The sequence below is a fragment of the Rutidosis leptorrhynchoides genome, chromosome 8 (assembly GCF_046630445.1).
Source record: "Rutidosis leptorrhynchoides isolate AG116_Rl617_1_P2 chromosome 8, CSIRO_AGI_Rlap_v1, whole genome shotgun sequence".
Classification (NCBI taxonomy): domain Eukaryota; kingdom Viridiplantae; phylum Streptophyta; class Magnoliopsida; order Asterales; family Asteraceae; genus Rutidosis; species Rutidosis leptorrhynchoides.
Window position 1 is genome coordinate 145,977,710 of NC_092340.1, and position 72,089 is coordinate 146,049,798.

Sequence of the window (72,089 nt, forward strand, 5' to 3'; positions counted from 1 at the left end):
AATACATATATAATTATACCTACTTGCATACACTTACACAAACCGCAAACACGCTAGCAAACATAATTAGCTTATCATCACAATAACAAGCTATAAATCTCCAATACCACAAGCTATCATAACAACCGCATATAAATATAACTAGAATAATATAATATGCTTACAACACAAATAACCATGGTCGACCAATAGTACAAGGGAACGGCGCTCGCGAAAACGCCATCGGTGTTCATAACATCCGTTAGGGCACTTAACACCTCGCACCACTAACCCCTAGGGTGGCACCTTAACACCTCGGCCCATCACCCCGAGTGGCATCTTAACACCTCGATGCAACACTCATTATTTTTACGGAGTGGTGTCTTAACACCTCGACACTACACTCCTAGGTGGCATCTTAACACCTCGATGCTACACCCGAGTGGCATCTTAACACCTCGATGCTACACTCTTCACGTGAAACGTGGTGTCTTAACACCTCGACACTACACCTTTCACGCTACAACAAATAGATACATTATATACATACGCATATAATTATTCCACTCACCTTGGAATGCCCGCATAAGTCATGTACAACATGATCTTCGTCCTCAAATCCGAGCAAGTAATCACCTATAATACACATAGGCACAATATACACATAAATTACACATTCTCTAAAAGAGAACCCGACACAAACATCCCTTAACCGAGGGATTACACCTTGCTCGCCAAAACCCGCCCATTTAAAACCTAATGGACACTAACACATCACCACTTCGGGTGGTAATTCAAACCAACACAACAAAGTACGATTTAACCCTAAATCATACTTTACACCCATTAGACCAAACCTTGGTCTTAAAACTAAATTACTACTTAGGTAGTAGTCATTTCAAACGCCAATTACACAAAAACCCCAACACGTGCAATATTGACCCATAACAAGGTTGACCACGTTTGACTAAATCTTAAAATATCATTTTAACTCAAAATTATTTCTTGCGAGTAATTCATTCCAAAAACATCATTTAACACTTAACAAAATCGTTTAACATCCATTTAATCTAAATTAGTGTCATCCTTAATTTTGACCCAATTCAAATTACCCATTTTGGCCAAAGTCATAAAATGCCCCAAAATCACTAACGACTAGTGATTATATTTCCAAGACAACCACTAACACTTAAATCAAGTATTTACCTACTTGACTTACCAAAACTTGACTTGAAACTTAATTTAACACCGAATCAAGCTTACTTGTCCCAAAATACCCATTCGACCCGTTTTGACCTAAATTAGGGTTTACACCCAAAAACCAAGTCAACACAAGTGTTCTAAGGTTTAACCAACACACGCAAGATCCAAACTTACAATTTAATCAATCGAAACCCTAAGTCACCCATTTAGGCTTACTTACATGAATCTTACCCAAAACCCCCAAATTTCACAATAAAATGGGTTTATAACTCTAACTAACACAAACCCTAACTCAAACAAGAAATCAAACACTACAATTCGGATTAGGGTTTACCTCAAGCACCAAAACGAGCTCTAGTAGCTAGAAACACCAAGGAGAACCAAAACCCGCTTCCAATTTGGTCAAAAATCACCATCTTCATCATTAACTCAAGCTTTCTCTCTCTAGAAACTCATCACTCTCTCTAAGATTGGGAGTGTTTGAATGGATGTCAAAATGATCCAAAAGTGGATCTAAAACTGATATTAAAGCCTCAAATCCGTCCATAAGTGAAAAGACCAAAGTACCCCTCATTTATCCCTTTAAAATGCTGAAAAATTGCATCAGACGTGATCGGCGCGCCGCGCCAAATGGTGGGGCGCCGCTCCACCCTACAGGTCAGATTTCAGAAACTTGTTTTGGCCATAACTTTTTGACCGTAGCTCCGTTTTCGATGAATCAAATATCGTTGGAAACGTAATAAGATTTCCTTTCTAATGGTGAGGTTTTGAAACATAAACTCAAAATTTATTTGGGGTTGAAAAGGTACGTACACACCTTGTAACTCCAAACAACGTCCAGTTTTCTTCGACGTTCGAGCAAGCAACACGTACATGCTTCGTACACTTCATACACATATCGTACACCATAAATACATTATGTGCAATAAATATTTGGGTCTTACAACTCTCCCCCACTTAAACTCGATCACGTCCTCGTGGTCTTTGTCACTTAACCATTCCGGACCTACACTCTACGGTCCTTTGACATGTATCCAACTCGAGATCCGCAATAATTCCAATAACAATTTCCATTAATCCGAAGTTTTCACCACACGCTAATAATCACTAGCGTGCATTACCGCAACAAGCGATATCCCACGCGCCCAACGTTCAAACTACCCACTTAGGAAATATAGAAAACACCATACATTCCTTCAAGTCCTCTCGGCTACAACTCGCAACAAGCTACATTCCTTCAACGAAGAAATCTCGGTATCACCAACTAATCACACTAGGGGCACAAACTTTCCCATAAATTAATCCGCACACGACCATCCGCCACTGGATTAATCCAGGACAACGATAATACACAATGAGCTAGACGAAACACAAACACATCGTCATAGGGTTTCTCCTCTGAACCATACATTACGACTTCCTAGTACAAACACAGAAGCTATTCGTATACAAAAGTCCCGTCAACGGCGAATCATCATCACACTAAATTCGCAATTTGCCACACGACCCACAAAATATTCACCAACGCCGGGTGAATCCTCCTACCTAGACCGTCCATTTAGGATGGTCTTGACATTTCGACGCAACCTACGGGTCACATTACTACGGTACACACTCTCGCAAACCAACAACAACCGCATGTCTCTATGCGAGACAATCAGTACCGACACTCACCGCCTCACAATCGTCCATAAAGTGGAATAATCCACTGACAATTTCCACGTCCACGTTTCCCGAGAAAGAAAAATACAGTATTCACCACGATATCAACTCATACTCCCTTAAAAGTACTATCCGAGCTTCACACCAACCCAAATTTGCATCACGAAAGCACTCGCAATGACAACTTCATTTTCCTCACTCCGAGATCTCAAACTTCACATTTGGTCTCACACCGCACAATGGTACTACACGACCACCTTTCCTAAGAAGTCTTACACTTCACTTGATCTAACACCACTGAAGCTTCCCCATACTTCAGTAAAAACTCCCCCACTTAGGATTTAGCTCCATTTCTCACCGCTAAGATGATAACATCCTGCGGAGTTACCATTTCACAAAACACACGACCACCCTCATCGTTGGTCATCCGCACCGAACCACCATAAATTCACCTTAGGCTCTCCGAGCCGTCATGCACAATCACAAGAGATGTCGTACAGGCGACGACATCACACCTTTGTACCACGAATAACAACTAACAACCCTTCGTCGTTCGCAGAGCGAACTCCATCAAAATCCTATGTACGCCTCTAAGTCTAGGCATATGCCGCTCCGCTTAATCAGTCGTGCATCTCCGTCGAGATCACCCGACCTTCCACTTAACGAACCTTTATCAATAATTGCTCACTCTCATGGAGAAGAAGGACCAAACCGACACAATAATCGCATCGACCACAATATCGACCCTTCGTCATAACACTTGGCCTATCCGACCATTAAGTCCATCACTGGTCCACCGGAAATCTTCACCCGTCTATCACTTAAGAGTAATAAGATGCGCTCATCCGTCACTTCGCAAGAAGTATTCACCACAATGTTCTTAAACTTCAACTTTCACCACCGTCGAATTACCATCACCCGTCGATCACTATTACAATCTCCGCTCCTTCCAAGGGTATCTCACCGGCACTCCAAGCACTAACGATCAAACCATCGCCGGAGTTGAACATCACACTAGCAGGTATAAGAAGGCACCTGACGCAGTGTCATGCAGACTCCCGCCACAACCTACTGAATTTTAGAACTCGATCTCTAGGTTCCATACACCCGATGTCACCCATCTCTCCACAATAATGACCCAAGGTCATACCCACCAGACAAACCCTACGGCCTATTGTCTTATCGAAAGTCCCAAGCGATCACATGCTACCCGAAATTTCCACAAGGCCAAAACGATATAGCCTAACGAAACCCTTTATCTAACACTAAGGAGATGCTTGAGAACACCAAGTCTTACACCCTACCTCACATCGGCACAAACACCACAACAGGGGTATTCCGTTAGGAATGTTACCCTATAATTCCCGTCACACTAACACACTATCGTAAGCATCGTCATATGGGTCCCACTCTCATGAGTTTATTGACCCGAAGACTCCTCGATTCGCCAATTTCCAAGGCGACTTACAATTTGAATCCTAACACGATTCTCTAACCACACACACACTCTCCCGAGTGTAACCCAATCTACAATCATTAGACTCGTCGCATTCCTTTATGGAATTCAAGCCCTCGACGCACACACGCACACACATAACTCGGTCATCCAAGTTACGATGAGTAACTACAACAAATAACAGATCTCAAATAATGCACCCACTACTTAGGGTGACTACGTGCGCGCCAAACTCGTGAGTTGGCTCACTCACTTAACTAACCGAATCCACCGTAACACTTCTCGACTCGCAACGAACCCGATGTGACTACAAGCACATCACCCGAGACACTATCAACTAGGAACCAATAAAGATTCCTCATTTATCCCGAATCTACCCCAACCATGCCACGTTTCCTCCGTTCGGTACTCGTCATGTCATGCTTGACGTCAAGATACACTTTCGTAATAATGGTGATTGGTCATTATTACAAATGCGTACCTTACCATTTTCACATGTCCACGCAAAGTACTTTACCCGGACTGACGCAACATTCACACAAAAACAACACGCGATAACTCCTAGTACCCGAATGATCAAAGTCCTTACCGTGAACTCGATCATTCAAAAACCGCCAAACCTTTGAATCTCTCCAATAGATTCATCCCTAGGACACCACACCAAATAGGTACCTGTATATATATACACCTATATACAATATAATAATAAATGTACACAAGTATATCGCAAGAACAAGTCAACCTACAACCTAGGTGACTATCACTAAACAACGTTCAAGTCCGCCTACTTACATTAGGCACTAGCTATCTAAGGCACTAATTTACACACGCAATAAGGCCCCACATAATCACACTTTGGACCAACACAAGTCCTAGTTAGTCACCTACTCTAAGGCACTAACAAACCTTAATCCGACAAGTATCCCTACAAGTCCCGCAAATAACGCACAACGGACAATAAGTCTAAGACTAGGCACCTACTCGAAGGTCACCTAATTCCCTTAGACTATGCTCTGATACCACTTGTAACAACCCAAACCAAACCACGTTCGAACCCGCTAAAAATGTCACAAAAAAAAATTTTATTTATTCAGCAAGTGGCGCGGCGCGCCATAGACCTCGCGCGACGCGCAGAAGTAGCTTGTCCGAAAGTTTTGACACGCGAAAAAGATGGACCACTTCCCGACATAATTAGACCAAGCGCTTTTAACAACCCATTAAAATATATGAAACTAACACATTTCAATCGTAAAAACAAGTTTTACATAATGGGGCCCACATTGGCCGTTTTACGACTTTCGTACAAAATACAAGTTTCAAACCCAAATTACATTTAGACGAGTTAGGACTCTGTAACCCAACCCGATACCAAGAGCATAATCCCGGGGACTACCAAATCCCCAATCCGCGTCCGCATATCCAAAAGCTACCCCCATCGAGCCCAAGCGCTCCTACGCAACTAGTCTAACAACTAGCTAGTTTCATAACGCAATACCTGTAAAAAGGTAAACAACGAGAGGGGTAAGCTAAAAGCTTAGTGAATGCAATAATTATACGAATACATATATAATTATACCTACTTGCATACACTTACACAAACCGCAAACGCGCTAGCAAACATAATTAGCTTATCGTCACAATAACAAGCTATAAATCTCCAATACCACAAGCTAGCATAACAACCGCATATAAATATAACTCGAATAATATAATATGCTTACAACACAAATAACCATGGTTGACCAATAGTACAAGGGAACGGCGCTCGCGAAAACGCCATCGGTGTTCATAACATCCGTTAGGGCACTTAACACCTCGCACCACTAACCCCTAGGGTGGCACCTTAACACCTCGACACATCACCCCGAGTGGCATCTTAACACCTCGATGCAACACTCATTATTTTTACGGAGTGGTGTCTTAACACCTCGACACTACACTCCTAGGTGGCATCTTAACACCTCGATGCTACACCCGAGTGGTATCTTAACACCTCGATGCTACACTCTTCACGTGAAACGTGGTGTCTTAACACCTCGACACTACACCTTTCACGCTACAACAAATAGATACATTATATACATACGCATATAATTATTCCACTCACCTTGGAATGCTCGCATAAGTCATGTACAACATGATCTTCGTCCTCAAATCCGAGCAAGTAATCACCTATAATACACATAGGCACAATATACACAAAAATTACACATTCTCTAAAAGAGAACCCGACACAAACATCCCTTAACCGAGGGATTACACCTTGCTCGCCAAAACTCGCCCATTTAAAACCTAATGGACACTAACACATCACCACTTCGGGTGGTAATTCAAACCAACACAACAAAGTACGATTTAACCCTAAATCATACTTTACACCCATTAGACCAAACCTTGGTCTTAAAACTAAATTACTACTTAGGTAGTAGTCATTTCAAACGCCAATTACACAAAAACCCCAATACGTGCAATATTGACCCATAACAAGGTTGACCACGTTTGACTAAATCTTAAAATATCATTTTGACTCAAAATTACTTCTTGCGAGTAATTCATTCCAAAAACATCATTTAACACTTAACAAAATCGTTTAACATCCATTTAATCTAAATTAGTGTCATCCTTAATTTTGACCCAATTCAAATTACCCATTTTGACCAAAGTCATAAAACGCCCCAAAATCACTAACGACTAGTGATTATATTTTCAAGACAACCATTAACACTTAAATCAAGTATTTACCTACTTGACTTACCAAAACTTGACTTGAAACTTAATTTAACACCGAATCAAGCTTACTTGTCCCAAAATACCCATTCGACCAGTTTTGACCTAAATTAGGGTTTACACCCAAAAACCAAGTCAACACAAGTGTTCTAAGGTTTAACCAACACACGCAAGATCCAAACTTACAATTTAATCAATCGAAACCCTAAGTCACCCATTTAGGCTTACTTACATGAATCTTACCCAAAACCCCCAAATTTCACAATAAAATGGGTTTATAACTCTAACTAACACAAACCCTAACTCAAACAAGAAATCAAACACTACAATTCGGATTAGGGTTTACCTCAAGCACCAAAACGATCTCTAGTAGCTAGAAACACCAAGGAGAACCAAAACCCGCTTCCAATTTGGTCAAAAATCACCATCTTCATCATTAACTCAAGCTTCCTCTCTCTAGAAACTCATCTCTCTCTCTAAGATTGGGAGTGTTTGAATGGATGTCAAAATGATCCAAAAGTGGATCTAAAACTGATATTAAAGCCTCAAATCCGTCCATAAGTGAAAGTACCAAAGTACCCCTCATTTACCCCTTTAAAATGCTGAAAAATTGCATCAGACGTGATCGGCGCGCCGCGCCAAATGGTGGGGCGCCGCTCCACCCTACAGGTCAGATTTCAGAAACTTGTTTTGGCCATAACTTTTTGACCGTAGCTCCGTTTTCGATGAATCAAATATCGTTGGAAATGTAATAAGATTTCCTTTCTAATGGTGAGGTTTTGAAACATCAACTCAAAATTTATTTGGGGTCGAAAAGGTACGTACACACCTTGTAACTCCAAACAACGTCCAGTTTTCTTTGACGTTCGAGCAAGCAACACGTACATGCTTCGTACACTTCATACACATATCGTACACCATAAATACATTATGTGCAATAAATATTTGGGTCTTACAAAGGTTAGCAAGTGGGTGGCACAAAACCATAAGTTTTGAGCTAAAATTTTCAAATCTGAAACCCACCAAACCCACAAAAACATTTTGCAAACACCGGTGAAGGGTTATTCTGGAAAACTTATCTAGGGTAAAAGCTAGATTAAATTTTCAAAAGATCAAATGTTTTCATAAAGATCTAATTTCCTTAAAGGATCTAAATTTTCATAGTCATGTGGGACTGTAAACCACATCGTTGTTATCATTGTTCATACCGCCGTATAAAAATCACTGATGTACAAAGTGTGAAGAATAAAGAAGTGATTCTAGTATTTGTATTTCAAGACTATATTGCTTGAGGACAAGCAACGCTCAAGTGTAGGAATATTTGATAATACTAAAAACGAACATATATTTCACAGCATTATCCCTCAAGAAAGACAAGCTTTTAGTTGCAATTGTTCTATTTACAAGTGATATTCGTTTAAATAATAAAAAGTGAAGATAAAAGACAGATTCGACGAATTGAAGACGCAAACGACCAAAAAGCTAAAAAGTACAAATTACAATCAAAGTGGTTCCAATTATTGATAAGAAACGTCTCAAAATTACAAGAGTACAAGACGCAAAACGCAAAATACAAGATATTAAATAGTACGCAAGGACGTTCGAAAATCCGGAAGCAGGACATGAGCCAACTCTCAACGCGCGACGCAACGGACCGAAAATTACAAGTCAACGGAGTACAAGAATATAATATAATATATAATTAATTATATATAATTAATTATATTATACTATAAATATTATAAAAATCCAACAGCCCACTTTTTGGAATCTTTGTGAGCTGGAAAAGCAGGCCATGCGACCGCATGGCCTAGAAGTGCAAAAAACCATGCGGTCGCATGGTGCACTGTAGCACGAGACATCCTATAAATTTCGCGTGTTTTGGCCGAATTTTAACACATCTTTTTCTCTTCTTACGCTCAAACATAGATATATATATATATATATATATATATATATATATATATATATATATATATATATATATATATATATGTATAAAGATGCATACCCTGGGCTCCCAGCATAACAAGCAGAAGTTGCACCTATATATATATATATATATTATAATTTTAATTTTAATTATAATTATAATTTTAATAGTAAGGTTATATTAGCGAATGTTGTAAGGGTGTAAGTCAAAATTCTGTCCGTGTAACGCTACGCTATTTTTAATCATTGTAAGTTATGTTCAACCTTTTTAAATTAATGTCTCGTAGCTAAGTTATTATTATGCTTATTTAAGCCGAAGTAATCGTGATGTTGGGCTAAAATATTAAGACGGGGCAATTGGACTTTGTACCATAATTGGGGTTTGGATAAAAGAACGACACTTGTGAAAATTATACTATGGGCTATTAATGGGCTTTATATTTTTTTAATTAAATGATAGTTTGTTAATTTAATATAAAGATTTACAATTGGACGTACCTATAAATAACCATATACACTCTATCGGACACGATAGGCGGGATATTTATAAGTACTGATAATCATTCATTTAACCGGACACGGGAATGGATTAATAGTTAATGGACTTATTAAAATAGGGGTGAATTATATACAAGGACACTTGGTGTAATTATAGTTTAAGTCCCCAATTAGTTGGAATATTTGACTTCGGATATAAGGATAATTTGACGAGGACACTCGCACTTTATATTTATGACTGATGGACTGTTATGGACAAAAACCAGACGGACATATTGAGTAATCCAGGACAAAGGACAATTAACCCATGGGAATAAACTAAAATCAACACGTCAAACATCATGATTACAGAAGTTTAAATAAGCATAATTTCTTTATTTCATATTTAATTACACTTTTAATTATCGCAACTTTATTTATTATCATTTTATTTTATTGCAATTTCATTATCGTTATTTAATTTACGCTTTAAATTCAGTTATATTTATTTTTAATATTTTACATTAGGTTTTAACTGCGACTAAAGTTTTAAAAACGACAAACCGGTCATTAAACGGTAAAAACCCCCTTTTATAATAATAATGCTACTTATATATATATATATATATATATATATATATATATATATATATATATATATATATATATATATATATATATATATATATTATACAAATATATTTTTAAAAATATAGTGTTAAGCTTGGCGAGTTCCCTGTGGAACGAACCGGACTTACTAAAAACTACACTACTGTACGATTAGGTACACTGGCTATAAGTGTTGTAGCAAGGTTTAGGTATATCCACTCTATAAATAAATAAATAACTTGTATAAAATTGTATCGTATTTAATAGTAATTCGTAGCAAATATATAACTATTTCGTATACGCCTCGCATAACATCAACACTTCTTCAAGTTTGACAGGTGAAAAGTAGGATGAACTGAGCTCAATTGTGTTGGAAGATCCAAACGGTAAGCAACGGGTCCAACACGCTCCAAAATTTCAAAAGGACCAATGTATCGTGGGTTTAACTTTCCACGTTTTCCAAAACGGATCACACCTTTCCAAGGTGCAACCTTCAACATTACACAGTCACCCACATTGAATTCAAAGCCTTTATGTTTAAGGTCGGCATAACTCTTTTGACGATCGCGGGCAGTCTTGAGTCTCGCTTGAATCTGAGCAATCTTCTCCGTTGTTTCATGGACTACCTCGGGTCCGGTGATTTGCTTTTCGCCTACTTCATCCCAACAAATAGGAGATCGGCACTTGCTGCTATACAATGCTTCAAAAGGTGCGGCATTAATACTCGAGTGATAACTGTTGTTGTAAGAAGATTCGGCGAGTGGCAAATGCCTTTCCCAGGCCTTTCCGAAATCAATGACACATGCACGCAACATGTCTCCCAAGGTCTGAATAGTTCATTCACTTTACCCGTCGGTCTGTTTGTGATAAGCGATACTCATGTCGAGACGAGTTCCCATGGCTTCTTGCAAAGAACGCCAAAATCTAGAAGCAAACCGGGGATCGCGATCTGAGATGATCGATAAAGGTACACCATGACGAGATACAACCTCTTTGATGTATAGTTGAGCGAGTCTCTCCATCATATCCATTTCCTTCATAGCTAGGAAGTGTGCAGATTTGGTAAAACGGTCAACGATAACCCAGATGGTATCGTATCCGCCCACCGTCTTTGGTAGCTTGGTGATGAAATCCATTGTTATCCTTCCCCACTTCCATTGCGGGATTTCTGGTTGCTGAAGTAACCCAGAGGGTCTCTGATGTTCGGCCTTAACCTTCGAACAAGTCAAACACTTACCAAGATAAGTTGCAACGTCCTTCTTAAGATTAGGCACACAATACTATTTTTTAAGATCGTGGTACATTTTGCCCGCTCCGAGATGAATCGAATATCTCGATTTGTGGGCTTCATCAAGTATAAGGTTTCGTAGATCTCCATAACGAGGTACCCAAATTCTTCCGACATAACATTGGAGTCCAGTCTCCTTAACCTCGAATCGAGAGATAAGTATGTTCAAATGTTCGTGAGATATATTCTCCTTTTTGAGAGCCTCATCTTGGGCTACTCGGATCTGGCTATTGAGGTTCGAATGAATGGTGATGTTCAAATCTTGGACACGAAGAGGTGTCATCCTCTCCTTTCGGCTCAAGGCATCGGCTACAACATTTGCCTTACCAGGATGATAACGGAGTTCACAATCATAGTCGTTCAGCGTCTCGATCCATCGACGCTGTCTCATATTCAGTTGCTTCTGATCAAAAATGTGTTGGAGGCTTTTGTGGTCGGTGAAGATAGTACTTTTCGTTCCGTACAAATAGTGTCTCCACAATTTGAGCGCAAAGACAACGGCACCAAGTTCAAGATCGTGAGTAGTGTAGTTTCGTTCGTGAATCTTCAGTTGTCGGGAGGCATAAGCGATAACCTTTGTGAGTTGCATCAGTACACAACCAAAACCACTTTTCGAAGCATCGCAATAAACGACTAAATCGTCACTGCCTTCAGGAAGTGATAAGATAGGTGCGGTGGTTAACTTCTTCTTCAAGGTTTGAAATGCAGATTCCTGTTCGGGTTCCCAAATGAACTTCTTCCCTTTGTGAGTCAGCGCGGTCAAAGGACGCGCAATCAGAGAGAAACCTTCAATAAATCTTCGGTAATAACCGGCGAGGCCTAAAAATTGGCGAATGTGCGTCAGAGTAGTGGGGGTCTCCCACTTACTGATAGCTTCAATATTGGTGGGATCAACTTTGATACCCTGGTCGCTCACAACATGACCCAGAAATTGGACTTCCTTCAACCAAAATTCACACTTGGAGAATTTGGCATAAAGTTGGTCTTGTCTCAAGAGTTCAAGTACTAGACGAAGATGTTGTTCATGATCTTCTTAGCTCTTGGAGTAGATGAGGATATCATTTATGAAGACGATAACGAACTTATCCAGGTATGGCTTGCAGACACAATTCATGAGATCCATGAACACGGCAGGTGCGTTGGTTAAACCGAATGGAATCATGAGAAACTCATAATGACCATAACGAGTTCTGAATGCAGTCTTCATCACATCGCTCTCTTTCACCCTCAACTGGTGATAACCGGATCGCAAATCGATCTTAGAGTAAATGCTCGATCCTTGTAGTTGATCAAAAAGATCGTCAATTCGTGGAAGAGGATACCAATTCTTGATCGTCAATTTGTTGAGTTCACGGTAGTCGATACTCATGTGGAAGGATCTGTCCTTCTTCTTCACAAACAAAACAGGTGCGCCCCAAGGCGAGAAACTTGGTTGGATAAACCCTCGGTCTAGCAGTTCTTGTAATTGGATCTGCAACTCTTGCATTTCGGAAGGTGCGAGTTGATAAGGTGTGCGTGCTACAGGTGCAGCTCCTGGCACTAAATCAATCTGAAACTCTACTGCTCTTGGTGGCGGCAATCCAGGCAATTCCTCTGGAAAGACATCGGAAAATTCGTTCATAATTCGAACATCGTTCACACTCTTCACCTCAGTTTCTAATGTTTTCACATGTGCCAAAACAGCAAGACGTCCTTTCTTCATGATCTTTTGCACTTTCACGCAACTAATGAGGTTCAGCTTCGAGGTACATCTCTCTCCGTAAATGATCAGTGGCTCACCATCTCCGTGTGGTATACGAAGAGCTTTATCTCCAAAGATAATGTCAGCCCTTATCTTGGTCAACCAGTCCATACCGACAATAACATCAAAGCTTCCCAACTTAATGGGTATCAAGTCAATCTCGAAATCTACACCAGCTATGTTGATAATAGCTCCTTGACTAATTTGGTCAACTTTCTCAAGTTTACCGTTGGCTACCTCGACAAGCATACTCTCTTTTAAAGGGACTAACGACCAATTTATCTTATTGTAAAAGTGTCTACATACATAACTCCTATCGGCACCAGTATCAAATAAGACAGAAGCTAATAGATTGTTGATAGTGAATATACCTGTCACAAAGTCGGGGTTCTCACGTGCATCCCTTGCATTAACATTGAAAGCTCTACCACGCGGTGGTCCGTCGTCCTTTCTTTTATTGGGACATGCATTTCTGAAGTGGCCCGTCTGTCCGCATTTGTAGCACCTTTTAGGTCCATTGGGGTTCGCCTTCACATTTAGGGTGGTAGCCTTGCAGTCCTTACCGATATGTCCAGCCTATTGGCACTTTTCACAAACACATTACAATACCCGGTATGGTGCTTGTAGCACCACTTGCATTGTGGTAAGGTTCCCTTGTAGTTCGAGTTAGGGTTCCCACCGTTGTTCTTTCCTTTGAAACCCTCATGTTGCTTCGCCGGGTTTTGATCATAGGCTCTACCCTTGTTGTTATCCCACTTTTGCTTATCACTACTACCCGCTTCAAACTTAGCCTTCTCCGGTTCATCGATGATGATTTGGTTCATTAAAGTATGCGCCATGCGCATTGCCTCTGGGACATTGGGTGGCTTAGACGAGGTGACGTTTCCCTTAATGGACTTAGGAAGTCCCCACAAGTATCTCTCCATACGCTTGAATTCCGGGGTGACCATGGTAGGACACATCAGGGCTAGTTCCAAATACCTACGATTGTACCCATCGAGATCGTTCCCCACAACCTTCAACTGCATAAACTCAATCTCCATCTTCTGTATCTCAGTTCTCGGACAATACTCTTCAATCATGGCCGCTTTGAATTCTTCCCATGGCATGGCATACGCCTCATCAATACCCTTGGCTTGAGCCATTGTGTTCCATCAAGTGAGGGAGCCATCCGCCAGTGTACAAGAGGCATATTTTGTCTTGTTTGCCTCTGAGCAGTTGCTAACTCGGAATACAGATTCTAGTTTTTCAAACCACCTAGTGAGACCAACTTGCCCCTCCATTCCACTAAAGTTATGGGGCTTGCAGCTTTGGAACTCTTTGTACGTGCACCCATTACGAATGAGCTGAATAACCGGTGGCGGCGGGGCTTGGGGTTGCATTTCCGCAATGGCTGCGGCTACCCTTTCAGCAATCATTTCCTCGATTTGGGCTGTGGTCGGTGTTGATCTTCCGTTGGCCATGATGTTCTAAACAAAAATTTTGACTCAAGTCAAAATCCAGTATTCAATATATAATAATACAGTATATAACAACCAACATGTAAACATCACAACACATGTTAATTAAGTAGAGCAACTAGATACAGATATCACAAAACCATCGTACAGTAACGTAAATAGAACACTTGTACAAAAAGTAAACAACACAAAGTTCCATTCATTAATAATAAGTTTCATACATTCGCATAGTTTCGTACAATACATAAGTGAAACATAAAACTACAACTAGATTACATAATGAAATCTACTACAAAAGCCCTACGGTGACGGTGGGTGTAGGATGTCCAATACATGAGACATCTGGTCCTCGAGCTCAGCTACCCAAGCACGGAGGATCTCTACCTCCCTCATAAGTTCCTCGATAGAGGGAGATGGTGGGGCAGGCGGTGCAATCGGTACGGGTAGTGCAGGTGGTGCCGGTGGTGCAGACGGTCCGGCTCCAGAAGTAGAGGCTACGAAGCGGTAAGGCTTACGGATGAAGGGATCAGCAGGATACGGCACAAGCCGCTTACGAGCAGTAACCCTACGACGCCGACCATATGTGTCAGTGAATGCTTGACCTCCATTAATCACTGGAATGACGGTACCATCGAAACGGTATCGCTTCTTCGGTGGGGTGGAGGGTGGCTGTACAGGTGCATCATCAGGGTCCTCATCAGAATCATGGTCACTGGAGTCGTCTGAGGAGGTGTTGTCGGATAAAGAGTCAGCGGAGGATGGGTCGTCCGAATCATGTGGAGGTGGCTGCACGGGTGGCTGTACTGGCTCTCCTAGGGCGGCCATCATCTGTCGGTATCTGGCGGGTCTGATCGGTACAAGATGTCCATCAGGAGCGCGTCGGCACCAATGGCGATACTGATTACGGAATGGACCTTCCCCAAATTCCGCAGGAATCACAACACCACCGGGATGGTGCTGTGGCTCCTGTGGTCTTGGGGCAAGTGGAGCTGGAATCTCCGGCGGGTCCTCGGCTCCGTCAGAGGTAACCACTGGGGCAGGTGCATGACTACTGGCACCAGAGGATGAAGTGCCAGGGTCACTGGTGGGTGTCGACGACGGCATCTGGAAATCGGCAACAACGGTCGGTGAAGTGGCTGATGAGTCTGTGTCGCTATCCAAAATGATGACAGGTGGAATATCCGACATCTGAACAAGGAAAAATAAATTTTCCATGTCAGTAAGTCATAAAGCAAGCACGTATTAGGCCAAGTAACTACAACAGTTTAAATCATGTATAACAGTAAATAGCATGGCAATAATGGCAAGTGTCATGCAATCGAAAATAGATAATAGCATGTAGTAATGAAGTCATGTAGTAGCATACGACATATAGCAGTAAAAGTAAGCAGCAGCATGCAGTAAGTTCTGCGGAAACAAGTAAACTAGCAAGTTGTAGATTAGTCTTATTAGTGAATCCTACTCGGGTCGGTCTTAGACTCACTAATGCAACCTAATTCCCTACAACCAATGCTCTGATACCAAATGTGACGCCCCGTACTAAATCAACATGTACGGACCATCAACAACAGGATCATTACAAGGTCAAACCCTATATGCGTTTTCAAAACAAGTTTGCATTCATGGTAAAAGGTGACGTCATAACTAACGTCGAATATTTTACATCAAAAGTATGCTTCTATGAATAGAAGTAAAGATAATAGTGTGTGACCCTTAGGTCGTTACAAATCATAGTTTCAAAAGTAATAATATTTATGAATGCAAGATAAATGTTCATGCGGTGATATCTCTAAAGCAGCGGGTGTCTACAGCAAGACTAGTACAACAGCGAAAGCAAGCAACCTTAAGCACCTGAGAAAAACATGCTTAAAAATGTCAACACAAAGCTTGGTGAGCTATAGTTTAAGTATAACAGTAATGTAAGGTAGGCCATGAGATTTCAGTGCTACAAAGAGCGTTTCAAAACAGTATGATAAAGTATATGTTTAATCGTGGGCACTTGGTAACTAACTTAACGTTTATAACCCCCTAAAAGTACACTTGGTGAGTGCGTATGTTTACGAAGTATTAAACACCCATTAAATGCTAGCGCTACTAGCCCGAGTGGGGATGTCAAACCCTATGGATCCATATCTAAGATTCGCGTTCACCGGTTCAAAAACCAATGACTAAACGTTACCGAGCTAAAGGGAATGTTTATGCCGTTGTATAACCCACACATATATAAGTTTAAGTACTCGTGCCTAGTATGTAAAACTTAAAATGCGCATGTATTCTCAGTTCCCAAAATAGTTAAAGTAAAAAGGGATGCTATAACTCACAGTGGAAAAGTAGTAGTAAAGTTAACTCGGGAAAAGTAAGCAAGTATGTACGTCCAGAAAGTCCTCAACCTAAGTCAAATAGTACTAAGTCAGTAAATCGTTCCAATAGGTTTAAATGTATGTAAATTAGGTCTTAAGGGTCATCATCATTCATCATCAAACAAAAGGTGTAACGTAAGTTTCATTCTAGAAAAGAGTTTAAAACAAAGGCTGACTTCGGTCAGTCACCAAGGCCTCTATACCCACTGAAAAAAGGTAAGACCAGTGGCCATGCTCCGTATATGAGTCCTTTAGTTGCTGTAAAAATTCCAGAATCAAACTCGTCTTTGTTTGACCGTGGCGACGGTTTAAGTGCGAGTAGGTCAGAATTTTCAGCACAGCGTTAAAATGACATAGTGACGTTCGGAGGGCCATAGATCCTAAACCGTAACTCGGATTAAGACGAGTCTTAAACGAAAAATTATCTACTCGAACAGTGATAACTGAAAATCAACTTTACAGTAGCCTAGATATTCTGATCAGTTCCATAAAACAGTATGTGTTCCGGTGGGTTCTTGGTGCTTGATGTTCATCACGGTTCTCACCCTTGATGCATATAGCTTCAAGTGTATAACTTGTTGATGTGTTTACATCATCTTTACTAAGTTTTGACCATCATAACACTAGTGAAAGTATAAGATATGTGGCACAACTCAATTAAGTGTTGCAAGTAGTTTGATGAACCAAAGTTACATCAAGATCTTAGATCCGACACATACATGAACTCTAAAGGTAATATTAACCAACTTTTGACTATCATGACACTAGTGTAAGTCTAAGATATGTAGCACAACTCAATTAAGTGTTGCAAGTAGTTTAATGAATCAAAGTTACATCAAGATCTTAGATCCAACACATACAAGAGTTATAAAAGTAATATTGAACTACAAACTTGAAAGTAAACTAACTAATCAAGATCTTAAGTTGTAGAACATAGTTCTTAGTTAGATCTTGAAGATCCAAGACCTAAAAGTCTAGATCTAAAGTTATTAAGTTAAATCTAACACAAGTGTATGAAGTTATAACTAAAAAGTTATACTTCCATGTTCTTGAACTTACAAAGTTAACTTTTAGTTCCAAGAAATATGAGATCAAGATTAACTAGTAATACTTGACCAAATCACAACTTTAAAGTACATAAAATGAAGAAGTAAGTTAAATCTACAAGTATTAAGTTCATGATTGTTCATACTTTAAAGATTCAAGCCAAAGCTTTAATCTTTAAGAATGTAAACTTTAAGTTTACAAACATGTATCACAAGTATGATTTTAACACTTATGAACTTACAATCTTTTAAAACATTAAGTGTAGAACATAAACTAGAAAGTTTTGTTCTTGTATGTTCTTGTATGAACAAGATAAAATAGAGAACAAACTAGAGAGTTTGATTCTTAATTACTAGTAAGTATATAACAATAACAAAAGAACAAGTAATTTATCAACAACAAGAACAAGTAACAAAACAACAAATGATGATGATGTATATGTATATATTTGGTTTTGATGAGGAAAAAGGAAGAGAAAGAAGTCTTGTTACTTACAAGAATGGAGAGAAAAGATGAAAGAAAATGTGAAGTAAAGTGAAGTGTGTGAAAGAGTGAAATGGATACAAGTAATAAGTAATAAAAAAAAATTTGAACTCTCCCTCTCACCCCACAAACTCACGATTTTGGAAGAGAAAAGAGGAAGGGAAAAGCCCACTAGTTCTTTGCATGTATTTGGCTTAAAAAGATGGTAATAAGGTGTGTTTGCATGGGAACAAGGTGTAAGTAACTTGTAACTAGATTCCTTATGCATTAATCAAACTAGTTAAGTCTAAATGTAATACTTACATGAAAGATGGGCTAACAAGTCCATTTAAGTGTGTAGGGTGGGCTTCTAAGTCCATTAGCATTAATAAAAGCCCAAGTTCAAGTAGTTAACAATTAAATCCAATAAAGCCCAAGTAATTAACTAGTAACCTTAGTTAATTAAAAATGATTAATAAAACTTAGTCATGAATGCAAATAATATGCGAAATATTATTCGTGAAAAGTTCGTGTGTCACAAAGACGTGTCGAGCAATTAATAGTCAATTGCAGTAACAAGTAAATGTATATAAACAATACATTCATTAAAACACAAGTATTAATAATAAATATTAATAAGTAATGTTGGAAAAACCAGGGTCGTTACAAGTTTTCGTAGATCTACCTTTAGGATTCGCGTCAATTAGGGGGTCAGTTCCCTAATTCTTAGGCTACCAAGCTAAAAGGGGCATATTCGGCTTCGATCCATTCAACCATATAATGTAGTTTCAATTACTTGTGTCTATTTCGTAAAACAGTTATAAAAATAGCGCATGTATTCTCAGTCCCAAAAATATATATTGCAAAAGCATTTAAAAAGGGAGCAAATGAAACTCACTATACAATATTTTGTAGTAAAAATATTCATTCGACTGAACTGAACAATGCAGGGTTGGCCTCGGATTCACGAACCTATATCATTCGTATATATACATTAAAATATATACTTGTAATCGAACAATTTCATATCTTATAACCTTATATATTATATATTTTGATTATATATATATTTGAAAATGATTATTATTTATATAGTTATATTAATATGTCTATATCTGAAAATTACCAAATTTTTTGTATATAAGTTTTTATAAGGTTAATATGCTTTATATATAGTTATACGGCTTATTAATATAATTGTAGTATATGTAATAAGTATGTTTTATATTCAAAATATTTATTTGTTTAAAAATGATGGTTTGATATTAATGTTTTACTAAGAATAATAATAATACTAATAATAACTTTATTAAAAAATGATAATTTAAATAATAGTAATGATATTGTTAATAATGATACTTTTATCTAATTATAAAATTTATAATACTAATAGTTACAAAAGTGATACTAATATTAATATTAATATTAATCATACACATATTAATAATAATAACACTAAAATGACAAGCTTTATAATAATCTTACTTATAACAGTATTAATGAAAATTTATGTTTCTAATACTTATAAAGAAAATTATAATATTTGTAACAATAATATTTATAATACTAATAATATCAATAATAATAATAATAATAATAATAATAATAATAATAATAATAATAATAATAATAATAATAATAATAATAATAATAATAATAATAATAATAATAAAAATAATCCTAATTATAATTATGATACTTATACTAATGTTAACGAATTTGATAACACTCTTTATTTGATTAAAACAATGATATTTCTAAATATTAGGAGTAATAATAATTATCATAATTAATAATTTTAACAATAATATCATAATAATAATAATGTTAATAATAATAACACTTATCATGGCAATAACAATAATAATAATAATAATAATAATAATAATAATAATAATAATAATAATAATAATAATAATAATAATAATAATAATAATAATAATAATAATAATAATAATGAAAATATAATGTATATACCATTTCTAAAGCTTTTCCAAAAAGAATTGCCCACGACGGGGCTCGAACCCGCGACCCCTTGAATACCCGAACAATCCCCTGACCATTCCTTTATAAAGAAAATTATAATATTTGTAACAATAATATTTATAATACTAATAATATCAATAATAATAATAATAATAATAATAATAATAATAATAATAATAATAATAATAATAATAATAATAATAATAATAATAACAATAATCCTAATTATAATTATGATACTTATACTAATGTTAACGAATTTGATAACACTCTTTATTTGATTAAAACAATGATATTTCTAAATATTAGGAGTAATAATAATTATCATAATTAATAATTTTAACAATAATATCATAATAATAATAATGTTAATAATAATAACACTTATCATGGCAATAACAATAATAATAATAATAATAATAATAATAATAATAATAATAATAATAATAATAATAATAATAATAATAATAATAATAATAATAATAATAATAATAATAATAATAATAATAATAATGAAAATATAATGTATATACCATTTCTAAAGCTTTTCCAAAAAGAATTGCCCACGACGGGGCTCGAACCCGCGACCCCTTGAATACCCGAACAATCCCCTGACCATTCCTCTACGACTGCTAATCTGATTATTATTACCATTTAATTATATTTAAACTGTTTCTATCGAAATACCATTTTTATCTTCTTCATCTCCCTCAAAAAACTCAGATGATCCAATACCATAATCAAATCTTCACAATACCGATTTTATACTTCAAAATAAATATAAACAACTAGTATCCAAGATTGTATTAACATAAAAAGGAAAAAAAATATGAAAAAAATGAATTGATAGAACATATTGCTGATGTTCGTCGACATATACAAAAAAAAATTTGATTTTCGAATTCCATGAAGATTTGGAAAATTGTTACAACATAAAACACATTTTAAATCATTTATAAAAAGTATTGGAATCGTCAATTTAACTGGAAACATCACAGAAAATTCCAATTCGATTGAAAAATAAAAGTTGACTTTTTAGAACAATACCTTTGACTTCAAAATTCGTATTTGATATTAAGAATTGGGGTATGAAACTTTACAGATAGTTTGTTTAAAACATTCCTAACAAAACTGCAATTATAGATTCTGAAAATTAAAACAATTTCGAGCTCTTGGAAAAATTTGACATGAACAGAGGGTAATGGGTTCGTTGCTTGAGTTTTCTGTTTAATTCTTTATATAATCACCATTTACAATTGATAATTGATAGTGATGAATAATAGATCGAATAAATTGATTACAGAAAAATATGAGATGGTTGATTGGTTTTTGTGGTACTGATGTCGACCAGAAATCACAGAAGAACATAATAATAGAGAAAAGAAAACAAATAATCTATCAGATAGTGATGCTGCATAAATAACGCGTGATATATCTGCTCCATTATATATTGTTTTAATTTTTAATAAATAATAATTATATAATTAAAATTAATATTGATATTATTATTAATAATAATAAACATACTAATAACGATAATAATACTATCAAAATAAACTCAATAATATGACTAATAATAAAAGTAATAATGATAACAATAATTTTAGTAATTATAATACATTAATTGCATCAAATTTTATGTATAACTATCATATATTGTAATATTAATAATACTAATATTAATAATAATAATAATATTAACAATAATAGTAAGAGTAATAATAATAAATAATAGTAATAATAATAGGTCACAATAATAATAATATTAGTGAAAATGAAAATAATATAAATGATAATAATATTAATATCATACCAATTTATATGTATCAACCTTCCTATCTAGATTTTATCTATTGAAGATAATAATATGACTAACACTGATTTTTAATAATAATATTAGTATTGGTATTGGTGTAACAATCATATTTTAAATTTGTAATTTCATTTAATATCATACCTTTAATTATACCATATATATATATATATATATATATATATATATATATATATATATATATATATATATATATATATATATATATATATATATATATATATATATATATATATATATATATATATATATATATATATATATATATTGCTAACATATGTTGGATATTTATTATTTATACATTTTAATATAAATACATTATAAAATATGTGTTTGCATATTAAATATGAAAATATAATTGTTTAATATATATGTATATATATTATATTATTTCAGCATTAAAATAAATTTCGACATATAATATCTATAACTTTTATTACATAACCCAATATACATAAAATTATAGAAATCATATATATTTATACATAGATTTATTTTAATAACAACTTATCGTGTATATTATTTTACGTATTCAATTCAAATGGTTAAATCATATATTTATTATTTCAATTTATTATATATTTTTGGTTATATTTATTTATATACATATATGCATTATTACTCACACACAATTGTTCGTGAATAATCGGGAATAGTCAATGGTCAAATGATATTATGAATATAGTTTACAAACTTTATTACTCGAAATTACAGACTTTGCTTATCGTGTCGGAAATATATAAGGATTAAAGTTTAAATTTGGTCGGAAATTTCCGGGTCGTCACAATATTTCTGGTTTAAAACCACGTAGAATTAGTTTTAGTACTTATGCCTATTTTGTAAAAAATATTTATAAAACAACGCATGTTGTCTCAGTCCAAAAATATGTATTGCAACAGCAATTAAAAAGGGAGCTATGAAAACTCACATATCAATATTGTGGTTCAATATTGCAAGAAAAGTATACAGACGCAACGTAAATGATAAGTGCAAGGTTGGCCTTTGATTCACGAACACAACTCCCGAACAATACCCATAACCTCCTTAGATATGACCCATAAATTCCTTAGCTTTAACCCGCTTGAAAACTCGTTTTGAAATCACTCAAGCATAACCCCGTCGTAGTATTTTATGTATAACAATACTACTGATAATAATAATAATGTTAAGATTACTAATAATTATAATCTTAACAATAATAATATTAATAATAATAATATTAGTAATATAAATAATAATAATATATTAATAATTAATAATAAATACTAAGGAGCATAATATATATATATATATATGTATGAGAACTCGGTTGTAAAACAAGAAATATACATATAGTGTTTTAATGTGTGCGTGCGTTCTTATATATATAGATATAGATATAATATAATATAATAATAATAATAATATAATAAATATAATACTATAATAATTAAAATATAATAATAAAAAAAACGTGTAATAAACATAGCCGCCTCAAATTTGTCTCATTTTACCGACAGTTTTTCACGGACCGGTATTTCATGCTCTGTTGCTAATAATTGACGGGTAAATGTCTGTTTTGGTCTTAAGCTTTATAAAACTAGTTGTAAAAAGGTTCATAATATAGAGTTTGTACGCGTAATTATGTTTTCCTAGTTTTTGACTGGACAAAAATATATAATATAAAAATATAATAATATAAATATAATATAATAATTATAATAAAATAATAATATAATAATAATTCATAAGAATTTAGAATTAAAATGAATTTTAAAATTTTAAAAATTCGTATTTCTCATATACTTTAGGGGTATGTTATGTAACTTATAATTAATAATTTCTATCATGTCATTTTCATGTGAATAGTAAATTAATTAATTTCGTTTTATTTACTATTCATATGAATAGTAAAAGAATTAATTTCGATTCAACTATTTAAGTTACATTATTGTACATTGTGCTTTACAGCTTGTACATCTTTGATTTAATTGCGTTTTTCTTATAAATAAAAAAATACATCATAAAAATAAAACGATTATATACGTAAAAAATTTAATATGAAATTGCATCATTCAATAGTAAATTTTTATCATTTCGTATATAAATATCATAAAAATTTAGTTTTCCAAAACTAATTATATTCAAAATCACTTTATTAAAAGGTTATAATAATAGAAAATTATTATATCATAAAACGTCTTCGTTTAATAAAGTAAAATCATATATAAATCATGAGGGTTCGAGTTTTTAAATTATAGGTTGTTCGTGAATCGTAGGGTAAAGTCTAATGGTTAATTAAATGTATGAAAACATTTTATTGCAACACATCAATTTGCTTATCTTGTCGGAGTTATCAGAGTTTAAATTTGACCGAAATTTCTGGGTTGTGACATAAGTTGTCCTATTGCTCGGTCTGACTCGATTAAGTAATAAAAGTCAACACATAGTCAACGAAACTCATGCAGGTCAACAAAAGTCAAACTTGGTAAAGATGGTCAACCTAAGTCAAACACATCATAGGTTATGCAATATTGGTCAATAACTCAAACTAGGTTCAATTGACCACTTTTAGATTTCAGTTTCAAAGTTTCAAAAGTTTCCAGTTACTTGTCGTATAATTAGTTCGTAAATGACCAAATAGAGTTCCATAAAACAAAAAGCAAGTAGTGTATGCATATGGTGTTTTATATGACTGTAGGTAGGTTACATACTATTTTAAATACCTAGTCCATATGGTCTACACATTTGTAAAAACACATTTACAGTCACACATTGCACTCAATAGTTTCAGCATGCACATCAGTTTTGAAATTCTACCATTTATTCTAGAAAAATGAATAACACATAGGACCAGTGAGAGGTGATCAAGGACATCCCATAGTGTTACCTATAATAAGATCTAAGCATTTTGTGTATTTAATTCACATAGGTTTGCCTCAGAAGCCCGGTGTACTGATTTGGACAGATTCTAGACTTAGCATGCTGTGACCCTTATAGCTCCTATTGTATTAAGTTTCACAAGTTGGAATACAACAAAAAGATGTTCCTAAACACGTAATTACTCATTTCACATAAGGGAAAGTCTAAAAACAATATACAATTCACATTATGTCATTTTCTGTGGACTCGGGACAAATTCAGTCCAAGTTCGAGTCTCCGTTTTCGCATGCTATAATCTCAAAAAGTATAAACTTTCAAAACAAATTTATCACACGAAACATTATGTACTAAACATGAATTTTCTAGTTTTCAAAAACATAAGTTCCAGAAGTCGTTTTAAATTTCCTATTAGACCTATTTTCAGTTGCATTCAACAATAGTCGCTACAAATTTTCAATCAAGCATAACGAGTGTTCTACATATCCGATTCGGGCAATATCTAAGTGTAATTTGCATAGTTTTTCACAAGCTACATTTTATAACAATTTCACAATTCAATTCTCAAGCCAATCAATCCAGAAAATGGATTTACACAACACTCAAACCGAAAAATTTAACTGGTCATAACTAACAAACCGTGTATCGAAAACATGTGATTCTTAAACGAAAAGTTATTAATTTTTTGAGAGAATTTAATCTAGATACATATCAAATACAGAATATAAGTCTAAGATATCAGTAACATGCAATACAAATTCGGGATTTATCAATAACTCATCAACCGAACAATTTATCGAATATAAACATGTACACAAAGAAGCACTTGAGCAATGACCACTATATACTATGAAATCATAAAAAAAAACCGAATTATAAAGCTAGGGTTTAAGAATTTATACAAAAGATATAGAACGATGCGGGAAACCATTCTTCTAGATGTTAGGGATTAAGAGAAGTGAATGATACATACATATGGTTTAGGTATAGTATTAGGGCCTTAATTATATTAAGTCATGGATTAAATTAATAAATGGCCCAAAACATCAAACTAAAGGGGGATGGGCATGAGGTCGGCTGATGTCACTACAAAGATACGGCCGAAACAGACGGTTTAATTCGTGCGGTGCCGTTAGGCCGCATGACGTCTTGTTCAGTTGATCAAGGTAGTACACAGTGGTTTTGTTTATTTATATCGTGCGGGGTCTAAATTTACTTTTGCTTTCTAAGGTGTAGAAGGTGTAAGTTAACCTAGTGTCGTGTTTTTTATAGATTAACGAATTGAAGATCAAGTGGATAAAATTTTTTTAGTTAAATTACCTAAATAAAAGATAGTATTTGGTTTAAGCTAAAAGTCCTAAGTGCGGAAAAGTAAATAAATGGAAGGATATCCAGAGTATACAGATCGGGGAAATGTTGACCAAGATATCAGTGTTGGGTTAGGGAAAGGTAATTATTCTTATGTTATGCTTGGAATGATGTAGATCTGGTTGGATGAGCCAATTATACATACCTACTTGTCTCTAAACTCTTGGAGTTCTCTTTGAGCAGTGAGAAGTATGTCACTTGGTTGTATAATTGAAAGGTAGCTATACCTTGGAGGTTATCCTCAGTAAAGTACTAGGTTTATTAGTGAGTTGAGCTCTAATCCTAACCCTCGTTATTAGTTTGGTTAACTGAATAACAACGTGCCGTGTTGATTGAACACTGATCACAAACGGAAGGAATCTGTCGGCTTAAGTTGGCACAACCTTAAGTGAAAACTAACAACCATTCCATTATACTAATGAGATCATATCAATTCAAACATTATACAGCATTATAGTTGATATACTGATAGTAAAGCAGATAGAAACCTAATAAATACCTAAACAGTTTGATATGACTAAGTCCTAAGCCAACAATCAAACAAGAACATGCAATAGGCTTGGGTCATACAGTAAAGGTACTAACTAGATCTTAACAGCTCCTATGAAGTCTCTTCAGAACAGTCAATAGGCATACTAGGTCATTCATGTCTCAATTCCTAAGTTTCGTGTCCTAAAAGCGCATTAAATGCCTCTCGGGAACTCCGGCCATACCGAATTCATAGAATCTTCAGATACAGTATAACCAGGGGTCTTAATCCTATGAAGTAGCTAATTTCATATAGGTGGGCAAGTCCTGATCACAACCTAGGTTGGTCAATCCTTAAGATGCTAGCATACAAATCTATCAAGCTTCATAGTTCAGTATCACAACAGTAATCGTACTAAATTAACATAATTACGCTAACCCAAACTTCTATCATGGCAACATACAGATTAATTAAGCTATCATGGTAATATCGGAACGCATTATTAAACATAAAAAGTAAGAACACATGTTTAATACAAAAGACAAGCGTTTCGGATAAAAACCTGAAAAGGCCGAAGAAATCTACCCGAGATCGTAGGGACTCGCCGGGATATCCTCCGAAAAATAAAAGCTAAGCTAACTACTACTAAAAACTAACTAAAAGCTTGAAAATATAAAATGAATTACAAATTGAGTGTGTGTTGAAATGGATGGAGAAAGTCCTTTAAATAGACTTCGATTTTGCCTGCAAACGGCTAGCAGGCCGTTTGACAAGCCGTTTGGCAGGCCGTTTGCAGGGGCCGTTTGCTAGTTCAGGTCGTTTGCAGAGGCCGTTTGTCTAACCCGTTTGGCAGGCCGTTTTTGAGTCAGGCAAGCCGTTTGGCTTGCCTGGTCAGCTGAATTTCCTGGATCGTAACTTAATTTCTTGTCTTTCACCGTTTTCGCTCTAGAATCTTCGTTTTAGCTCCGTTTTACTTGATTCTTTTTGCATCGCCTTCGTAATTACTTAATCTACAAATCAAACGAAAAAGCGATAATTTTGTCGACAAAGTTTGAATCTTTATTGTTCCAGGGCTTAATATTGGGGGTAAAAATGTGACTTTTTGGCCGATAACATCGACCGATGGGTCTCCTATGGGTAGTCCATGGGCTCGTTTTGATTATTTGGGTGATCGTGTGGCTCGTTTCTAGTTGTCGTTAACCGTACCGAATGCCAAGAACGTTAACGGGCCGTTTAAACGAAATCCACACATTTTATTTATTAATTAAACCAATAAATAAAATAAAATATTATTTTTCTAAAGTAAATAATTATTAAAATAATTATTTATGTATTAACCGTGTGATTCAGAGTCTCGAAAAGACACCTTTTGTAGTTATCATAACCGTCTAGGTTTCTTTGTATTTCATCATCTGAAATAAGTTATTCAATTAATATGTTAATCATTAAATGTGAATTACCATTCGTCTCGTTGCCTAGTGTTGATAACCGAACTGTAAAGTTGAAACGTTATTCAAGCGTTAGCCGATATTCTCAAGTCTTTAATTTATTTTAACTCCAATAAATTAAATACATTTTAAAGTTAATAATTATTTAAAACATTAAATGTGTTTTTCGTTTACTCGAAAGACGTTATCTGCAAATTTTATAGCTGTACTGTTTTCTATGCACTTCATAAACTGAAACATGTTATTCTAAGATATGTCACACATATCACATCTAGTAATCCTCTAAGGATCATTTATAAATTCACATAATTCAACAAGTAGAGTTCAAGTAATCACCGTTAATTATTCTTAAATGTATTTAAAAAAATTCGGCGTAGGAAAATTGTATGATTTAACTAGCGATCATCTAGTATTTAACGAAAGTTTTAACTAGAATGCTCGGGATGTTACAGCAAAGAAGAAGAAAGCTGGTGCTGGACCATTCAGACGTGAACCAATCATTCTACCACCATTCATACCCCCAGCTCAGAATTGAAAATCTTCCTGAACTCTTTCTAGGTGTGAAGATTAAAGAAGAACTAGTTTTGATGAAGATTAGAATTTGTTCTTCTTATAATCTGTAGTTTTGTAATATTTCATTAAATTTGTAATGAACTCTGAATGAAAATAATGGATATTATTATTTGAGTTATCATCAACAATGTATCAGTATATATAGATGAGTCAGCAAAAGATCCTTGAAAACTAAACTCAAGGAACAATTTAATGCTTATTTGTTAAGTCCTTTAGAGTTGGACCTTAGTGTTTTTTCTTTTCCTTTTACATTTTTGTCATCATCAAATATGAGGAGATTGTTGAGTCCCTACATAATTAAGGATTTAAGTATGACAAAACGTGATTATGAAACTAATTGTTATGTGCATGTCAGCGTAAGTTTACTTATTTATTTCCAAGTATGAGAACAACAATGAATGCTAATTAAAGATTCAAAGGTTCTTCACAACCATCATAGGATGTATGCATCCTATGCTGAACTAGTAGAAAATTATAGAAGAACTAGCACCTGGCTGGGCAGCACTCAACACTTAGACAAATTATGCTCCAATACAAATATAATCATTTCTTGTGTTGTCTACATCAAAGAGTATTATTCAACTGACATCGAAGACTAAGTTGAAAAGAAAAGGACATGTGTCGGCAGCTGACAAGTAACCTTAAAAGACAACTAAGGAATGCAAAAGGTTAACCCATGCACAGTTCATGGTTAACACTTTGTCAACTCTGTTTATTCAATGATGTTTAACCATTTGGGGTGTTCCTGTAATTAGCTACTGAAGAGGAAAAGGAGCCATGTGCTCTCTGACACAATTGTCGGGTGAAGTACAAATATTCTTTGTACTAACAGACAATAGATTATTTACACGGTTTTTAAGATTTCTATAAATTAGCTGAATCCCACAATTGTAATATTTGATGGTGTGTGTATTAAATCGATAGAGTCCAAACCTTGTATAAGCTTAATTTGTTCGAAAGCTATCTAGGTGTAATATGTATCAACCGATTATCTATTCCGTCAAAGGATAACCGTGATTCTTTAAGATTATTTCAATAAAAGAATAACGTTGAAAATTAATTATGACTCTAATTTAAATGATTGTTAATTATATGCTTAAACTCTTAAACATCTTAATCAATAAAAGAAATTATATTCATCCCTCTAGAAACTTTATGTTTTTAATCAGGACCAACAAGTTCTAGTCTCGTGAACTGCAATATTCTCTCAGTTTGTTAGCTTTTTCTTTTGATGTTAACGAGTTTTTGTAAGTCTGGTTAATATAATTACGTACCTCCTACCATCATTGATAGTTTTGGGGCTTTAAACTTTATTTTTCTCAATGAAACAAAAACTTTGTTATTATGCCTATGCAATATATGAGACTTTTTCATAAAATACTCGTTAATATCTTTCGAATAGACTTTTTCATAAAATATCGTCGGAGATCCTCAATATATACATACAACTTCTAAACAAAATCTTTAACATAGCATAGACTTTTCAATAAACAAATGGTGTGTAGTCAAAAGTTTTTGGACCAACACAAAAACCACCAAAAAAATTTAACAGATTTTCCATCCCGTTAGCATCAAACTAAGTGTCACAAAAATCACCTTTAAAAGAGCTCGTTTTCAAAAAATATCTCCACCCATCTTTTCCCCTTCTCGTCCGACTCAAGCCCTCGGACGATGTGAGACTCCAATGGTCGTGTGGAGGGACGAAAAGGTATCTTCCATGTCGAAGTCGAATGGTTTTTCGTGTGTTAAGTTGGGTGACAATCGGGTAACATCGTTTATGATTTTCAATTTTCCGGATACGTGGTGTCGTGATGATTGTTGGAAAGTATTCGAGAATTACGGTACTCTTACAGACGTGTATATAGCTCGAAAGAGACTATCGAGTGGTCAACGCTTTGGATATGTACGATTCGAGGACATTAGTGATGTCGAATGCTTCACTAAAACCTTAAACACCATCCAAATAAATGGGAGGTGGATTCGAGCGTTTAAAGCTCTGGAAAGGAAAAGTGTTGGTTCTAAAACCTCTGAGAATATGGAAGCTAACTGTCATCTAAATGTTGATGACAAAGGGGACTTCCCGAATGCTCCCTGGAGCCATTCTCATTCTTACCCATTAAAATGGGAAGGTAAATCCTTTATAGAAACACTTACAGGCAAAGATCTTGACCCCGGGAAATTTCATCCGACGAGTAATCGCATTGAAATAAAGATCGGCGGTAAAAGTCTCGAATTTAATTTCCCCGAATCGATGAACAATCACAACCTCGTGTTTAGCTATAACAAGGATCGGGTATCTTGGACTTTGGTCGAAATCAACAACAACAAGTATTCTGATGTCGTTGATAGAGACGAAGGACATGATGATGTCAAGATTGAATCGAAAATTAAGGTTACCTCGCCTCAATTTTTCACCTCTGATGGTTCACAAAACACCTCCGGTGATGTCGTGATCGATTGCCTTTTGAAAAAATCCAAAGTCACAGTTTCAATGGATAACGATTTATCTAATTTGGAGGATAATAATGATACTAGCGATTTTTCGAGCATGAGTAAATCACCCGAGGATTCGTCGAACCTATCGTCGGCAGTTGAGGTTGAAGAAGGCGAGTTTTTCCCGGTACCTGCGCCGACGGTTGTGTCTGATGGTGGTCGGAAGACGGAGGATGGTAATCCGGCAAGCGACTCAGATGCAAGCTCTAGTTTTGCGGATTCCAAGATTGGCTGTGAAGAACGCATGCGTGAAAAGTTCTATGAAGAAAAGGTTGTGTTCCAAGAAAAGTCTAACATCGAGGGTGTATGTCTCAAGAACTCAATTCCCAAAGTCATTGATGTGGGTGGTTTAAATTTAAATCCAGTAATTAATGTTGGATCATTGAACCCAAATACAAATGGGGATGGGTCTTTGATGGAAGATGGGCTTGAGACTAACTCAACTTGTGGCCCAAATACTAACATAATTGGCCCAAATGTTTCTAATGATGGACCTGGATTTAATGATGGGCTTGGAATTGGGACTGATTTGCACATTGGGAGCGGGATTGATGCATATGCTGATCTCGGGAATATTTCGGCGAATAGATCAACATCTAATGCGGTATCTCGTTTTCGTGGTAAGATGAGGAAATTTCAACCGTTAATAAAAAGTCATTTCCTTAAATATGTTTGGGGAAGAACAAAGTTGAAGCGTAGTAGATGTCGGGATAAAGATCGATGGCATGAAAGATATTTTATTGATAATGTGATGAGAAATTCGGAGAACGTCGATGATGAAGTCGATTGCTGCTCGTGCTGCTCGTGTTCCTCATCGTGCTCAGCCTCGGATTCGGAAGCATAGTTTTCTTTGTTTAATGTGATGTCTAATGTTCGGGTTTGTTTTTGTTTGTGAAATTCGTGTATGGTCCTTGGTTGGATCTTTCGTAGCTGGTTAGGGGTTTGAGGGTGTAGTTTTCCCCGTGTGATTTTGGTTTGTTCTTGTGTTTGGTTGTTGGTGTGTTTGGACATGTCCCTGTGTATTGTCTAGCTTCTTGCTAGTTTTGTTTCTTTGATTTTTAATATATTCTTGTCTTTCAAAAAAAAAAAAAAAAAAAAAGTTTTTGTCCTCGTGGGTATATATAAACCAAAACATCACCAAATCTCGATACACCATACCTACTTCACACTCAACACATCCCAAATGTCCGAGTCAACTCGCTCATCATCCCACAACGACTCACCACCAACAAACGGGTCACCTTCATGGCGTTTTGATCTACTAGTCACGAGTATAGGCATCCTTTTAATAGCTTTACTTTTAGTCCAATACGATACTTTTGATCCAGCTCCATACTCACTTGATGAGTTGGCTAAAACACCCATTACTACTGTACCTCGGGTCAACCCACGGGTGCTCCATGGGTCAGAAAAGATTGGTGAAGGTCAGTTGTTGGGACCCGAAGATATTGTGTTTGACCCGAAGTTAGGGGTGGTTTACACGAGTTGTATTGATGGGTGGGTTAAACGAGTCAGCCTGGAGGACTCGGTGGTGGAAGACTGGGTCAACACCGGTGGTAGGCCACTTGGACTCGCTCTTGGTTACTCTGGTGAGGTTTATGTTGCTGATGCTACTAAGGTTAGTTTGTCCGTATCACCTTGATTTTTTTTTTATAGGTTAAATGTTTAAATAATTTAATTTAAGACATGATGATAATTATTAATAATCATATGCTTAATCATATGCTGAGTGAATATTTTTGTGACATACTCCATATGAATCCAAAACCATCTGGAAGACTTGGAATTATTATTATTATTATTATTAATATTATATAAATATTAATATGATCTAAATCTAAACGAGTCCTCTAGAGTTACAGGTTACAAAATAAGAAAATATTAAAGCAAATAAGTTAAAATAATTTGCACAAACATAAATACATGCAAAAACTATGAGAATTCATATATAGAAATTGTTAATATGCTTCTAAATATTGAATTCATTTAATAAAATTAATTTTTTCTCTTTAATTTTTTTGGACTGAAATATAGTTGTATATTGTTTGATCTTATTATGTAATATTTTTCTACGTCATTATTTTCTTAATTTGCATTAACTTTTGGCAACACTAACAATTACCCTCTAACATTAAAGAAAATAGTTCTGATAGTTGAGGGCATATGTCATGTAATATTTAATGCGTTGTATATAATAGTTGTGTTAGATTTGATAGTATTATCTTTTTTTAATGATATAAATATTGCTTAATTGCAACCAGGGCCGGTCCAATGTTTTCGAGTGCCCTGGGCGAGTCACAAAAAAATGCCCTTATAATAAACACCATATTTTTATGGGGGGTTTGGAACCTAGTCAAGCTAGGCGGCTCATCCCCACGCCGATTTCGTTTATTAAATATTGAGTAAAATGTTACAATAATGGAAGATAGTATCCAAATTACAAGTTTATACATCATCTAAAACGATGTCTTTGTACACTTCTTGAAGCAAAATCATCAATTATCTTGTCATAGTCAATGTCTTCTAAAAACTTATTTTCGATACTCAAAATTGCTAGTCCGTTTAGCCTCTTTTGACTCATTGTACTCCGTAAATAATTCTTCAATAACTTTAACTTTGAAAAACTTCTTTCGGCGGATGCTACCGTAACCGGTACCGTTAACAAGATTTTGTAAGCAAGTAAGACATTAGGAAACATATCCACCATCTTCGTAAACTCCATGATTTGAATAGATGTCCAAGGTCTTTCTCCTTCGTATGCTCTAATTGGTAACATCTTCTGCAAAGTTTGTAATTCCATAAACAAGTCATCTCCATCAATATCAGAATCATTATCAAATGTCAAAGCAGATTCAAGATTCACACAACGTTCTTTCAAATTAATATCATCTAAATAAGCTAGCTTTGATGCATCAAACATGAAACCAAAGATAGATTCAAAATATTTCATTTGTTTAAATCTACTCTCTAACTGAACAAGAGCCATATCAACTAAAACATTAAAGTAATCGGTTCTAAATTGATCTCTAGAAGATTGTTGTTCTCTTTCGGTATTCGGTATCTCATCAAATTGTCTTTTCCTACAAGATGCACGTTTTACAGAAAACTCAGGCTCAATTTCAATAGATTCGGCAATTTGTTTTGCCTCATTAATAGCGTTCTCCAAACCATTTTCCCTATAGTATTGGAAATAACTAACTAATCCCTCTAAATTAGTTATCGCAACGTCAAGAAGCATATCTTTAGATTGTAACCTCTTACTAACTACATTAATTTTAAATAAAATCTCATACCAAATAACTAAACTTAAAAGAAATTCAAAACTTGAAAATTCACCATTTATCAAAGATTCTGCATCTCTACAAACTTTTGCATCCTCACTAACCTTAATTAGTTTCAGTAAAGCATTCTTTATTTGTGGAACTTGAGTTTTTATCAGAATCATTATCTCTAATAGGCCCTTTTCTTACAACTAAATCTCTCGCATTCGAATCTAAATCATCCCAAAATCTTACATCAAAAATATTATTATTATTAAATACATTATTATGATAGTTATTAGGATTTTCATTATCTTTCTCAATAGGAATTTCATTATTTTCACTATTATTAACATTATATTCCTCATTATTATTTTCAATAGGACTTTTATCATTTCCATTATCATTAACCTCATTATATTCTGAATTACCTTCATTATTATTATTGTTCTTTTCTTGTCTAACCAAAAATTTATTTAAAGATCCTTTTAAAGATCGGGCAATTTCTTCTTGTTTTCTTTTTTTTTTTTCCTATTTTGTGCTCCTGATGGTTGTGAACGAGGCAACATAATAATTTCTAAAGTAAATAACTAATCAAGTATTATATTATCAATTATCAATTATCAAAGTAATAATAAAATAAAATTAAGGAAGGATTCAACCTGATTCACGGATAAAGATTGAAAAGTAGAAAAGCGTTCTTGCTTCTTCAACAATGACGACTCACTTGGGCATGTAGCTTTCGAAAATTCCAGAAGTAATAGAGATTAGACAATTAGAGAAGCAATAATAATATATTAGGTAATACCGTAATAGCGTAATAGGTAATTTATTAATTGCCGTTTCCAATTTCAATATAATGAATACGAGTAGACGCTAGACGGTTGAAATATTAGCATTAAATTTCAAGCTAATAATTTACGGAGTGTTTGTTGGAATCTTTTGGGCCTGGCTAGAGTAAATTTGATGCCCATTATGACTAAAAACACAGCCCAACTTTAAACATATACATAAAATATGTGATGCCCCTAATATTTTGATGCCCTGGGCCTAGGCCCATCTCGCCCATGGGCTTAGCCGGGCCTGATTGCAACTATATGTTTAGTTTGTTAACCAACTCTTTTTGAACTTAGGGGATACTTAAAATAACAGAAGATGGCGAAATAGAAGTATTGACAACCGAAGCCGAAGGCATCAAATTTGGTACACCGGATGCTGTAACAGTTGCGAAAAATGGTGTCTTGTATTTCACAGATGCCTCATGGAAATATAAATTGCATCAATTTGCATTAGACCTATTCGAAAATCGACCTTATGGTAGACTCATGAGCTACGATCCGTCTACTAAACAAACCAAAGTGCTTGTTCGAGATCTCTACTATGCGAATGGCGTTGAAATGTCTCCAGATCAAGAGTTCATTATTTACTGCGAAACCCCAATGTAATGTCAGAAGTCGGTAAAGCGCTCGATTTATATTCAAAATTTTGACGTGTGCGCGACTTGAAATGCAGGATGAGATGCATGAGATACTACATACAAGGGGAGAAAGAGGGTTCGACTGACGTTTTTATTGATAGATTGGTTGGTATGCCCGACAATATTCGGTATGATGGAGAAGGACATTACTGGATAGCGATCCCGGCTGTAAGTTATATCTGATTGTCTACACTTGAAAACATTTGAACAATGTATTATATGTAGCTATCGATACATATATACATAATACATAATCTTACTTATAGCGAGGATAAAAATTAAAAAAAAAATGGATAAAGTTTCCTGTTCAGGCCATCGGCAAAGGGGGTATTTTTATCCAAATGTCAAATGTATGCAGTCTAATCAGGTTATTAGTGATTGTTCTCCGACCGTTTTTTACAAGATATGCTTCTAGTGAAGTTTGAACCTAAGACCATTAAAACTCCAATTTGTGATAATTTTTTTCTTGAAATGACTAATCTTGTAAATGTTAAAACTTGAACTGAAAATGTAAACTCTGTTTTAAGGTTTTACTTTTTGGGGTACCTAAGATCTGTGTGCCTTTTTGTTACATTATTAACAGCATTTTGTACTCTTAATATGGACAACTTGGGGAGAATTAAAAAGGAGTGCTGATCCGATTTATTTCCAGTTAAAGGTTTTTAACCGAATCAAACATAAATGTAACAAGTGTTAACTCGTTTAAATGGTTTCTTCTTTTGATAGGATCATTCATACGAATGGGATCTTGCACGTAAGTACCCATATATGCGAAAGGTTCTTGGGTTTTTAGAAAAGAATCTGAAAAGGCCTTCAGTAGAGAAAAACTCAGGAGCAATTCAAGTTGATTTGAACGGGAAGCTGGTTGCGCGATATTACGAACCTGAATTGAAATTTGTTACGACAGGGATCAAGATTGGCAAACATTTATATCTAGGGAATCTGGCCAAATCCTTCATTATTCGCCTCGACCTAACTAAATATCCTGCTACTGCACCCTCATCCACAAAATGATGAATACTTGCTCTTTGTTGTCTCTGTTATTAGTTTAGTTTTTGACAAGTTTTGATCATGGGATAAGGTGTATTGTTTACAATGCATACACACTGAAATATGTTAAAAGTTATGTATCTTGATAATTGCATTGAAACTTCACTTACTTTACTCTGTATAGGCGTTATTCACCATTACAAATGTATGTTTTAAAACATTAATTTTGTTTACCAGCACTGGCGGATCCAGGATTTTTTTTCACCGAAGGCGAAATTTTTTTTAAAACCATAGCAATTTTTTTTAGTGAAATATGGAGGTTTTGGGGCAAAAAATTGAAGTTTTTAGGCAAAATTTGAAAATTTGTGGGTAAAATTTGAAGGTTTTAGGGCAAAATTTGGAGAATTTTGGACAAAATTTGGAGAATTTTGGACAAAATTTGAAAGTTTTGGGGCAAAATATATAGGTTTTGGGGCCAAAAAAAATAAAAATAATCCACCGGGGGCAAAGTAGAAAAATCCAAAATTTTTACACTAAAATTTCGAAATCCACCGGGGGCGGGCGCCCCCCCTCTTACACTCCGAATCCGCCTCTGTTTACAAGGCATATACTTTGAAATATATATCAAAACTTTTGTATCTTGATAGTTGCATTAAAACTTCACTTGCTTTATTCTGTATGGGCGTTATTCACCATTACAAATGTATTTGGGTAACGGGGAACCCAACAAGCACATTGGCTCCACATGGCAGGCAAACCTTCGACATCAAGAACTCAAGTGTCACCTCACGAATAACATTGTTCCTTAAGAATATTACCTTTAAAACATTTTCTTTATAAAGAGTATGGCATATGGTTGTGCTACTTTCACCATGGTAATTTTTTTTTTCTTTGGGGGATAATCGATTTACCCTCCTAGATGACAAACCAACGGGGTTCTCTTTTCTTTTCCACCATATCAGATTTCCCAACATTCCCGGCTAACGGTGGCGGATCCAAAAATTTGTAACACACGGGGCAAAATAAAATAATTCAAAATTTAAGCTTTGGGTTTGGGGCAAAATAAAATAATCCGAAATTTTAAGCTTAAAATTTGTTGGTCCACTGGCGCACTTATCACCCTCTGTCTAAAGCTAGTTCCGCCCTGCCGGCTGATGCACTTTGCTCGTAGATCATAAACGCAGCCCCAAAATTTCTATTAAAATACAGAAACAGTTACTCCCTATGATCCTGATAGGGAGTTTGTTATCCGTGGTTCTAGCTGGTTACAATTATAACCATATTATTTGTGTTTATGTACAATTATGGTCCAGTGCTCGTCTTTATTGGTGACATGATATGTAGTACTACCTCCGTCTCATTCCAATAGGGCAGTATTCCATTTTGGACTGTCCTATTCTGATAGTCCACTTCCATAAATAGAAAGGAAAGATGATATTTCATTGGTGGATCTGGAGAGAGAAGATATTTCATTGGTGGAGAAATGAAGTTAGTGGGATTTCCTAAAACTGCGTGTTTTTTGTCGGTGGACTATTGAAATGAGACGGAGGGAGTATCTAGTTATGGATTAATCATTAAACATAAAGTGTGGACAACTAATAAATTTGAATATGTTACTTATGATAAGGAATAGTCTTATTAACCTGTATAACAGTTTAAGATCAACTGTTCGCATGTTATTTTAAGGGTAAAATTGTTATTCGTAGACAGTTATAAAAGGGGTTATTATAGGTAAAACTAGAAAAAAATTCGACCGCGCGTTGCTGCGGTTGTATTCAACGCGCGGTCGAATGTGGATATACGTTGTTTGATACCTAATATATCTAGTTGGTTGGGTTGTTTGTTGGACGTGTTTGTAGTATGAAATATATCTCGAAATATTTAGTGTTTTTTTAACGATGTCCGTTTCGCATATAGTTAGTCGCGTTGTGTTCGTAAAATTATACCGAGCGAGACTATAAGGCCCGTTATTTAGTGTTTTTTTAACGATGTCCGTTTTGCGTATAGTTTGTCTCGTTGGGTCCGTCTGATTTTTTCGAGTTGATCGGTGTCTTGGAAAAATTTAACTCGGAACGAGCGAGAAGATAGAGCCCGTTGAAAATATGGGTGAAATTTTTTTTTTTTAATTTAATAAAATTATATATTTACGTTTTCTGCCCCTGAAAAAGTGGAAACTTGAGGGGCCGTTAGGTAAAGTAACTCAAGATTGAAGGATCGTTTGTAGTGTGAACGCGAACTCAAAGCGACAATTCGATATAACTGAAACATGCCTTTTAGTACTTAGGGATAATAATTCCAAACCTAAATCTTAGGGTAGGTAACGTAAATTATGAAACAATATATATAATTAGGATGGTTAGCATACTTAATTGAAAGAGATTGTTTCTTAGGTATATTAGGATAAGATTTCGTCATCATGTTATTAAAATGATAGTCTACTCATGAATTAACAACCGTTACTAATTCATGAATTAGTCTACTCATGAATTACTCATAGATCTCGTCATTAGACGCGGAATCAGAATTTTTAGTCACTGGTGACAAAAAAAATTTAACCCTTCGATAATGTGCTTATAAATAATTTAGTTCTAAAAAATTCAATTAACATTCCAATTTATTAAACCACCTTTATTATCTTCTGTTCCTAACTTTTATCACTATCTTCTATTTTATATGATATTATAAAACACTTTATTATTTTCTGTTCCTAAACTTTTGTTTTATCACTATTTTCTATTTTATATAATATTATAAAACAATTATATGTTAGTATATATTTAGCCCATATTATTCATATTGTATGGGCATAGCCCCTTTAATATTGTTAGGGTTACTTTACCTTTATATAGACACCGATGTATCTCGTTCTCAATTCAATCAATAATACATCAATATCTTTATCTAACATGGTATAAAGTTATACTGTAATATAACAATAAACCCTAAATACTCATAAACACCATCAATAGTCTATGTTAGCTTCAAGAAAAAAAAAATCAAAATCATCCTGCTGCAATCGTTGATTCAATAAAGCAACTCTTTTTTTTTCTTTTCTTCATTTAAGATAATGGTCACCACTACCAACATCAACAACCACCATTAATTATTAAATCTTATTCCTGGAAACTTGCTATACAACCGAGTCAAACAATCCACTACGTAGTACTCCTATATATTTATTTTGGCACCTCACTCCAGCAACAATTTTCCATTACCAATATTAAAAAACGGCTGACATATTTCGTTCTCCAACCCTACAAGAAGCATGCACGCATATAGGTCTAATGATAACTCTCAAGCCCACTTATTAAAAATAATCCAAAACCAACAAGCTTTATTTGGTCAACTCAGTTTATTAAATCATCCCAATATCCAAAGAATTAACTACTAGTGTCAGTCAGGCCCAACATAATTTGCAGATCACCATTTCCAATTACTCACGTGACTATAACCTAGTGCTAGGGCCTGATCAATCCTAGAATACATGGTAAGTAGTTATATCTATTTAACGTTACAACGAGGGTTAGTACCTACTTATAGATATCACATATCTCTCAGAGAAGAGCTACCCGCTTTAAGGTTGTGATTCGGGTAGTGATATAGTGTTTAGTGAATTCTGGTTAACCCAGAAACAGGATTCGCGTCAGAAGCAGGATCTTTTTAGATGTTGTAAGATGATCCAGGGTTGAGTGATGGATTGCAAAGGAGAGACCTATTATCCAATTAACAGTTATTTGAGATTGCACATCTGTTAATGTTAAGGCATATCATAGTATTAAGTGGAAGGTTAGACCTAAGTTAAACTAACTAGGATTAAGAAAGACCATAACCTTTCTTGAGTATACTACTTTGTTCATGAGCCTGGGATATCATCTGAAAAGGTCGTTTCAATATGCAAAAGATTAACGTTGGGAGTGAGTATACTTGTATTCATGTATTGACCAGAATCTTCAAAGCCTATATTCTTAGTGACAAGTCATATAGGGTTCCCCCTTTCGATTGAGGTCTAATGTTCATCTTAAGAAGTAAGACTTCGGTTATAACCTACCTTCAGCTTAGATTACTACATATCTTTATCTTCTCTTTGTTATTCATCTATATTTATATCTATTTACATACCTTAAATACCTTACTTGCTCTAGGGTTATCTATTAGACACACTTTAATCCCACGTTACCAGACAAACATACAAAAATACGAACCTAGGTTATACTTATCACTTACTAGTTATAAAAAAGAGGCAAGTAGGTGATTCATAGCTAGGAAACCCATCTAAATACAAATATAAAACCTCATTCTTCCTGTGACAAACCTTGATAGACGGGTGGCGACTTAACGACATCGCCACAAAAATAAACCGTCCATTTTGGCCATATCATATGAGGATTAAGTTTTTGGCGCCGATGCAGGGGATAGGATTTTCTGTTTGAATAAGGTAATTGCTGATTGTGTCAAGATATATGAGAATCTTGAGTGGTGTCTAAGAAAGACAATTATACACGGACTTGGTTGTTGGATTTTCTGAACAGTCTCTAGTTTCATTGGAACTAAAAGGATCATGCCTCTTCGTAGTCGATCTAGCCACTTGATTCAAAGATTGACTGAAGGAAACACACATGCTTATCATTCAGAAAGTTTGTCTGTGTAGGGTTCAAAGTCGCCTTTTAGAAACCCTAATCTTATCTGAAAATTATGAAAATATTAATATTAAGGTGTTAGCTCTCCCATGACTTCGGACACAGGAGAAGTATTCTTCAACTTAAGTAAAGATTTCAGAAAATCAACTCCAAGGATTAATCTAAACCCTGATGAATCTCATCAAAAAGAAATTCCTGATTCTTGTAGTCCAAGGGGCCAGATAACTTCATATGACCCAGAGATTTCATTGCTTTTAGAGAACTTCTACTCAAATGAACCAGGATTCGACCCTCTTTATGATCCAAAAGGAATATTCAGTCTAAATGAACTCATGCACATGGAAGATGAAATATGGGAAGAATACCCACCTTTTTCAAATATCCGTATTTAATTAAGTTTATTCCCGAAGAAAATTGATACATCGATAATCCAGATGCTCCATTAATCGGAAATCTGTTAAATCCTTCCAGAAGATTAGACGTCTATAGAGAATTCATTAGGCATCTCTACTCTTCGGATTATTCGTTTTCTAAGTTTCATCAGAATTTCATGAGTAATCTGCGCAGTCGTGTTCGATCACTCTATCAGCTATCAAAAGAATGTGGGGAAGACGTTCTTCTTAAATAACAAGAAGAAGAAATTGAGATAAAATCTAAATTAGACTCATTCATAAGTTGATAAGGAATTTTCTAAATTTCGCATCAACCGTTGTCGCAGCCATGATTTCAGTCTAACCATATTTCTAAATATGGAGAACGCGATTTTTTCTATTTCGATCCAACGCCTTTTCTCATCAAAAGAATAATCGAAGTTTTTCTGGATTCCACCGACGAAAGAATAGAGTTTCATTTCTTTGATGAAAGAAAGAAAATATATTCCGAGCTCGTACGAAATCTTACTACGTCCGAATTTCCATTTACAATTTCTCAGCAAAAGATTATCCGAGAAATATCAGACAATCTAAAATTTACTATCGGAGACCCCGATGCTGAAGAAGATTGTGCTTTTCAAGATATAGTGTCAAAATTTCTTTTCGAACTAAAATATCATGAAAAAGGACCAAGGGATGGAATCTCAAACTCCAAGAAAGTTAAGAAAGCCCTAGTTTAATTCATGGATGATATCCAAGATCTACAAAAGCGTGAGCGAAAAATGTTAAGTGAATTTGAAAGATTCTCATTACGATCCGCTGATTTGCTTTGGATGGTCAAAAAGTCTTTAGATGCTCATTTCTTTCCTCGTCATTTTTGGAAATTTGTTGTAGGATCTTCGGAACCACTGTAATCGTTAAAGTTTATTTTAATAAAATAATAATTTTGTTTTTTAAATATATATATATATATATATATATATATATATATATATATATATATATATATATATATATATATATATATATATATATATATATATATATATATATATATAATATCATGGACCCAATCAGAATTCAGTTGGCCCATTAGGAGTAAAAAACCCAACACGCTACCAAATTCAGAACATGCCCAATCTGCAGCTCAAGACACTCCACACGGCTCACCTAAAACATGGGGAGGCAGTGTACACGGCTTGCCAATGAGGCATGGTCGTGTGGCTGATGAAAAAGGAGGCCCACTTACTTTTTCTTTTTTTCACACCCCCAAATGGGATCGGGGATAAATGTGATTAACCAATACCATAACATAAGTGTAATAAACGAGAACGAATCTAAATGAGACGTTTTATAAAAATATAAATTGTATTGCAGCGAAAATAAATGATTGTTTACATCATAATCCGAAATGTAATATAAATGTTTAATGCAAAGTAAATATGATAAAATGATGTCATAACCCGACCTTAACCATAAGGACGAATACAATAACACATGATTTCATCGCGAGGTATTGACCTCTATATGCTACATTTTTCAAAAACTGCATTCGTTTTTACAATACAAACCATAGCTTTTATTACAAATACAAGGTTTAAACAACTTAATAATGATTATCGTTTAGCGATAATCTTAGACTTACAAACTTTACATGTGATAATAACAATACGACTTCCAACATATTTTACATTACAAATCCTCCGATATGCAGTTTTATTTTTGACACAAATATGCATACTCAAGATCTTGCTTAAATTCAACATGTTGCAGCGGAAGCTTTTAGTTATCACCTGAGAATAAACATGCTTAAAACGTCAACATAAAGTTGGTGAGATATAGGTTTAATGCCGGCAGCGTTATAAATATAGACCACAAGATTTCATACATAAACGTTTTAATAAAAATATTCTAAGTTGTTGAGCACTTGATAACCATACTTAACATTTAATCAACGTCGCATATTCCCTTTATTATGAAATCTTACTACACCGTACCAAGTTTAGTCACTGAAACGAAGTACTGTGCAACCGTTGAATACTGGTTGTCCAGTCCGGTTGGGGTTGTCAGGCCCGATAGATCTATCAACAGGATTCGCGTTTACAATACCTCATGTAAATAATAGTTACCAAGTTACAGGGAAGTATGCCAGTGGTACAACTCAACGTAGAATATATATTTTTTATCACTTGTGTCCATAACGTAAATCATAAAATGCATGTATTCTCATCCCGAAATATTTAGAGTTTAAAAGTGGGACTATATACTCACTTTTGCCTTGAAGGTATTTATCACGACTTGGTCTCCGATAGATATCACGAACCTAACCATATATAATATATCAACCTATTTTCTTTTTAAGTAATCGTTATATTTATATATATATATATATATATATATATATATATATATATATATATATATATATATATATATATATATATATATATATATATATATATATACTTTTAATACTTTTAATATTTTCTTAGTCCGTAGTTAGCAGTCCGATGTTAGTGGTCCACAATTAGTTGCTTAAATAAAATAAATAAAGACCCCATCGTATTCGTATTGATCAGAATTAATCTCATAAGTATAAAATGATCGGAAAAATCCGGGTCGTTACAGTACCTACCCGTTAAATAAATTTCGTCCCGAAATTTTAAAGTTGTACCTATTTTGCGTTCTCGGGAAACAAATGCGGGTACTTTCGTTTCATCTGATCCTCTCATTCCCAAGTAAACTCGGGACCTCTTTGAGCATTCCAACGAACCTTAACGATTGGTATGTTGCTCTGCTTGAGTTGTTTAACTTCACGGTCCATGATTTCGATTGGTTCTTCTATGAATTGTAATTTCTCGTCGACTTGGATTTCTTCAAGAGGAATGGTGAGGTCTTCCTTTGTAAGACACTTCTTAAGGTTTGATACGTGAAATGTATTATGTACTCCGGTGAGTTGTTGCGGTAACTCGAGTCGATAGGCTACCGGTCCGATGCGTTCGATGATCTTGAACGGGCCTACATACCTTGGGTTCAGTTTACCCCTTTTTCCAAAACGTATTACACCTTTCCAAGGTGACACCTTTAGCATAACCATGTCACCGATCTGAAACTCTAATGGTTTCCTTCGGACATCGGCGTAGCTCTTTTGGCGACTACGGGCTCTTTTCAATCTCTTCTTGATTTGTACTATCTTCTCAGTCGTTTCGTGTATGATCTCGGGACCAGTTAATTGTCGATCTCCTACTTCATTCCAACAGATAGGGGATCTACACTTCCTTCCATACAGTGCTTCAAATGGTGCAGCTTTAATGCTCGCATGATAACTGTTATTATACGAGAATTCTGCTAATGGTAGATATTTATCCCATCCGTTTCCAAAATCGATCACACATGCCCTGAGCATGTCTTCAAGAGTCTGAATTGTTCTTTCATTCTGCCCGTCAGTTTGTGGATGATATGCGGTGCTCATATCCAAACGAGTTCCCAGGGCCTCCTGTAGTGATTGCCAAAACTTTGATGTAAATCTACTATCATGATCGAATATAATGGAAATAGGTATTCCATGCCTTGAAACAATTTCCTTTATATACAATCGTAATAGTTTCTCCATTCTATTCGTTTCCTTTATAGGCAAGAAATGTGCAGATTTGGTGAGACGATCAACTATTACCCAAATGGTGTCATAACCCCAGGCAGTCTTAGGTAACTTTGTGATGAAATCCATGGTAATACCATCCCATTTCCATTCTGGGATTTCTGGTTGTTGAAGTAACCCTGACGGCTTCTAGTGTTCTGCTTTGACTTTGGAACAAGTTAAACATTCCCCAACATATGTTGCAACATCTGTCTTTAAATTAGGCCAACAATAATGCGTCTTAAGATCTTGATACATCTTTCCAACTCCAGGATGTATCGAGTATCTTGTCTTATGTGCCTCGTTCAATATCAACTTCCTTAATCCACCCAACTTTGGTACCCAAATACGGTTTGCAAAATATCGAATTCCGTCTTCCCGTATAACGAGTTGCTTCTCATACTTCTTCATTATTTCATTTCCTATGTTTTCTTTAGTAAGAGCTTCTCGTTGAGCCTCTTTGATTTGTGAGTTGAGATTCATGCGAATTTTTATGTTCATCGCTCGTACTCGAATTGGTTCCCGTTCCTTTCTGCTTAGAGCGTCGGCCACTACATTCGCTTTCCCGGGATGATAGTGAATCTCACAATCATAGTCGTTTATCAGCTCGACCCACCTACGTTGCCTCATGTTCAGCTTTTTCTGATCGAAGATATGTTGAAGGCTTTTATGATCAGTAAACACAGTGCATTTAACCCCATATAAATAGTGTCTCCATATCTTCAATGCAAACACTACTGCTCCCAATTCTAAATCATGCGTCGTATAATTTCGCTCGTGAATCTTCAATTGTCGGGATGCGTATGCTATAACTTTCTTCCGTTGCATAAGGACGCAACCAAAACCTTGTCGCGAAGCGTCACAATATATCTCAAAATCATCGTTCCCTTCAGGTAACGATAAAATAGGTGCTGTAGTCAACTTCTTCTTCAGTAATTGAAATGCACTTTCCTGCTCAGAAGTCCATTCGTACTTCTTCCCTTTTTGCGTTAACGCTGTTAATGGTTTAGCTATTCAGAAAAAATCTTGAATAAACCTTCTATAATAACCAGCTAAACCCAAAAATTGGCGTATCTGCGTTGGTGTCTTAGGAGTCTCTCATTTTTCAATGGCCTCAATTTTAGCTGGATCAACATGAATTCCTTTGCTACTAACAACGTGGCCAAGAAATTGCACTTCTTTCAACCAAAATGCACACTTAGAAAATTTGGCGTATAACTGTTCTTTTCTTAACAATTCTAATACCAACCTTAAATGCTGCTCATGCTCTTGTTCACTCTTGGAATAGATAAGAATATCGTCAATGAAAACGATAACAAACTTATCTAAATACGGACTACAAACTCGATTCATGAGGTCCATGAATACAGCTGGCGCATTAGTCAACCCAAACGGCATAACCAAAAATTCGTAATGACCATAACGTGTCCGAAAAGTAGTTTTCGGAATATCTTCTTCTTTGACACGTAATTGATGATAGCCCGATCTTAAGTCGATTTTCGAGTACACACATGATCCTTGCAGTTGATCAAATAAGTCGTCAATTCTCGGTAGTGGATACCGATTCTTGATAGTTAACTTATTTAATTCACGATAATCTATACACATCCTAAAAGATCCATCTTTCTTCTTAACAAATAAAATTGGAGCTCCCCACGGTGAAGTACTTGGTCATATGAATCCTCGGTCCAGTAATTCTTTTAACTGACTCTGAAGTTCTTTTAACTCGGACGGTGCAAGTCTATATGGAGCACGAGCAACCGGCGCAGCTCCTGGTAAAAGATCTATTTGAAATTCTACAGACCTGAAAGGAGGTAGTCCCGGCAACTCTTCCGGAAAGACTTCAAGAAAATCTCTTGCCACAGGCACGTCATTGATGCTCTTCACTTTTTCCTTCGTTTCGACCTTATTAACATGTGCTAAGATAGCATAGCACCCTTTCTTCAAGCACTTTTGAGCTTTCAAACAACTAATGAGTTTTAGCTTTGAGTTACCTTTCTCTCCATAAATCATTACTAGCTTTTTATCCTTACGAGGAATGCGAATTGCCTTCTTGGCGCACACAACTTCAGCTCCTATTTTGGACATCCAGTCCATGCCGACTATTACATCAAAACTTCCTAATTCTACGGGTATCAAATCAATCTTAAATATTTCTCCGGCTAAATTTATTTCACAATCACGGCAAATTTTATCGGCTTTAATTAGTTTACCATTAGCTAACTCAATCATGTACTTAGCATCTAGAGGTAATGATGAACAATTCAATTTAGCGTGAAAGTCTCTACACACGTAACTTCTATCGGCACCAGTATCAAATATAATAGATGCGGATAAGTTATTAATGGTAAACGTACCCGTAACAAGCTCCGGGTCTTCATACGCCTCTCTAGCATTAATAACAAATGCTCTTCCACGTGCAAATTTGTTATTCTTCTCTGGATTCAGGCACTGACTCTTATAATGACCCTGTTTCCCACACCCATAACAAGTAACAGTGGCCAAGGCAGTTCTATTTGCATTGGTGGCAGGAGTTTTGGTACCGTTTGTATTTGTAGCGGGAACCCTACAATCTTCAGCAAGATGACCTTTTCGATTACAATTGTTGCACACCACATTACAATAACCAGAGTGATGTTTGTGGCATCTGTTACATAAAGGATTTCGTCCCTTGTAACCTGAGTTCGAACCGCTACCCGCACCTTGCGTGGTTTCTTGTTTCTTGTTGGATTGTTGATGATTACCTTCCCACTTTTTTTTGTTTCCCGATGTCTTGACATCGGTGTTCTTATCAAGAATAATCTGGTCCATCAACTCGTTTGCCATGGTGATGGCTTCGTGAATAGTCTTGGGTTTCGATGATGTAACATTTTCTTTGACATTTTTAGGCAAACCATCTTTGTACAGTTCTATCTTTCGTTCTTCGGTTGGTACCAATTCGGGACATAGCAAAGCTAATTCCATGAATCGCTGATTGTAGTTGGTAAGTTCAGTACCAACAACTTTCAGGCTTCGTAATTCAGCTTCCAACTTCCTAACCTCGTTCCTTGGACAATATTCGTTGATTAGCATTGTTTTGAATTCTTCCCAGGGAGTATCATAAGCTACATCTCCTCCTACGGCCTTCACATAGTTTTTCCACCACGTGAGTGCACTATCTTGTAAGGTGCACGATGCATACTTGGTCATGTCCTTCTCAATACAACCACTGATCTTAAACACAGACTCAATCTTTTCGATCCACCGGGTTAAACCGACCAGTCCTTCTGTTCCACTGAATGGTGAGGGCTTGCAACATTGAAAAGTTTTGTAAGTGCATCCCACACGAGGATTTGGGTTAACTGCAGCACCTCTTGCAGCCTCGACCCATAACATTCTGTCGTTCACTCGCTGATTGATGAGTTCCTGGATTTCTTGTTCCGTCATTCGGTTCAATCGCGCCATAATCTTCAATAAGAATGAAAAAAAAATAATTATTCACATGGAATATTATAGATGTAGTATGTATTTACAGTACATCATAGCTTATTAATAATATGAACCAGTTATTATTATAAAAGCCTTTTCTTCTTATTAGTGTTTTATAATTATACCAAGGGTAGTACCTACCCGTTAAAGTTCATACTTAATAGCTTAGTACGAAAATCAATTACTATCACCCAAATAATACTCAACCATGGAAAATTATTGCATTTCACACTTCACTATTTTACATATGCTTATCTTACATCAAACATTAAGCAAACTACACTAGTAATATTATACAAAACGTTATATGATCCCATGGTTTAAAACAACAGCGCATCATTTAACCCAAAGCGTTCGTGTTCAAAGGAATCGCTTAAAGGTTATCCTGGTTGTCTCCCTGCGTTTTGGCTGAGGGGCTGAAGAACTGGATGCCGGGATAGAACTAATAGGAATAGCGGGAATAGGTGTGGAAGTATCTGGTGGAGTTGGTGCCACAACATCCTCTCTAAACTCGGGATTTGGATTTTCCATTTCAGTAGCCTTTCGTTTCTTTCCTCGTTCGAACTTGTCTTTCGTAATTTCCTGTATTTCTTCCTCCTCAGGATCACTTTCTGGTTCCTCTTCAATTGATTCATCCGGAACTTGTGAGTCTTCCCCAAAGGTGTCGTTTTCATCATCGGATAGGTTAATGACTGGAACACCATCTGAAGATTCTGGTTCGGAGTCGCTGAATGTGATAACAAGTTCTAAGCCAGACATCTATCACATAACAACTAGTAAATTAGTATCACATAATATTTACATATTAATTTTTAACCAACAATGATAAGCAATATTTTTTGAAATCAAACACGGTCAAAGTCCAGACTCACTAATGCATCCTAACAAACTTGATAAGACACACAAATGCAAATTTTCTAGTTCTCTAAGACCAACGCTCTGATACCACATGTCATAACCCGACCTTAACCATAAGGACAAATACGATAACATATGATTTCATCGCGAGGTATTGACCTCTATATGCGACATTTTTCAAAAACTGCATTCGTTTTTACAATACAAACCATAGCTTTTATTACAAATACAAGGTTTAAACAACTTAATAATGATTATCGTTTAGCGATAATCTTAGACTTACAAACTTTACATGTGATAATAACAATACGACTTCCAACATATTTTACATTACAAATCCTCCGATATGCAGTTTTATTTTTGACATAAATATGCATACTCAAGATCTTGCTTAAATTCAACATGTTGCAGCGGAAGCTTTTAGTTATCACATGAGAATAAACATGCTTAAAACATCAACATAAAGTTGGTGAGATATAGGTTTAATGCCGGCAGCGTTATAAATATAGACCACAAGATTTCATATATAAACGTTTTAATAAAAATATTCTAAGTTGTTGAGCACTTGATAACCATACTTAACATTTAATCAACGTCGCATATTCCCTTTATTATGAAATCTTACTACACCGTACCAAGTGTAGTCACCAAAACGAAGTACTGTGCAACCGTTGAATACTGGTCGTCCAGTCCGGTTGGGGTTGTCAGGCCCGATAGATCTATCAACAGGATTCGCGTTTACAATACCTCATGTAAATAATAGTTACCAAGTTACAGGGAAGTATGCCAGTGGTACAACTCAACGTAGAATATATATTTTTTATCACTTGTGTCCATAACGTAAATCATAAAATGCATGTATTCTCATCCCGAAATATTTAGAGTTTAAAAGTGGGACTATATACTCACTTTTGCCTTGAAGGTATTTATCACGACTTGGTCTCCGATAGATATCACGAACCTAACCATATATAATATATCAACATATTTTCTTTTTAAGTAATCGTTACATATATATATATATATATATATATATATATATATATATATATATATATATATATATATATATATATATATATATATACTTTTAATACTTTTAATATTTTCTTAGTCCGTAGTTAGCAGCCCGATGCTAGTGGTCCACAATTAGTTGCTTAAATAAAATAAATAAAGACCCCATCGTATTAGTATTGATCAGAATTAATCTCATAAGTATAAAATGATCAGAAAAATCCGGGTCGTTTGAAATGAGGACTCCAAGTAGGCAGTAATCAAATCACCAAGTATCACGAAAGCTAGCAATCACCTGCGATAAAACATGCTTAAAAGTGTCAACCAAAAAGGTTGGTGAAGTTCATAGGTTTTTAAGTAATAACCAAGTTTTTAGACCACAAGATTAAGTTAAAAAAAATTGATATAGAAATATCAATTCAAAAGTAATGTTGTGTTGTATGATATCGAGACTAAACAAAATTTACCCCATGATACTTTATTTTTTCGTGTCGTTAAATCATTATTATGTATCCAAAGACCAGCGGTCAAATGAACAGAGATGTTACGCTCAATAGGCCTACTCACAATAATTAAGCTTGCATTTATACGTAGCAACTAACGATATCATGGTAGGAATTTAGCATGAATCAATGCATGACAGCATAGTTAGTTTGAGTACTTGTGTCTAAAGTGTAAAGCAGTTTAAAAGCAAGCATGTGTCTCACCCCAAGTTATAAATAGTTATGAAATAATAAAAAGAGGAGCTATGAAGTTCACCTTAAATAGCACGACGAAGAGTTATTCCACAAAAGAAATAAGAGCAAAGTAAAAGACCGGGATATCAACCTAGAGATATAAGTTTGGTCATTAGTTGTCTAATCGATAAAGTGTCACAACATTAGCTTTTCGACTTAAGTTGTCTAGTTTGACTTCTTTTAGTTACAATTTTTGAGTTGACGAGTAAATTTACTGATCTATATCTTGATTTATTTTAGGGTTTGTATAATTCTAAGGATGCATTTTAGGTTTTACTTGATTAAGTGTTACTTCACACATTTTTCATAAAGTCCTAAAACCCTAGCTTATCATCATAAACCCTAACTCATTACCATAAACCCTAGACTTGTAATTTATATCTTTATATATAATATAATATTAAATAAACTTATTTTACAAGTATTTAGATTAAAGACTTGAAACAATTTCATTTGAACATTAGATCATAAGTTAAGACTTCCTCTACACTTAATCATTTTTCACAACTAGTCTTGATCACTTTTTACTTAACCATTTCTTTCACTTAACCAACCTTGATCTATCTTGATTAGAACCTAACCTTAGCTTAATTCCTAAACCCTAAACTTACAAATAAAACACCTTAGAACTATACATTAGAAAGAATACACAAGTACATGTACAATTGCAAAACAAAAAATGTCTAGAACACTTCCACCATCATCATCATCGTTTTTCATCATCATCATCATCATCCATGCACCATGAAACACCAACTAGATACTTCCTCCCTAAGTTAAACTCCATGCAAAACACCATCATGAGTTTCATTAATGGCTAATGGTGTCACTTCTCCCTTGCCCTCCCCTTGTGGCACGTTAACCACCACCATCACCACCATCCTCTATATAAGCTCACTTCTAGCTCACTTCCACTCATTTGCTCACTCTCATTCACTCTCACACTTACATACACTCCAAATACATATCATAAACTCTCTCTAGTTCATCTTATTGAAGCTCTAGGATCATACATCTTCAAGGTATAAACAACTAACTAAATATATTCACCATTTCTAGTCATCTTCAAGAACTTTCATGGCATAAAAGCTTGATCTAGAGTGTTAAATCACTCAATGATGACTATATAGCTAACCATGATCTTGATTCTAGATCAGTAAAATTAAGATCTCTACATGTCCTATGTCTTAAAATGAAGCTAAACTAAGAACTAAAGTGATTAACTACATAAAACTATTTTGTCTTTGAGCTATCCAAAATTTTACTTGAAGTTCATGACCTAAACACCAACCTATGGTTGATCTATGGAACTCATAAATTCGTATGATGTTCATATATTTGTTTGAGACTTCTAGTAAAGTTTTCATGATTTATCTCAAAGAAAAAGTCATTTTTAATTTTTATTTGGTGAGACGAGTTCTGATTTAAAGCAATCTGACCAAGTGTCAAAGAATCATGTATAAATCAAAATATATGATAGATCTTGAATTAAAGGCTTTTGATTTGAAAATTATACTTAATAAGGAAAGCATGGATAGTTAAAAAACCAAAAACCATTAAGGAATCATTGAGAAATAGTCCCATCAAGTTGACATAAGATTTTGTTGAAGTCAGAAATTGATCTAAAATCTTATCTCTAAAGACAAGGTTAATGAAAACCTGGAGGTTATTACTTTTGAGAATAAGCACTTTTATATGTCCTAAGACTTCTATAAAAATCTTGAGTCAAATAAATAAGTTTTACTATTTTTAAACTCACCTAGGAACTTGTAGTGTAAAAATGAACTGTTTTGCACACTTGTAAAGAAGTAAACTTTCGACCAACTTATATTTTGAGTTTAAAGGCTAACTTTACATAGTTAGAAACTATACTCAAAGAGCTTTCCATAGATAGTAATCTCACCTTAAATGGATGTCTAGATTAATAGAAACACCTAAACTAATGTTATAGTAAAACTAGTCAAAACAGTCTACACTTAAAACTATGAACTAGTAACTTTTGAAACCGAGAACCGAATTGGGCATGTAAGATCACTTAAGAAATTGATCTTAGACCTAATCTAAATACTATATTAGATGGTATGGCCTTTGACCTTATAAAATTTCATTAGATCTCAAGCCCGGAACACCGAACACAATCTGACCGACTACCGTGTACGCTTTGCACCGCATCACTTGTGAGTTCGTAGTCCCATTTTTAATCAATCTTTTATACATTTAGGATGAGATAATACTTGTTTATTGTTTTACATATTGGAATCAAGTACTTACAACTATATTCTATGTTGAGTAATAAAGGTCAATTTAGAAAGCCCAATTTTGATATCGTTAATTACCGGTTTGGTGAACGCGAATACTATGAATAGATCTATTTGAGGGTGACTCCTCACATCAGGATATGCCTTCTAGGCTATCGGATGCATAACCTTCGACCATATGCACTTAGACCTTAAGTGACGCTTATTTTCGGGTACTATTACGTTAACGTTCGATATCGAAAGCTCATAAACTAGAATAACTTTTTAACTGTTTTGAATTGAAATCTTGAGGTCCATTAACTTGTGCATTATAATTAAACCTATGAACTCACCAATATTTATATTGACGTTTTAAATTATTTATCTCAAGTACTTAGCTTTTGGAACATTTTCAGGTCGGGCATCCTGGAAGTTTAAAAATGTCTTTTGTTAAATCTAGTATTGATAGGATAGATTATGATGTATTTGTATTTGTACTTTGTCTGTATTTGTATTTTGTAACCACGATGTACCAATTCTAAAAATAGAGACCGTGATGTAATAATATTTATGTTTCCGCTGCTACATTGACTATAACCTGGGACACTATGTTAAAGTTCACACCACGTATTGGGAAATCGAGACGGGGGTCGTGACATAAAGAGTGTGTCAACTTACAAATAAAGTTAATTGACGTTCGAGTATTTAAAGAAATAACCTTTATTTAAATAGTGTTTTATTAATATAATAAATATATTAATAGTTGGTTTCCACTGTAAGAAAGTTTCTATTTTTGGAAAGTTGATATTTATAGTAAGTTTCTATTTATAGAATGTTTCCATTTATAGTAGGTATTTAGTTTTAAAAAATTCGGATTATCAATATCCACGTTAAGATGTTATACAACTAGCAACAAACTTCGATGATATCAAGTAAGTCACGGAATGACCAGATGTAACCAGGGGTCAGGAACTTTCAGTTGGACTATAATTTAACAACCTTTCATTTAATCCAAAACCTTATTCCCATAATGGCAACCTAGACATCATCCACTCATTACCGTAAGTAGTGGTGAAGTTTTGAAAGTCGTATGTTTATCTTGTTGTGAATAACATGTTTATTAAGTTACCTGTATAATATATACGTAGTATAAGTTTATGTTATATATATATATATACATATATATATATATATATATATATATATATATATATATATATATATATATATATATATATATATATATATATATATATATATATATATATATATATAATTCCTATACTTAAAAGTTATAAGTATTAGTTCTTAATATAATATATTAATAGTTTAGTTAAGGTTATATTTTTATTATAATAAATATATTAATAGTATAATTATATAATATAGTTTATAGATTATATTTAATTTATAAAAATTATCTCTCTAATAATTTTAGATAATATTAATAAATAATATTATTATAATAATAAATATTATAATTGTAAATGTTAAGTATATATATATATATATATATATATATATATATATATATATATATATATATAATATTTATTTCCTAATATAATAATAATTCGAATTATAAGATAATGATATATATATTTAATATTTTTGTGTGTATATATATATATATATATATATATATATATATATATATATATATATAATATTAATATATATAATCAAAAGTTAAACATATCTCGATGTATTATAAATTCATTTTTAATTATAAATATATATTAAATAATTATAATCTATTATTTATTAAATAATATCAGTAAGATAATCTGTATAAAATTAATAAAAATAAATTTATCTTTTTTATCCAATTATTTATGAATTTCTGTTAATTTTGTTTCGGTTTATATATGGAAACTAGTTTAAATAGAAATAAAATATAAAATTGGCTCCAAAAATTAGGATTCCAATTTTTATAAATTCTAATTGATTATAAGTAATTTATTCAATTTTTAATTATTTTTAAAAAAATTATTCCAATTTTATACACGGTTATATATATACTGAATAAATAAATAAATAAATAGTATTTTTATTACTAAAACAATTAAAAGAAATATGTAAAATCTCAGCTCTATAATTATAATAATATTAATCAGCTTATCATAAAATAAATAAGTTTAATTCATGTGTATGTATTTTACATGTTTCGATGAATAATAATAATAATAATAATAATAATAATAATAATAATAATAATAATAATAATAATAATAATAATAATAATAAATAAATAAATAATAAACCGTAAAAAAAAGAAAAAAAAGAGAAGTACCTCAAAATAGTTTTGTAGAGCTTGAGAGAGTTTCCAAGAATTTGTGAAAAATAATGAATTTGAGTTTGGTATTTATAGAAGAATTTTTCTTGGAAAAGAAGTTAACAAATAAAAAAATAATCATAATAATTAAGATAATCCCGAAAATTTTAAAAAAATTAGATAGGATTTGATCTTGGAAAAAATGTATTTGGTCCTTATTTTGGTTAAATCGAAATAAAAATGATTTTTTAAATTTAAATATTAAATCTTATCTTTAAATAAGAAATCTTATCTTTAGATGATTTTGATAGAATTTAAATAACAAATCTTATCTTTAAATAAAATGATGGATAAAAGTTACAATATTCTAGAATAATAAAAATTATTATCATTTTATTATTATTTTAATATAACCAAATTTAAATAATAACTATTATTAATTTCGGTTTTTAATTAATTAATTAAATTAATTAATAAAATTTTATCATTTGATTTATAATTAGTTATATGCAGTTTTATATTTTATAAATGTGTCACAATAATTTTAATACTTGTTAATATTAACTAAAGTTAATTATATAAAGAATATAAACTTTAGTTAACATAATGTGTTGCCCAAAAATACATATTTAGTCAACGTTTAATTCTAGTAATAACTTAATAATTACTATATTAAATAAGCATGCAGAAACCCTAAGGGTAAAATAGTCATTTCAAACATGGAAATTTGAGGGTTGTTATACTTTTTCTTTCTTTTCTTCTCCAAAATTCAAAACACAAAAAATTCTCCTCTTCCCCTAAAACCCTTCGGTGGACTCCCACCATCACCACACCATCATCATTTTCAAGCAAAATCGAAAGGTTCAAAGGCCAAAACAAGTCTCTCGTTTCGTCTAGAATCATCCTAGTGTTCAATTTCGGTAAAAAGGTATTAGTTCTTGCTTAAAATTGAACTTTTTACTTAGGGTTTTACTATTCACTCTAATTGAATTTTATTGTTTTATGCTTGATTATGCTTGTATATGTGATTGATTAGACAATGTGATTGATAAGGACTAGTTTTTAGGTACGATTGAGGCCTTAGGTTATTTAGTAGCCTAGCGCATTCGTGATTGAGTTTGACTTTGGATATGAGTAGACTTTGGTGAAATTTTTGGATATATTAGACTAAGTTAGTTTAACAGTACCTTAATTTTTGAACTCTTGATTTTGGCAAAGAATGTAGAAAATATAAGTTTGATAAACTCACGAATTCAAAAGTAAAAACCTTGGTTAGAACGTTTTTAAAACTAAGGATTATCTAAAAAATTTACACATTTGAAAGATTTAATTGACTTTTATAAACCTTTGGAACCTAAAGTCTTTGATTTCTTAAAAATGTACGTTTTTAACAAGCTACATATAATCTACATTTTAGCCAAAGCCAACACACGTTTCAGTGTTATAAAAAATTTTGGTCGATTTTAACTCAAGGTAATTAATGATAGCCTTCCCGATTATTAGAAGCTTGAAAGTCAACATCTTTGGCAAGTTTTTCCTTATTATGACTAACTTTTTATTTAAATAAATTCTAGCATTATTTTTAGTTATCACGGGTACACTTTGCATGATGCTTAAGAATTATTCTTAGCTTGATGTTATGTTATTAATGGTAAAAAATATTGGATATAATTGTGTGAAAACATGATATGGAAAAGTACCAATTTTAAAGCCTTCATTTCGAATTGTTTTTGAAAAATATTATATACTTTTCCATTACATGTTTTGTTACGTGTTTGTTTATTATATATTTGGAACCCTTAACCAACATTATCCTATCTTTTATTTTCAGATGGCACGTCGAGTATTCATCACACCAAAAATGGAACTTCCAGGTTGTATTCGGAACCAGGATAATCAGATGATATACAAGTCTATAATGAGAGCATGGATGATGAAGCAGTTTGGGCATTTTAAAACAATCAGTTGGGATGTAATGAGGAACTGCGGATGGGACGATGAACTCCGTAATCTTCTACAGTTTCGAGTAGAAAATAATACTCATCACGCATAGCTCTGATTATTTAGCATTGACGAGAAATCATATATTGAGCCATACACTGAGTTTATGGCTACATGTGTATTTGATCACGGGTGGTACCAGAAGATTACAGAACTCAGCGTTGTATTCATTTTTGGCACCAAAATGTAATGCATCATTTGACTTTTGCTAGGTTTGCCGAGATGATAGAGCTATACATTATCCGATAGCTTCACCGTAACATCTTTCTTCAAGGGTATACGAACTTCCCCAAACATAACATCCAAAAGAGTTAGGCTGAGATATCCCGTATAATTCCTTGGGAAAATCGAATGAAGGCTACAAAGTTAGACAACCAGGTGCACCGCATTCTACATCATCTTCTGACTCATTCGATTCTGATAAAACCTCACCATGGTGGTGAGATAACTCAAAGTGATATCCACATGAGTAAACCTATTCGCGAGCACAATAATATATAGGTAGCATACTTTCTGGCGTGAGCACTCACAGTTGAGAGAAACTCACCACCAACCACATACCCAGTTTTAGGAGTAGTACTAACCAGTTTACTTAAACGGATAGGGTTACTTAATGAGGCTGAGATTGAAGAAAGTGTGACAACCCGGAAATTTCCGAACAAATTTAAACTTGATCTTTATATGTTTTCGACACGATAAGCAAAATATGTAATGTTGAAATCTCAAAAACTTTGAATTGTGTTCATATATTCATTTACCTTTCGACTGTTCTTGACGATTCACGAACAATTTTGTGTAAATAAATATGTATGAATATATACATATGTGAGATTATTAAATTGAGAAATATTAATAAAACATTTAACGATTTGGTTGATATGAAAATAAGTCATGAAATTATTATATGACTTGAAAACGTCAATAAAGTATTTGATGAATAATACTTTACATGAACGTATTTGTTTCAATAAAAATTTAATATAATTATTGACGCATTTAAAAAGATAATATCAAATGATTGAATTATCAGATACATTGTGTTTATGATTACGGGTCTCTGTTATGAGGTCCATTAGGATTTAAGAAATCGTTCATATTTAACGGTATTCTGAATAATTGGTAAAGTAATTTACAAGTGAGAACAAGGTATCAATTAACAAGTGTTAGACAAAAGTTAGTGGAGATTCCTATTTAATCTCCAATAATTACTTTACAATATTTTCCTCGTGTCTTTTGATAAGTTAATTATTTAGCTTTCATAATGATTGATCATATAGAATAAATAAATGGGATAAGGTTCGTTGATTAGATAAACCCATTTGATATTTTACATTAAGACGATTTCATACGTTTATATTAACCATAGGACTTTATCTTACGTTTCACCAGTAAATGATAATTTAAAAACTTGAAAACTATTATATAAAATTTTACTTTTCAAATACGACATAACGATTTCCATTATTTTAACCTTTAACAAAATGATTCTTAAATATATATATATATATATATATATATATATATATATATATATATATATATATATATATATATATATATATTAGTTTTGGAGAACAAAAGATATCATAATTATTTGATTTAGTACTAAAACGTTTTCAATTTAGAAAAGAACTTTATTATCAAAACTTTTTATAAAATACTTTGTTAATGGATTTTGAAGAATTTAATTAAAACTTTATATTATAAATTACAAATATATATTTATATATATATATATATATATATATATATATATATATATATATATATATATTGTGTTTCAAAAACATAAACGTAACATGACATAATATTTTTATCATTTAAACGATTATAAATGAGTCTTGAAATATAATTACTTTTGAAAAACTAAATATTATATTATTAAATAAAATTTTCAACTTATATTCTGAGATAAAAATATATATATATATATATATATATATATATATATATATATATATATATATACACACACTTTACAATGTAACGAGATATAATAATAACGTATTTATAAAACGTTTTGATTTAAAATAATATTATTATATAACGAGACATTGATTTACAGAAGCAAATGACCAAAACACTCGAATGATTAAGATACATCTTTAGTGATATAGTTTATTAATAAATAAAGTTTATATTTTGACAAGGGTACGAATCACTAAACGTAAAGTACTAGTTTTCTAAGCGTACGAAAATGCGTTCGAGAAACCGAAATCGAGACATAAGTCGAGTGACAACGTACGAGTCATTGGAACAAAAATTACAAGTCCACTATATATGTAAATATAATATAATATATAATTATTATATAGATTAAATATATATTTAAATATAATATTAATTAAAACGAGTGTCGGCAATTAGCATTGGTTGAATATGAGCTGTAATCCCTTTCATGCGATCGCATGAAATTATCAAATGGACTCCATGCGATCGCATGGAGTCGAATCTCTGAAATCATCTTTAAATGGAACTCGATCGTTCAGTTACACACACACACGAATTTTCTTTATCTCCCTCTGTATTATAATTTTATTAATATTATTATTATTATTAATATTAAGGTTATTAATATTAATCTTATTATTATTAGTATTAGTATTATTAGGAGTGATATTATTAGTAATATACATAAAATACTACGACGAGGTTCTGCTCGCGTGATTTCAAAATGAATTTTTCGAGTGGGATAGAGCTAAGGAAGTTATGAGTTATAGCTATGGAGGTTATGGGTATGGATCAGGGGTATGCTCGTGAGGTCAAACTAGTGTTTATCATCTCTGTTACGTTTACGTACCTTTTCTGCAATATTGAATCACAATATTGATACGTGAGCACTCATAACTTAACTTTTATATATTATTAGTGTATCCCTGACTAGTGCTCGAGTATTTAGGATTATGCATGCTTGTACGTTTAATATTATCATTAGATAGTTTATGTCGAATCATGAATTAGATACATATGCTACTGAGATAGGGTATATGATATGCATGTCGTTGGAAAGCTAACGAAAAATTAAGAACTTTTCATTTAGAACTCGAATGGTTTCGATGAACAGATTAGAAGATATAGTCAACTGAATTATTATTAATTTTAGTATTATTATTGTTAAAAATGGTTATTATTACTATCGTCGTTATTATCGTCGTTATTATTATTATCTAATAAGTATTATTATTATTATTATCATTTAAAATTTTTATTATGATTATTATTACTAACGTTATTATCAATAAGGTTATTATTAGTATTATCATCATCATCATCATTATTATTATTATTATTATTATTATTATTATTATTATTATTATTATTATTATTATTATTATTATTATTATTATTATTATTATTGTTATTAGTATTATCAATATTATTATTATAATTATTATTAGTATCATTATCATTAAAACTAATATTAGTATCATCTAATTATTATGAGTATTATTATTATCATTATTATGAATGCGATATAAAAGAAAACTAAAAACTATTAAACAAATCGATTAGGAAATAATGAGTATGAGTATCATGATGAAATTAAAATATTATAAGATATTGAATTAGATAAAAATATAGTTTTCAGTATTTTTATCATTATTTTTATTATTAAAAGTATTATTAATATTAAAACTATCATTGTTACTAAAATTATCATTTTTAAAAGAAATATCATTGTTACTATAAAATATCATTATTATTATTATCATTTTATTATTATTATTATTATTATTATTATTATTATTATTATTATTATTATTATTATTAAAAATTATCATTTTGAATAAGAATTATTATTTTTATAAAATATTATTACTATTATTATTAATATTAAAAAGTATCGTTAATATTAAAATTATCATGATTAGAATTATCATTTTATCATAATTGTTATCATCATTAGTAAAAATAAATATTGTTATTATTAGTAGAATAATAATAATTATTATTATTATTACAAAATAATACAATTTTTACTTATTATTATTATTATCAATATTATTTTATCAAATGAATATGTGATAGAAAGATAATTTACCATATGTAATATAATTACATTGATAATACATACCACTATATTTTTATGATATTAGATGAAATTCATAAATTTTATTACTTAAGATATATAAAAGTATATTTTATAATATACAAATTTTAATATAAATTTTTATTAATAAATGATTTATAGTATTTACTCTAATAAAATCTCTTAAATATATCTAAATATATAAGACGACTATAATTAAGTTATATAATAATAATCATGTATAGATGTTAGAAGTTATTTTGGGTCAAGTTGACTTTTGTTGACTTTTGCATATTAGTCTCGAGCATTAGGATTGTGATACACTATGACTTAACCTTAATTGTTAGACAGATATTGACCAACATATAAATATATATAATTAATATATAGGTTCGTGAATCCGAGGCCAACCTTGCACTTGTTCAATGACGTCATATGTATTTTTCAACTACGAAATACAGTATTGTGAGTTTCATTTGCTCCCTTTTTAAATGGTTTTGCAATATATATTTTTGGGACTGAGAATACATGCGCTTTTATAAATGTTTGACGAAATAGACACAAGTAATTGAAAACTACATTATATGGTTGGATTATCGAAATCGAATATAGCCCTTCAAGTCTGGTAACCTAAGAATTAGGGAAATAGCCCCTAATTGACGCGAATCCTAAAGATAGATCTATTGGGCCTAACAACCCCCATTCATGTCTATGGATGGCTTTAGTACTTCGAGATTATTATTATACAGACGTCGATGTCTGTGGGGATATTCTATGCATTTTGTTTAATGTCGGTTACCAGGTGTTCAATCCATATGAATGATTTTTATGCAGATGGCTATATGCATGCATAATATTTATGAGAAATTGAAATATGAAATCTTGTGGTCTATTAAAAATGATGGAAATGAATATTGATGATAAACTAATGAACTTACCTACCTTTTGGTTGACACTTTAAAGCATGTTTATTCTCAGGATTGAAAGAAATCTTCTGCTGTGCATTTGCTCATTTTAAAGATATTACTTGGAGTCATTCATGGCATATTTCAAAAGACATTGCATTCAAGTCGTTGAGTTCATTAAAGATTATGATTAAACAAATGACAGATTAGGTCATTTATAGTTGGATATTATGAAATGATATGCATTCCTATCAACTTTCGATGAAATGAAAGTTTGTCTTTTAAAATGAATTCAATGTTTGTAAAATGTATCATATAGAGGTCAAATACCTCGCAATATAATCATATGTTATTGTATTCGTCCTTATGGATTAGGACGGGTCGTCTCATGTGGTATCAGAGCGGTGGTCTTAGCGAATCAGGTCTGCATTAGTGTGTCTAACTGATAGTCGTTAGGATGCATTAGTGAGTCTGGACTTCGACCGTGTCTGCATGTCAAAAGTTTTGCTTATCATTTTTGTCAGAAATTACTTGCGTATCATTCTTAGTCTAGATACATCTTATTGCATTGATTGCATGAATAGTATATAGACAAAATTCATATCTTAGCGTATCTGCTAATTCATATCTTAGTGTATCTGTTACTGTAAACTTTTCCTGATATATTTCGTAAATTCCTCCGTAATCTACGAAATCTTTTGCTCTCTATATATAGATATTCTATGTAATTAGAATACCACCCGATAGCCGGAAAAGCATTTCATATCAAAAAATCCTTTATCCAATCGTACGAAATGGAATTCGTCATTAGTTCAAGTCCCTCGGATTCCGAAATGGAATCTCACTCAAGCTCCGAAAGCAGTGTGACTGGAATGGATCAACCAATTAGTCATCATCTATTCTGGATGAATTGGAGATGGGTTCGTAGTCTACTTAGCCATTGGAGACAAATAGGATCCTATAGCTGGGATACTAGATCACCCAGTGGAGTGGAGGAGCCACGCCAGCCACTCTACGAGCCTTAACACTATTATATAGGATATGTCCTGGCTTAGCGGTAATGGTTTGCTGATGCACAGACTATGGAGAACCGCTATCATATAGATTCTCATTTGGTGCAGATACATGGGATGCCTCCTCTTCCTAACCTAGATTCGATAATCATTACTCATCGATCACGTCGTGACACAGACAGGCCCAGTTCAAGCTTCCAGCCTACTACCAGATACACACATCATATTGTGGTATCTGATCCCACTGCTCCCGTTCATCAGCAGTTTACCACTGGACCTGTAGATGCTAATTTGGAAACATCGATAGGTGGTCTTTACACCAATATATTTGGGACCACCATCATGAGCACACATCGAGATATGGATGCATCTTCACAGATGATGACTGGAATGAACTCGGTTTAGGACCAGGCTGCTAGCATGAGCATAGCATGGTTGTCACAGGGATTGGATGATGTGATAGCAACCACGGATAGGGTTCATCATTGCCTTTGGATACTAGATGGCCAGGATCACAGAATCCAGCATGAATCGAGGAAATGGCTAATCTTTTTACAGATGACCCATCAGCTTCCGTACCCAGCTGGGTACAGAGATTTAGTGCTAGTGGTGGTGTGATACCACCAGAGGAGATGATGTCAGTTGACCACAAGGAATCAGAGTCATCAATGGGTATCCCTCGAGGATCTAGGACACACACATAGATGGGGCCATCCTACCACTACCCGTACCAGCCGAATGGGTGATGCTATATCTTTCTCCCTACCTCTCTATCTCACTATCTCACTATCTTGATACATTATTTGTGTGTGATTTGATTCATTTAAACTTTGATTCTGTACGTCCTATGTAGGACATTGGGGACATTTTTACTTTTGCTTTAATCTATTTTCTTATGCCTATTAAATAAATAAACCAAATAAACATAATTCAAAACAGGTGGAATAATGCGAGGACATAACTTAGAGCAAGGATGAGACGATCATGAAGATGACGCCAACGCATAGACATGAGATATTCAGAGTGATGCATCTACATGAACGCCTTGCAACCAAAAAGGGGAGTACTTTGTTTTCACAATTTCATGGATTCTACATACAATTACGCTGCACCACTTTAAACGCTAAGTGTGGGATTACCAAATCCTGCCAAATCAAAACATAAAATTAACAAGCTACGAGTAAAAAAACTAAGTGTGGGATACTCTATATCCTTAACATTGAAGACAATGTTACTTTTAAGTGTGGGATAGCAATATTGTACAATTAGGTTCTTGCAAATCCTCAAGTTTCGTAAAAACACTAAATTTTTCGAATTTAAAAATTTTGCAACCAAGGACGTTTGAGCTACAACTTTCTAAAAAATCAAAAATTTTTCTAATAAAATACAAAGGAATAAAACAAAGTCAAAATCTTTCTAAAATGAACCGATTCTCTAAAAGAGCATTGCATAACTAGGCGTATTCAATCTAATCTGATTGTGGTGAGGCACCCAAATATGGCCCTGAAAAGCATCATTTTTAATGCTTCACTATTTTTCATTGAGTAAGCCGATGTCTGTACTCGAAATCAAAACTTGCTCTTGATCTGCATTTTTGAGTAGCGAATGTGACATAGGTATAACCAGAAGAGCTAGAAATTTGTCAAAACCTTATCTTCCCTACACCATCATCATCACCCATTCATCACCTACACCATCACCCATTCATTCCCTTCATCATCCACCCAAAATAGAACTCCAACAATCCTAAAATTACCATACATGGATAAAACCTCAGAAAACGAGATCACCTCAAATGAAGATTCTTGAAGATAGTACCTACAATTATTGTGGTGGAAACTTGGAAGTCTACTAAAGTAGAAGATTCTTAAAGGTGATATCTCCATAAAAAAGAGCAAAGACTCTAAATGATATCAAGATACATCTCTTCAAAGTTCTAAGCAAAGGATTAGAACTTATAAATTGAAAAATCAAAGACCGTTGGAGATCGTTCAACCACAAAAAGGATGTTTGTTTATCAAGGATAAAAATTTCCAAAGAAAGTTTATCGAAACCCTACGAGACTTCACAAAAATATCAGCACTCCTATCTACCCTTTTCAATTTCACCAAATAAAGTCTTCAATAAGACTATTTCACTCTTTCCAAAATAAACAACTTCAACACCACTCAAAAAAACACCCTTTCACCATCATTATCAAATAAATGACCTAGAAACTATGGTTAGCACCGTCGTTGCAAAAGTGCAAGAATTTGAGTCTTGACCAAGCCTATGATGAAGAGTGCAACATGACTGGCTTTGGTCGAAATCAATTATTAGATCTATAGGGAACCCCAAACACTTGTGTGATTGAGTGACTCGTGTGAGAAAGCCTAAACGTCATGTAACCTCCTCTCATGCTTGCAGAGATAGCTTCACGTTTAATAAAGATAAAAGTTGTGTTTTCATTCTTGCGTCTCAAAAGGCATAAGTCAGTTGATTTAACGAAAGGAAAACTTACTTGGTAAAGTTTGAAAGTTTGCTTGAGGACAAGCAAAGTCTAAGTGTGGAATTTTTTATATCGGCTAAAAAGTCACATTTTTATCCCATATATTTAGTCCTAAAACATTAAAATAATTAACTTTATCTCCAGAATAAGCGTTTATTTGCTTTATTTGATAGATCAAGTAATTACGAAGACGGTGCAAGAAGAATCGACGAAAATGGGCTTAAAACGAAGAATCTAGAGTAAAAACGGTGAAAACCAATTTACGACCCCGGAAACCAAGTTACGATCCAAGAAATTAGCATAAACGATGAAGGAAGACTGACACATAATCTGCCCACATGGGCTGCCCAATGATCACACGGTTTGCCCAGGGTGGCCAGCCGTTGGCTACTTCACCCGGGCATTGCACCCACATGGCCTGTGCAAACGGTCAGGGTACCCAGCCTGCCCACCTTGCATGGCCTTGTAGACGGCTTGCCCACCAAAAGATTTTGGCTATAAATAGGCGACTTGTTTTCCATTTCAACACACTTTTCAATTCCATTTCTTATTACATCACGCTCTAGATTTCTCTCATTAGAAAGCTAGATACTTTCAAGGCCTTCTCATCTCCATGCGGGAAATTTAGTACCCGGAGACGAACGTCGAAGATTTTACTAGGAGCAGTCTAGAGAATGTCACTTTTGTAACAGTTAGAACCTCGTCTATATACTGTGAACGCCTTCCTTAAATTTAAATGATATGTTTGGTTGTCTTTAAATTGCTTTCATCTTATGCTTACGTCTATATGTTATAATCGTTATATATGTTACTATCAATATGAAACTTATGCTCTTGTTATGCTGAAACCTTAATGAGTTTAGAAGTCTAATTTACGGACCACCCTTTCGAATTACCCACGTGACTATAACCTAGTGTTAGGGCCTGATCAATTCTAAAATACAGGGTAAGTAGTTATATTTGTTTAACAGTACAACTAGGGTTAGTACCTACATATAGATAGTAACATATCTTTCAGAGAAGAGCTACCCGCTTGAAGGTTGTGATTAGGGTAGTGACTATAGTGTTCAGTGAATACTAGTTAACCCATAAATAGGATTCGCTTCAGAAGCTGGATCTTTTTAGATGTTTTAAGATGCTCCAGGGTTGAGTAATTGATTGCAAAGGAGAGACCTCTTATCTAATTAACGGTACCTTAGAATTTCTGAGATTGCAAATATATTAATGTGAAGGCATTACATAGTATTAAATGGAATGTTAGACCTAAGTTAAACTAACTAGGATTAAGAAAAGCCAACACATTTCTTGAGTACACTACTTTGTTCATAAGCCTAGGATATCATCCGAAAAGGTCGTTTCAATCTGTAAAATATTAGGGTTGGAAGTGAGTATACTTGTATTGGCCAGAATTTTCAAAGCCTAGATTCTTAGTGACAAGTTAGATAGGGTTCCCCTATTTGATTGAGGTCTAGTGTTCATCTTAGGAAATAAGACTTCGGTTATAAACTACCTTCAACTTAGATTACTGCATATCTTTATCTTATCTATTATTCATCTATATTTATATCTATTTACATACCTTAAACACCTTACTTGCTCTAATGTAATCTATTAGACACACTTTAATCACACGTTACCAAACAAACATGCAAAAATACGAACTTAGGTTATACTTATCACTTACTCGTTACAAGAAAGAGGCAAGTAGGTGATTCATAGCTAGGAAATCCAGCTAAATACAAATATAAAACCCTAGCCTTCCTGTGATGAACCTTGATAGACAAGAGGCGACTTAATGACACCGCCGCAAAATTAAACCATCCATTTTAGCCATATAAGTTATCAGAAGAACCTGTTGTTATTTCTGCAATCATAGCAAACACGTTTGTACCAAGAATCTACATGGACACCGGAAGGGAGGCTGATCTTCTTTATCTGGATTGTTTTTGTTCCTTTCCGTTTATCGTCAGGGATAGACTTCGTAGAAATGATTTGAGGATCGCTAGGATAATAGGATCATCAGTAAAGGCATTTGGGAAAATTAAATTGGAAATCATGTTGGGAGCATATCAACTTGTTAGAACAGAGATTGTGGATTTCACAGTGTTGGATGGAAAGTCAAGGTTTAATGCATTATTGGGAAACGATCCTTTCAAAAATTTGGTGCTATCTCTTACTCCACATGAAGAGTTATATTTTCCTACTCACAGTGGTGTAGCAATTGTCTATTCAGAATATGTGGGGTTAGCAAGGTAGAAGTCAGTAGTTTTGTGATGAAGAGGACGATATGTTCAAAGGAAAGTCACAAAGGCAATTATTCAGTGAAAGAGATGTGAATGGATACTTCAAAGCAGCCAAATGGTCAAGATATTAAAAAATACGACATGAAAACTGCATGCAAAAAACATGTTCACAGACAATGCAACACAGCAGCAGAACATACTCATTATCATACCATAATAAACACAATGCAAAAATTGTTGTAATTTTCTGGATAGAACTGTTCACTCTATCCATAAGAAAATGTTAAACAGATTTTTTGTAAGTGCAACACATTTTATCACTAAAATTTTAATTTTTTTTACGCAAAGTGCTACACGTTACTGATGTTAAAGCAGAGGGGTATATATTTTTATTATGAAATACGATACAATTTACACAAGTTTTATTTATTTATATAGATGAGATATACTTAAACCTTGCTACAACACTTATAGGCAGTGTACCTAATCGTAGAGTAGTGTAGTTTTTAGTAAGTTCGGTTCATTCCACAGGGAGCTAGTGATACGTACTATATTTTTAACAATATATTTATAATATATATATATAAGTAGTAATAATATTATATAAAAGGGGGGTTTGACCGTTTAATGACCGGTTTATCGATTTTAAATAAAGCGTAAAGATAAATGATGATAATATAAATGACAGAATTTAAATTGTGATAAAGTAAATTGCGGTAATTAAAATGACAGTAAATAAAGGTACGATGAAATATGAATTAAAAGTATTATGCTTATTTAAACTTCTGTAATCATGATGTTTGACGTTTTGATTTTAATTTATTACCCTGGGTTAATTGTTTTCTTGTCCTGGATTATTTGATACCTATTTAGTTTTTGTCCATAATAGTCCATCGATCATAATTATAAAATGCTCGTCAAATTAACCTTATTCCCGAAGTCAAATATTCCAACTAATTAGGGATTCGAACTGTAACAAGGTTTTATTACTTTGTTTAATGATTACACAAGGTAATCGACTGCGTGTAATCCAAGGTTTTATTACTTTGTTAACAATTACACCAATTATCCTTGTATGTAATCCACCCCTATTTTAATGAGATATGAATATATGAATATTAATTTAGCCACTTGATCAGAATGAATAATCAATTACCCAACCCGAATAATTAATTAAATGATCCTAAAAGTTGTCGTATAAACGTCACTAAATAGAACATACATAATCATTTTAATAATTATTAGATTAACTAATTTGAAGATAGGTTCGACAGGTTCCAATGAGTTGTCATTCGATTAGACAATACCCCCTATCTATTAATAGTCAATAGTCCAATGTCCATAAGTGTCGGTCTTTTGTCCAAACCTTAATTATGGTACAAAATCTAATAACCCAATCTTAATTTTTAGTCTAACATCACGATTACTTTGGCTCAAATAAGCATAATAATAACTTAGTTACGAGAGATTAATTTAAAAAGGAAGAACATAGCTTACAGTGGTGATTAATCGCGTAGCGTTACACGGACAGAGTTTCGACTTACAAAACCTTAATACATTCCTTACAATAACCCAATTATTATTAAACTTAATTTAAACTTAATATTATAAATATAAATATATATATTTGATTACAGATAAAGGAAGAGAAAATGATGTGTTTAATTTCGGCCAGAAAATGTGAGTTTTATAGAATGTGGCATGCTACAGTAACTCATGCGGTCGCATGAGTTTTGTGCCTTCTGGCCATGCGATCGCATGGCCGTCATTTCCTGGTCACATACTTTTTGGCTCCTAGCTTGTCGACATATTTATTTAATATATATATATATATAATATATATATATAATTTTATATAATTATATATATATTATATTATATTCATGTGCATAGTTGATTTGTAATTTTAGCTCCGTTGTGTCACGCGTTGATAGTTCGCTCAGGTCCCGGTTCTGGATTTTCGAATGTCCTTGCGTACTATTTAATATCTTGTACTTTGCATTTTGGGACTTGTAATTTTGTAATTTTGAGACATTTCTCATCAATATTTCGAACCACTTGGATTGTACTTTGTACTTTTTAGCTTTTTGGTCATTTGCGTCTTCAAATCGTCATTTTCTTCTTTTGTCTTCGCACTTATTTATTTAAACGAATATTACATAAAAATAGAACAATTACAACTAAAACCTTTACATATTGGAAGGATATTGTGCCTAAATATATGTTCATTTGGAGCACTATCAAATATCCCCACACTTGAGCGTTGCTTGTCCTCAAGCAATACAGAACTTGAAATTAAATCACACTTTACTCGAATCACTTTTTATTCTCACACTTTATACATCAGTGATTTTGATACAGCGGTATAAACAATGATAATAACTATGTGGTTTACAGTCCCACATGACTTATGAAAATTTAGATCCTTTAAGGAAATTGGATCTTTATGAAAACATTTGATCTTTTGAAAATTTCAAGCTAGATTTTACCCTAGATAAGTTTTCCAGAATAACCCTTCACCGGTGTTTACAAAATGTTTTTGTGGGTTTTGTGGGTTTTAGATTTTAAAATTTTAGTTCAAAACTTGCGATTTTGTGTCACCCACTTGCTAACCTTGTATTAGGAAAGCAACACGTCCAGTATAGTTGTTCCGTATATTACCTTTCGATAAACTACCATCCGGTTGTAAAGAAAAGCGTTGAACAAGCAACTGTTAAGGCAATGTCCCGTGACATGCTTTTGATTATGGTCTATAACGTGTTGGATGCAATTACTATCCTTTGTAGGAGCAATAGTAAAGATCACCCTATAGTTTTTCGGTCTGGTACAAGGTCCTGTCTTCGACCATGCTATGCAACCACCGTTCTTACGGTTGACACCCGATTTGGTTCAGGTGACCTAATGAATTTCAGGTGAATTCTTAGGATTTTACGTTCAACGGTAATGAACGCATTGAAAATGGGTTTTCAGAAAACAAATCGGTTTGTAATTTGATCAAAATATTTTCTCGTTCAA

General features: G+C 33.7%; 1 protein-coding gene across 1 annotated transcript; it reads left to right on the top strand.

Annotated features, from left to right (window-relative positions):
* Positions 1 to 32,534: 32,534 nt before the first annotated feature.
* On the top strand, positions 32,535 to 37,330 carry LOC139861759 (protein STRICTOSIDINE SYNTHASE-LIKE 6-like). The gene is made up of 4 exons (XM_071850263.1): positions 32,535 to 33,051; positions 35,827 to 36,134; positions 36,206 to 36,338; positions 36,897 to 37,330. Exons 1-4 carry the CDS (start codon positions 32,617 to 32,619, stop codon positions 37,182 to 37,184), a joined length of 1,164 nt encoding a protein of 387 aa, XP_071706364.1. The 5' UTR covers positions 32,535 to 32,616; the 3' UTR covers positions 37,185 to 37,330.
* Positions 37,331 to 72,089: the final 34,759 nt, after the last annotated feature.

Bases quoted from the DNA above. Each gene is read 5' to 3' on its own strand.
- LOC139861759 (XM_071850263.1), top strand. From the start codon at position 32,617: ATGTCCGAGTCAACTCGCTCATCATCCCACAACGACTCACCACCAACA. The intron at 36,135-36,205 runs GTAATGTCAGAA...CTTGAAATGCAG, and splicing joins ATTTACTGCGAAACCCCAAT to GATGAGATGCATGAGATACT. The intron at 36,339-36,896 runs GTAAGTTATATC...TTCTTTTGATAG, and splicing joins ACTGGATAGCGATCCCGGCT to GATCATTCATACGAATGGGA.